General features: G+C 46.4%; 1 protein-coding gene across 1 annotated transcript; it reads right to left on the bottom strand.

Moving 5' to 3' along the window:
• Positions 1-15,204: 15,204 nt before the first annotated feature.
• On the bottom strand, positions 15,205-59,661 carry LOC142579587 (hemocyte protein-glutamine gamma-glutamyltransferase-like). The gene is made up of 15 exons (XM_075689958.1): positions 59,506-59,661; positions 39,853-40,007; positions 37,528-37,725; positions 35,241-35,510; positions 32,789-32,907; positions 31,121-31,228; positions 25,142-25,319; positions 24,605-24,743; positions 24,171-24,274; positions 23,789-23,957; positions 21,421-21,518; positions 20,637-20,924; positions 17,454-17,614; positions 16,901-17,037; positions 15,205-15,533 (listed from the first exon to the last, which is right to left on the bottom strand). Exons 2-15 carry the CDS (start codon positions 39,992-39,994, stop codon positions 15,392-15,394), a joined length of 2,253 nt encoding a protein of 750 aa, XP_075546073.1. The 5' UTR covers positions 39,995-40,007; positions 59,506-59,661; the 3' UTR covers positions 15,205-15,391.
• Positions 59,662-72,089: the final 12,428 nt, after the last annotated feature.

The following is a 72,089-nucleotide window of genomic DNA, read 5'->3' as shown; positions in this document are numbered from 1 at the left end:
CACAAATACTAAAATCACGAGTGGTCTTGAGGAATGCCGCTTCTGGCTTTGCACAAAGAAGATGGTTGTTTATTGATGCTAACCTAGCAGGATCCCTCCAGAAGATACCTGCTGAGGAAAGCAACAATTGAAGCATCAACACCGTGACGCGTAAGCTTTACTAGGGGCTTTAGATGGCTGACCACATCAAAAGCTTTGCTGAGGTCGCTGTACACAGCATCCACTTGCCACGTCTAGAAGGATGCTCCCAAGACTATTGAACGCCTATAGAGAAATCCGTGCTGGTTTGGAGTTAACAAGCGGCTCTTTACATTAGAAGACACAATGGTGTGAAGGGCAAGCTCAAAAATCTTTGATATGGCACTGAGGAATAAAAAAAGGCCTGTAGTTCGAGACTTATATTTCGGACCAGGCTTAAATACTGGGAAAACATGAGCAGTTTTCCAAACACGTGCAAAGGTATGATTTGGACAGATATTGAACGTAAGTGTCATTACTTGTGCAGATATGTTGCCGTAAGCTTTTAACATGGCCAAGGGAATGTCATCTAGACCACACGAACGTATACAGCTTTTCTGGACACGAAGGTTTAGTTCACGTGAGTGCCACCACATGGCGTACTGACCTTAAACGTTGCAAACTTCCCGCGGTGACGCGCTGATGACGTCAACAAAACAAAAATAAAATAATTAAAAGCTATTCCTGCGCATGGAACTTCGCCACAACGCTTGTCCCGCCGGCGTTATCAGTGCTCATGATAAAGCTTAGTCGCTCGTCGCCTGGAAGTGACTTATCAGCCTAAAAGCGTTTAGTCGCGACTAGCGATGATTGATTCTGGGCTTTTGATACGGCTCTTCTTTTTTTTTCATTTTTCCGTTTGACGCTACGGAGTAGACAAGCTAGGGTGACCGTCAGAAGCACTCCACGGCAGCGTTTCTTCAGTCGACAAGCATCCTTAACGTCCGAACATCGCACAGCATCTACGAGGGACGCCGTCGTGGACGGCTTTTGCTTTTTAGCTATCGATTTCGTTAAGGTGTCCCCAATTATTTCCCTAGGAAATTGCTATCCGCACTCATGGGCCGCCGCCGCAGCTGCAAATCGAGATGCACTTAAGTGTTAAGATATATACATGGATATGTTGGTTTTGCACCTTGAGGCAAAAGACACGACACAAGAATTGAGCACACTGTCTCTGTGTCCTCGTTTATTAGCATGCTATGGCCGAAGCAGCTCGCAATATTACGTCACATTTACTGGCCACCGGGGCAGGTGCACCTTCGGGTATGGCATATATAGTACTTGCATTTACTTCCCAAAGTATTCTCTTGTTACGGTTATCCACGTGCGGGAAGGAAGACCGCTATTTAAAATTATTGTGCAGTAATATATGCGAGATTTGAGTGTTATCCATTTATCTCCATAAGCCGTTCCGCCTTTATAATATAGCCGCAATGTAAACCAACAGGTATTGGACGGCATAAAGGCTACCCGCATACTCAAAGACCTCGCGCACAACTCCTGCCACTTAATGCCATCCTTAACGAATTTTACATAATAAATTATGGGGTTTTACATGCCAAAACCACGATCTCATTATGAGGCGCGCTTGCTGGGAGATTCCGGAATAATTTGGGTCACGTGTGGTTCTTTAACGTGCGCCTAACCTTAAGTACACGGATTTTTTCGCATTTCATACCCCTCGAAATATGGCTGCCGTGGCTGAGATTCGGTCCCGCGATCTCGTGATTAGCTGCCGAACCTAATAAATACTAAGCAACTACAGCGGGTAAAGGATGTTGGCAGTTCGAGGAAGGTGATAGTCGGCACGTGAGACAATTTGTTCCATCCTCACCGCCCGAGAATCGGTACCAGCCGTTGAAGAATGACACTGTAGAGTGCGTTGTATATATGGTGATGGAGTTCGCGTCTGATACTTCACACCCAAATCACCCTGTCACGACTGATGACCAGGCATCTCGCTTATACGTGCAGTCGCCTGACAGCTGCCAGGCGCTGGCTTTAGTCACAGGACCTACGTACTTGCCCTCTCTTCAACACTTGCCGACATTCTGGCCTTATTTCACACAATATGGTTTCAGCATGAGCTGCTTCAACAGCGAATTTATTTGTGCCCAAATTTGGCCAACGTGTCGACGTTATGGTTTTTTTTTTATCTTTAGGTATCTGCTATATTTAAGCTAATGCTGTCCTGAGATTTCCAGCGTTTTCCACTTTTCCAAAATGCCCGCATTTTTGTCGGCCTCTCTTCATACTTTGGGAGGTTTTGAATAGGCGTTCAAACCATAGCACGGCCCCCTGACCACGCTGCTCAAAAGTCAATTTATTTTCCTGCGGTCTTGTGCAAGCTTCCGCCTTCTTCCCGTTGGTCAGCCTCCTGATTCCCTTGTCACTTGTATCCTATTTTGACGACTACGATCCAACGGAAGTGGGCAATCATGTAATTACCATGGCATTGAAGCCGTTTAAATCAATTCTACCGTGGACACGACAACCATGCTTGCTCACAGCAAATGAAAATATTGCATTCATGAGCGCCATTCTAAGCATATAAATCCATACTCCAAAATATTATGTGGAACCGACGCCCTGCGCGAAGTGATGCTAGCGAAGCTTTCTGTGTTGTTTGTTTTGATTGACGTTAATTAGCGGTAAGGCTGACTGCGAATGTATGATTTCTTCAGTGTATAGCGAGATACGAGAGTTGTGAGTTGATGGAAAATGTAGCCTTGCGTGCACTACTGCACTTTGTCTGCCTGGTACACAACATACAGCGAGTCGTGTTTCCTTGAGGCGTTGTTGTGCGCCATCGTTCGTAACCTGTTAGAGGGTTGAGCATTGTCATTGCTTTACATGGCACATCGCATCGAGGCAGACGTGTTCGCAGAATTATGGTGCTCTACGCGCCAAAACACTGTCAGATTACGAGGCACGCCGCAGTGGCGTACTCCGGATTAACTTTGATACCCTGGTGTTCTTTAACGTTCTCCGAAATCAAAGTCCACGACTGTTTTCGCATTTCGCTCCCATCGAAATCCGGCTACCGCAGCGGGGATCGAACACGCGGCCTCCAGCAATGCCATAGCCGTCAAGCTTCCGCGGCGGGCCCATAAGTGTTCATTTGACGTGCGAGCACTTCATTAGTGTCACCTATACCCCACGGTAATTAATTGCGGATTTGCGTCTGCACGCCCTGCGTCAGTTGTCCACTTGACAAATTTGCGTGGTGTTTATTTTTTAGAAATAGCAGAAACGTAAGGTACCGTGCATTCAGCTTGCCCGCAACCGTTGTCATGTCTATAGTAGTAGAGTTTCGTTATCTTATCACGTCGGGATTTCCCTGTCCCGTCCTTCCCCCTCCCCATCTATGGGAACTGCGAGCGAAGAATGACAAGGCTGTTATTCCCTCGTTTCGCGAATACCCCGGTTCTACCCATTCTCGGCCTCTTCTCCCTGCCCCCTCTCTACTATTCTATCTACCTCTCCTCAGGACTTGCATGTTAGGATAAGGGTAAGCGCTGCAGCTTCTGCAAAGCTTTTTGCGATCGGTCACGGATAATTACAGCTGTCAATGGGCTTATGTGACGATGCCCAGGGAGCCCCAGAGGGCATTGTGCACGTGTGACGCGATGGAAAGGTCCAAATGAGCTTCTTGTGCCGCCTTTCCTCTTTTCCACGCTCCTTCCATATATATGCACCCTCTAAACCCCCCTCAGACACGGCGTGCAAGGCAGCAACAGCACCAGTGGAAAAGTCGCAGGAAGAAGCAAAAAAAGCTTCGCCTTAAAAGAGTTGGCTTTATTTGTTGGCGTGCAGTGGGGTGTCTTCGTGGCGTCAATGCGTCCTTTGAGGAATTTCTAAGCGGCTAGAGCCAACTGGCCGACTTAATTACTATACTGCATTCGTAAGTGAACTTGTTTGCGAAATATATTATATAATAATGCTGTATTCTTGCTATTATTGTACGCAATCTACACAAAGTACTCAGGCACCCTCTAATGAAATGCTTTCAATTTTTGCCTGATTACGCCCGCCATTGTGACTCAAATTCAACGCAGTGCTTGTGTTGAGCCTATGTAAGGCCAGAAACGCACTTCTGAACTGTCTGTTCTCTAACTTGTGCAGTGAACCCACGTTTCTACTATTCCCGCAATAGCAAGAGTCACGAGTACGGCAACCGTAACCGCAAGCGTCGCATTGTGGTCGTAACTTGTCGCGACAGCGCAGTTGTAATCCACAGACCCTGCCACTAAGGAATACGCGGCGAGGTATGGCCGATGAATAAGTAATTACCAAGATTGGTTTTCAGTAAACATTCATTACGAAGAACGGCGGTTGCTTATACTGCCGCAAACGACAGATGCTGGGCGGTGTCTCCCAATCATTTACTCGCCACACCACACTAGTGCACCATCTACGCTAGAATTCAACCGGCTTCACCAACTTTCGCTTATATTCTCTCTACCCTAAACTGCGACTTCGCCCGCCGCCAGTACTCCAGCTTTTCCTCTTTTTGTCCCCCGCTCCTTTCCCAACGGGCTGAGACGTGCGTCCACCTATGTTTGCTCGTCCCTTTTCTCAATAAATTAAGGCATTCATTCATTCATTCATTCATTCATTCATTCATTCATTCATTCATTCATTCATTCACTCATTCATTCCTAAATTGCTGCAGAAAATAGCGTGTCTCCATCTCTATAACCATGTTGTCTCTCACCTGGACTCTCCCATCGCAAAACAATGTTGCTGTGTTTGCAAATGGCTGGGCGTCGCATATACAATTTTCTAGGAATGGCCAGCAGCGCGGCGTGCAATTTTCGGTGGGTGACGAGACAGTGTAGAGCACCTTCACATCCACTCCACACTCAGGGCTCCGATCCGTGAGCTACTATTAGCCGCTATAGGACGAAGTACGAAGTGAAAGAAACCTAGCTGGGCTGGTCGCGGGCAGCTCTTTTTGGATTCGTGATGTGTCGATTTAAAGCATGCATTTCTTATCTTAACCTGAATGACAGCATTATAGGCGAGCTGAGTTACGGTAGCTCGTGAATTTGGACTAACGACGCTCTTCACGCAGCACTTTCGTCTTATGCGCGTTTGCGAACCGGAGTGAAGGGCAAGAGGGTAACACACTTTCCTGAAGTGAAACATTCGAAATAACCCTTTGTTTGACGGTTGGACGTGTATCATGGGCCCGCGATACGAACCACCTTCACGTCAGTATCAGCTTGCGGAGGGGGAACTCAGATGAAATGTTGTCAAGCCGCTAGGCTTTTAATTATCCTAAGGATATCTTTATTGAAATTCTTTACCATGAGTTGAAATCAGTCTAATAAGCATTTAAGGTTTCTGTATAATTAAGATATCCTGCTAATACAATGTTGCTGTCTTGTGCAGCTTCCTAAATTAAATAGTAAATTGTGAAAAATAAATTGTTGCGGTAAATGTGTAAACGCACACGCAACAAAAGTCCTAGCCCTCTTTCCAACTATTCACTCAATAATGATGTAGCGCGTCTATAGTGTCAAGTTGCAGTGATGTGAATAACAAGGCAAGTTCAAAGGAGTGAGTCATGAATATAACTCATTATAAGGTGAGCTTGCGCTGGAAAATAAAATAACACTCAAAGCTCAACGATGGCTGCACTCAGAGTAGTGCTTCTTCTTAATCTGATCTACGGATCAAGGCGTCGGTACGTCACAATTGTTGCGTTTCGCCTGCGACACGTGGTTTTGCCGGCGCGACTGCGGCGGGGCGGCAGACATTTTGGCCCGATCGTCGTCGCCGCAACGCTCCCCGCCAGGTGTTTCCAGGCGCGACTGCGGCGATGCGACCGCAAAGGATCACCCTCTCCTTCCAGTCATTGTGCCTGAACCAGGCGATGCGAAAGCAGGGATCATCCTCTCATTACAGTCATTGTGCCCGACCGGCAGCGCTACGACAGTGTGCTACGACATTGTGCTACGACATTGTGCTACGGCAGCGCTACGACAGTGTGCGTCACCATTAGCCCATTGTACATTCACGTGCTCGTCTATTGAGGGGTTCCTTCTTGCCCTCAACTGCGAGAGTATAAAAACAGCTTCCCCCGGACGCCAAAAAGAGGGCTCCGATTTCTTCTGTTGAGTAAAGTGCTCTCCCGTCTCTCTACTTCGGTCAACCTGACCGCCAACTCTTTGCGATGTTAAAATAAACAAGTTGTTTTGTTGTTACCAGTCGACTCATGCTTTGCCGGGACCTTCGGATGCTTCCAGTTGTACCCCAGGCCGCCAGGCCAACGCTACCCTTGGGGCTTGCGACCCAGGTACAACCACGGGCGTCAGCGCCGAGTTCCCAACCGATCGCGCCAGCGGTGCGATCCAAACACAATGGAATGCACGTACATTGCAGCCCGATCTCGGGTTTTGATATGTGATGGAGAATGTACGCCAGTATTCGCGTCACGCGCGCGAACTGATAAGATAACGCTCTCTCGCTATTTGTCACAACATACTGGATATTAGAAACACATGCAGGCGCGTCTTGAGCTAACCGATAACTTCGGAACAGTAGTTCGACGCTAAAAAAAGCTCGCCCCTCCCCTCCCCCCCCCCGCCCCTAGCAAAAGTAGCGTGCAGTTGCTTTGAATATTAGTTGAAACATGGCGCTCGTGGTAAAAAGGGCCCCCAATACTGCAAAGCGGAGCCGACATACCAAAAATTCGAGAGCTAAACACTTTGCAATTACTGGTATTTATCAGATCAGCATTTCGTGGTTCAATGTAGCCCTATAGTCCAGGGGCCAGTTCCACCAGGGGTACTCATATTTCATGTCAGCATTAATTGCCACGAAATCGCAATATCTTTTCTTTAGATCTTAACATTGGAAAGTCAACATGTATGCTGCAACACCCTCATCTTAATATTTCAGTACTTTTCATTTTAACGTACATATTCGCGCTGATCTATGTGTTACAAAGTACTGAAAATGGGCCCAATGCTTTCCCCCAGGCAGATATTTTTATTCCTGATGATTCCAGGAAACCGAGCCTGATGCCATCAACGCTCAGAAATCTAATCGGGAGCGCGCACAATGTTCTCGCACACCTTGTAGAGCTGAGGTGCTTCTTGTATAATGTAGGAGAATCGGTTATAAAGGCAGATGTGCACGGTTGGGCACATGTGCTTGAGCTCGTGAAGTTGATTTGCGTCAAGAAAACCTGTACAAGCTTTCACACTTGCTTTCTAAGAAGCCACAGCACCATTAATATGCCGGTTGCTTTTAACTGCACCAAACAGAGCCATTAAATCAATACAAGTATTGGTGACGTCACTTTATCATTCGAGTGTTCAGATTGGTGTAAGTTGACAAGTTGTTTGCGCAATTAACAAAGCTACTTTAATGAAATCTTCAGTAATTGATCCTAGGTGGCTAAAGAAGGTAAGCAGTTTGGAGCCCGTCCTCGAGATTATCCAGCCAAGCGAAGAAAAAGAGCCATGCGAACAAAAATTTTCCAAGTAAACGCTCTTGGAAAGCGTAACCAGAGGCTTCCAAAGGTTCTTCGGGTCACGAAACTCCGGCTAAAGTTTCATGTAGAGACAGTGCGTGCCGCTAGTGGCGCAGCTGTCGAGGAGGGGGCACAAAAAGCCGCGCGAGCCGTTCGCAGCGGCTGTTTTTCGCCAAACAGGCTGACATTCTTTAGTGTTTCTGCTTTCGGGGGGCTGATATTTGTGCGGAGTACAGATGACACTTAACCCATTAGTTAAAATAAGATAGAAGTAAATATTTAAACCAAGTTTTTCAGATAAGCGCCGACGTTTCGAAACCAGCTCGCTTCCTTCTTCAGGGTGTGACTGCGGGCGAGGTGCAGCGTGGCTTTTTAAACCCACGTGTGGACAACCGCTGGGTCAATGAACGCACGCCATGGGAGAAAGACGAGGGAAGGTTCCCCCGGGAGTGGTTAACATTCCCGTGTGTTTGCGGAATGTGCCACGACTCAAGAAGCAGCGTTCTGCGCGGATTTGGCTCGGTTTCAAGCGCACTAGTCTTGTTGAAGTCAATCTTGTGGTCAAGCGTTTTGCAGTGTTCAGCGACCGCGCACCGCTGACTGTCCACCCACGTGATTGACGCCCCGCGTGATTGACGCCAGCCGCTAGTAAACCTTGCTAACGGCTGTTTTCTGATCAACAGCGCGCTTGATTTCTCTCGCTGCTTGTTACAAACAGGATGTTTTCGTACATGCGCCCCAGCCTGCGCATTACTTTGCCATTATTTTCACCGCAACATGTCTGCACTATCACAATGGAAGGTCTAGCTAGCGTGGCGGTCGGTAGCATTCGTGTTCTGATTTCGGCCCTGTTGGCCGAGTCCTTGCTTTTGTCAAAGTGCATAAGATTATTTACATAAGCTTATGACTGACGCTTACTTTGCAACAAATATTGCAAGCTCGCTGACGCTGAGAAGCCTACGTTTCGGTTGGCATTTGAAGAACTTGGAAGAACTGAAGCGCGCTACAGAAGCGATCACATGACCAAAACACCGGCAGTTCGAGAAGCCCTTTTTGCTGACACTTGGGGAGGCGGCAAAGCACTGCTGAAGTCTCTTGCTACATGGGTCATTTATTTGTGCTTTGTCATGAAGTGACGACGAAAACGATGGTGAGTACGGGAAAATGTACGAAAATTTTTATGCAGTGCTCACATGCTGGCTGTTCTCTAACTACCAAAATAAGACAGGCTGTGAGTGGCCACACATGGAACAAAATGTGTGCAGTGATCGGAAGCATGGAGCGACTTGTACAAAATAAAAGCACTTGGGACACCGAAGGGTAGATCTTTCTAAAAAGCCACAGAAACTCACAAATGGACAGGATCTTGTAATCTGTAACGATAGTATGATGAAATATAATATACACTGAGAAACACAGCGTGTTTAATATGTGACATCATGTTCAAATAACCACAAGCTGGTCAGTCCGAATAATATCCGTAGGGTCAAAATGCTTCTCGCAGACACGGACATGCTTGGACTAAAACCATCGGTTTCCTGTTGTGGTATCGTCCGCTTCCATATTTCACGCTGCTCGTCGTCGCTAGGCCGACAGAACAGCGAGGCTTTTTCGTGCGTACCTCAGTAGCCAGAGCGGCAACTCATCACACAGCAAGTATTCGGCATCTCAGGTTAGCGCGTCACGATCATGAAAGAAATCATGAAATCATGAAAGAAAACAGCAGCTGCCACACCACCGCCATCGCGTCCCGCCTATGGTCTCACCGCTTCACTAACGCCACACGCTCGCGCGCCTTCGTCGTTGCCCCCATAGGACCCCTAGCGCCGCCTCGTGGAAGGCGCGGTTAATATATCAAGCTCTCCCATAGCGTTATGGAGGAGTTTCATGGCCATGAAAGTATTGAAAGACTTAGTGAAAGACTCTGGCGTAACTGACGCAGAAAAAGAAAGTCTCTAATGTCACATAAAGAACAGCGCTTCAAGACTGGACACAAAGGAGGAACCACAAACACAGGGCGCCAACAACTTGAAGCGCTGTTCTTTCTGTGATAATGAACCAACTAGCCCGTCAGTCACTCCTTGCAAACCTGTAAAGTCAAACTGAGTGCAGCTCGCCTTTTGTGATGCTGTCATCAATAGTATGACCACGTGAGCATGTTCCTTGTGGCCAGTCAGCTTTCGATTCTTATGCGCGCTGTTTTTTCGAAGCCAAGCAGTTTAAAGGTTTAGTGTCACTATAGCAGTGAACTTATGCCCCCGAAAGCTTGCTTGGTCGCAAAAGCGATGCATGACGCAATGACGGTGCAGATTTAGCGCGTCGCTGGCATCAAGACAATACGCTGCCGCCAAGGGAAATAAGATAACGAAAGTGAACAGCTTGGTAGCTGCTCACGGAGCCGTGCCGATGGTGACGGTGCCATTGTGACGAAATATTGACAGCTCCGACGGGCTTCTTTTTTTTTCTTTTTTTCTTTTTTACAGCGAAGCCGCTAAGAGGAAGCTATTCAAAAAAATGTGAAACGCAGAAACGCTTTTCCGAGATAACCCCTGGACTGATTTTAATGAAATTTGTTGCATTTGAGAGAGAAAGGTAAATTCTAGTAGCTGTTGACAGCGGAATATCGAATTCGAAAGTGCGAAAAAAATAGAAGCACGAAGCTTACACAATAGCTCTGTGTCGAGAACAGATATCACGGTTGTGCAAACGGTTCATTAGATTATTCAAAGCGGACAAATTCGATGAATTCGTTACGTTGTGTACAGGGGTTCTGCAAAAGCTGTATTTCCATATTACTAGACTTTCTTTTAGATTTATATGTACTATATCAATTTTGCCCGCTTTCTATTTCCCTTTCCCCACCCCCAGTGTAGGGTAGCAAACCGGATGCTGTTCTGGTTGACCTCCCTGCCTTTCCTACCCTTGCTTTCTCTCTCTCTCTTGCCCGCTGTAGATGTACTACTAGATGCAGTGCACAGAATTCAGATATTTTTCAGTGCCGAAAGACAGAGTTGTAAACTTGATAGTCTTGTTTTCTAAAAATTTGCGATTTTTGCGAAATTTTAATAAAAGAATGACGACCTAAATAATGATTCGAAAGAAACAGTCACTACATTTTAAGTTTTTCTTTCAGATGCAACAAACCTCGTTAAATTTGGTGCAGGGGTTGCCGAGAGAAACTCTTTTTATTGATTTAATATAAGGAGATGTTGACGAACAATTTAAGGCACCGGCTACTCCTTAGCTCTTGAAAGGGTCTAGTTTTCAGCATACAGGGTACAGGATTACATATCATACAACTTTTTCAAAGAAGCACCAGGACTTGTCGAACAAGGTTTTCACAGTAACACTATGACGTAAGAAACACGTGGTATATACAGTATACAAGGTAAATGACTGTACAGTTCTGTAGAAAAGAGCTCTCAAAAGTACAAATGATATTTTCGCATAATAACGCACTCTCTAGTCAGCGGCTGGTACATACATCACATATAGTCACAGCAGAACAGTCAACATTACATAATCCACAAACACATACATATATACAGCGACATTGAAATGAAAGGAATAATAAAAGCGTTAATAATGGCCAATAATGCCGCTGCCTTCAAGAAAAGTCTATGGTGCTTCTAAAGCGCTCTTCCAGTCTGACACACTGTCAAGTCTGACACTGGCTGACACACTGTCTGGCTGTCAAGTGTCTGAACCGTAAACATTAGTAGGACGTATTGTCCATGGAGCTCTGCGAGGCCTCTTTTTCTCTTTTTGTTTGCATGCTTTCACATGCAAAATTCTGCTCGGATACTGTCGATGTAGCACCGTTCACTGTTGCGAAGAAGAGTTCTTCAGAACTTGCGTGTAGCTGCCGTAGCTGATATCATCGATGGGTAAGTATAGGCAGGAATTCAAGCGAGTTCACCCTTAGTCAGAAAATACACTGCTGTCATGTCCATAAGCTGAAATCAGGACGCCAATCTTTCTATACCAAATCTGTAATGAAAATCGCACTATATTTTCGACCTCAAATTGTTCTTGTTACTATATTCACAACAGTCTTCAAAATATTTAATATGGAACAAGCTGAACGACCACATCTGATTTGAGTACTTAGTACTGCAATAGCAGTACGTGCAAGACAGTGCTTGGGAACCACCCGGACCTCCCGTTTCTTTTCACGTTCTTTCTTTGCCACAGAAATGCTTCGTTTACATGTGCAGGTGCATGTGAACGTGAGTTAAGACGATTTTGGCATCTGCGCATTTCTTGGCACTATCAAGAATAGCTTAGAACTCTCATTTTACAAAACCTAATAAACTTCTAAATTTCCCGGTAACGCTCACAGCATCATCTGAGGCTGCCACCTTAAGCAGTGTTACTGCGCCTTCATGACGCTTTCATGCAATCTCGACTTTCGCTGATTTTGCATGTTCACCGCAACATGTTCGCTCTCGGACAGCAGCGATTTTTTCAGCACCATTTAAGCAGTACTCTTTCAGCTTGGTGCCTGGGTGGGTTATGCGAATATTTGGTTCACTTTACGAATCAGGACCCGTATTCACAAAAAGATCTTGTGCTAGAATTGTTCGTAACAGCATGTGCCAGCCAATCCTAACGCTCGAGATATTGCTAAAGAAGGCAACCGGCCAATGGTAAAGGAGCACTTACGAAAGAAAAGGTTCAGGAGTCGAATTGGCAAGGTTTTTCTTCAGTAAGTGACCTCTGCCATAAGCCGACTGCCCTCGCTAATGACATGTCCAGCATTAGCATTGGCTGACATTTGCTCTCACGAAAAATTTTAGCGTAACAGCTTTTTGGGGATACGGGACCGGTTCCTGCGCGCAACCCGAATTCCCAAATTTACTAGTTGGTTAACTGATCTTTGTTGTAGACGCAACCGACACTCTGCATATTTCTGTCTACTTTAGGGCTTGTATGTAAATATGCCTATAGTTCAAAATTGCATCCAGCCGTTAAGTGCGTTGGGCACGTGCTTATGATGTCCATTCCTGATCGAATTCATCCAGGGATAAAAGGCGGTACGATGCTCTATATTGCGTTTAGAGTTGCGGAGGCAGCGAAAGGTGTACATGTTGATCATGGTCAAGGAAACACTGGTGAAACCCACTCCCGTACCTATGAAGCGTTGGTCTTCGGCAGTGGAGTTGCGTAGTTTTGACAAAGGCGCTGGAGCACTGTAGTTCACTCGGGCGGTTTCAAGGCTCAGGCATTTTAAGTCAGTGATCTGGGCCCGTATTCAGAAATTCATCAGCGCGAGTCGATCTGTGATTGGCCATCGTAGCAGCGATCGTCTCCTTAGCAAGACTATCGCTATGAGGGAACATAGCACACGAACGTCAACGAATGAAGGGCTCTTGCATAAGAGAATGTTTGTGAATACAAGTCCCGGTTTTTGATGAAGGACGTGCTCAAGAAACAAAGTTAATGAACAGGTAAAGAAGAACAGTTCAAATTCCGGGCAACACCCGCCGTGGTTGCTCAGTGGCTATGGTGTTAGGCTGCTGAGCACGAGGTCGCGGGATCGAATCCCGGCCACGGCGGCCGCATTTCGATGGGGGCGAAATGCGAAAACACCCGTGTGCTTAGATTTAGGTGCACGTTAAAGAACCCCAGGTGGTCGAAATTTCCGGAGTCCTCCACTACGGCGTGCCTCATAATCAGAAAGTGGTTTTGGCACGTAAAACCCCAAATATTATTACTATAAATTCCGGGCAAATGCGCCCCCATCCAGTGGCGTAGCTAGGTCGTCTGGCACCCGGGGCCCATAGGTCTTCTGTCACCCCCCTCCCCGGGTGTAGCTGGCGGAAAGAGGGGTGTCTTCAGACGCATATGACACCCCCCCCCCCCTCTCTGGCCCCTTGCACCCGGGGCCCACGGCCCCCCGGCCCCCCCCCCCCTGTTGCTACGCCACTGCCCCCATCTCCCCTAGATCCTAAACGGTTAGTGATAATAATTAAGGACTAAGACGTTAGCACCGAAGTTTAGCGTCGGAACAGGCAAAACAATTGCAGCAAAAAAAAACGTCAGGGCAGTTGCACCTTTCCTAAACAAATATAAGCGTGAAGTCATATGTTTGGCGAAAACTCGCCTCGTCGTAAATAATTAGAGTCAAAGGTAAAATGAACACTGACCACAGACATATATTCGTTAAATTATTTATTTACAGTTAAGTGTGTTAATCACTGTTAATCACTACCGGGAAGTTGTTTGCTGGTCGAAGAATTCCCCGGATCGAAGCTCAAGAAATGAGGTAAGAAATTTACGCAAGCTTAGGCATCCTTTACATCGTCAAGCAAAGCAGTCAACTATGCTACGTATGATTTTCTTTTCACATTTCACTCAAACGCAAGCGAAGGAACGCGTTCACATTTCATGGGCGCAACATGTACATTTATTTGTATAAAGGTGATAAATGTTGTATAGTCAGTCTAAAACACACTGCAACTTCTAGATTCCTCATTTCTGCTAAATCCTTTCGCATTTACGAAATCCAGATAATGTTATTAATTTGCTGGCTCTGTGACTCTGAGATTCTACATGTCCTGACTGTTCCGTTTGCGATGCAACAATAATGAGATGACGACTACTTATTTCAAAGGACCTACCACCTTAAAATACTGGAAGCTACACCTCCCATTTATTCACTCCCTCTACGCCATAACTTAACTGCGTAAAACGTTTAACTTGCCCATGAGAATGATTTAAAGCTTGCACTTTGAGCGGTAGTCTGCTGAAATATTTATGAATTAATGATTATGTTCATTATTTTTAAGATCCTAAATTGTTACATATGGTATATGGAGCTCGTTGTCTCTCCGTGTGCCAAATTTTAATTAGAAATGCCTTCAAGTTTGCCCATGTGAACGATTTAAGATGTGCGCTTAGCCTAGCATTTTGAAAATTGATTCCCTCATACACTACTGTTTTGCTGAGAGGAAAAACAACTTCGTGTGCTGGTCTTCGTGATCATCCTATGTGGCACAGAGTCAACCGAAAGCCGCTCATGCAGTCTGTCGTTCTAGGACTTGTCGAGCATGCTACAGGTACCGCGCTCCCTGAAAGAGCGCACTAGGGTCTCTTCAGTGTCGGTGGTCATTTGGCCGAGTTCGGGGGCGTATCCCGGGCAGCACCACCGAGAATAGACACATGTTAAGCGTCTGTGGAGCACTAGTAAATTTAAACGAGAGTGCGAAAAAAAAACACATTTGCGAGTTTTCAATGCACGTGCACGAAGATTCCGATCGATCTAGTCTTTGTGGCATACGCTAGCCGTAGTTGATTTTCCGTAGTATTTCCGACCGTAATGCTCAGTTTTTATCGTGATTTTCTTTATTTTAGTTTGCTTCTGTATCAATAGAAGCAACGGTCGGTTGTTTTTGCAATAACCGAGTGGGACGAGCTGGTCATCTCTACCATTTTGCAAATAACTCACCCACGCTATTGCTTTTGTCATTGAACAATCGTTCACACACTTTTGCTCAATCTGCCTGATTCTCATCATGTAAAATTTAAAAAAAAATCACGAATGAATGAGTCCTTGCGGGAGCAAGTATATGCTCCTCGATACCAAAATGCTTTCCTTTTTTTCACTTCCTGCAAGCTCTGTCGATCTTAGTTCGTTTCCTTTCTTCTTCTTTCTCTCGTGAACCGACGAATAAAGAGGAGCCAGACGAAAAAGCTTTCGGTCGCGTCATTTATGACAAACACGCGCGATTTATTGGCCAATACGAGACTCACTTCTATATATAACACACAACATGGTCTGGGCATCACGAGCGGAAGCGTCTCTGCCAACGATTGCTGCCATTGAAGTTGCTGCCGTGCAAATGCGGAAAGCGGAGCACCGCCGACGAGCGGCCACGCGGGCTACTCTTCGACCACCGTCTGCGCCGAACCCTCGATGTTGAACAGCTCTTGACAGTTGAAGACGGCCATCACGTTGCGCGGTCCGGACTTCACGGGCACGAATGTCTCCCGGTGTACCCACTCGGCATGTGGTGCCACGTTCCTGCAAAGTTTTCAGGTGGTCGAGAAAGCATAGACGGCTTCGTTAGGTTCGCCTAAGCAGCACCTGGTGTGAGGGCGCAGCTAGTGAACAGGGACTAGGTAATCCAAACAAGACAATTGATTCACCGGAAGGCGGAGTTGAAGTGACTAACAGTGAACGAACAAGAGAAGCCTAGGCTTTAGCCTCAGTCGTCCATTGTTTTCTTCAATGTTGATCAGGCACTGCATAACGATTTTTAAGCGCGAGGCACAGGGCCACCCACATAAATGGAAAGCTGTGCGGGCGGAATCCCCGCAGTGATTGCACAGAACTCTAGCGGCGTTGGCTTTTAGTGTTCGCGTGTGGCACTGGCACGTTGCAGTCTAGGGACCAAAGATGACACGACAAAAAAAAATTTTTTTTTCGCAGCCTTGTAATGGAGCTGGAAATGATGCGGGTACAACCCACGTCTTCGTGTTTGGCGAATGCAATGCACTGCCATAAGACATTTCAGTTCTTTTTTTTTTCTGATACAGTGGTCTCTCTACTTTTGCTCCCGAGGCCACAAGAACACAATACACACCCGGCGTGGTCGCTTGGTGACTTTGGTGTTGCTCTGCTAAGCACGAGGTCGCGCGATCAAATCGCGGCCACGGAGGCCGCATTTCGGCAGAGGCAAAATGGAGAAACACCGGTGTACTTAGATATAGGTGCATGTTAAACAACCCCACGTGGTCAAAATTAATCCGGAGTCCCCCCCTACGGCGTGCCTCATAATCATATCGTTGTTCTGGCACGTAAAACCCCATAATAAAAAAAACATTATACACATGTTGATTGTGACAAGGGAGAGCCAACGCTGTGTGCTGATTTTTTAAATGTGGTTACGTTTATTTTTTCAGACTCTTCCATAGGCATTCGTTACAATATCCGTTTAAATGGAGGCACGCTGCACGCCTTGAGGAACGATTACTCTTATTAAGCAAACGCATTTTTTTCTGCACATACCGCTAAGGGCATTCTGCTCTGTTTCCTGTCTCCTTTGCTCCCTGCAAACATGAACAGCCAGCGCACTCCCTGCGTACGCAAACTATGGTAACCTTGCCTTACTTTATTTCGGACGATGCTTCAATTAATATCTATACGGCAACTAATGTATGCATTGTGACAACCCGTAGATGAAAGAGAAAACAAAAACTTTCCTCGTAGTTGCCTTCATTGTTAATCTCGATTTCGCTGGATAAGTTAGCACGTCTTAAAAGAGTGTCGTCGCAAAAATGCTGACTGCATGAATTGATAACCCAGCGACACTATGGCACTGCTTCAATTGTGTGAACATTCGAAGTTGTCTCTTCGGTGCGTGTGAGTGAGCGTGCAGTTGAACTTACGAGAGGTGAACGATGTGGGCGCTCGTGACGCCAGGACCTTCAACGGACAATGTGCAGTCTTGAAGGGGCACGTTCAGGGGATTTGTGAAGCGCATTACGAGTCTGAATGGACGGCCGACTTTCACTGGTCCATCAACCTGAAAGAAACGGATGCGAATTGACGGCGTTTTACAATGACTTCTCGTACAGTTTGCTACCACAGTTCGCTGTAATATCTGAACATTGTGGAAATGTACATCTCAAAAAAATAAAAATAATGGGCACTACTTAGCTTAGGTAGATAGAAAAATAAATGGATCTGCAAAACATCCCTATAGCCATTTCTAAGCAGCCCTATACGCTCCGATGGCCACTCGACTGCCCGTTTGAAATTGCGTAGTGTATACTAGATTACCAATTTATTTCTCGACAGAACGAGGTCACCCTGAAATTCTCAAGTTTAGGTTAGCGACGTTATTTACCTTCACATTCAACTTCAATATATTCTCGCGCTTCAGTAATCAGCTACCATTCATGCAAGGAGAGATTTGCTGGTATAAGCGCATACAAATACCTGTATGTCCAGCTTCGGCTTCGTGATAGTGAAATCATCCTCTTCAGACCATGTTTGTCTTGTCTCCTTGACATTTGCAATGACGTAGATCTTCACCATAGCGAAGTCCACCAGTTTATCGAGGTATTCCTCTGGCTGCACGGTCAGTGACAAAACCTCCTCTGCAAATCAAAATTAACTCGTTAGTCTTCCCACTATGCGAGGCAGAAAATGCCACTCCTTTGCCCTCGTACAAATGACAATTTCTTTTTTTTCTCTCTCTTTCGTTGCGAAATGCGCTCATTTCATAAGCCTAACCTTGGTATAATTTATTGCACTTGCAGGACGTCATGCGGCCAAAAAAAACAGACATTTAACCATTTAAACTGCTGCAAATGTTCTCTACATTCCACGGTGGCCAGCAATCTTGTGAAAAATGTTTAGCCGTATAGTAAAGCGAAATATTACTTGCTCAATGAAGATTTTAATTAGAGCTAGTGTTTCGTTTGTATTGAAGGAAAACGGGCGGTGCAAAACGGCGATCACTCGAACACGTTGTTCACGTGATAGAACAGGCGGTGTACGTCCTGCCAATTTGAGCTCTTGTCCCCGCACTTCTGCGCCACTCGTTTTCCGTCCATCACTTGAGCGAATTTCAGGTCGCCTCAACCAAGTTTGTCTGGAGGAAAGGCTTCCATTCGAGCGGCGTTCGTGTAGAGGAACGTACCATCATAAAAACTGGTAAAAGAGTGCACTCTGCTGGTTAGACAGAAGAGTCCACAACGTACTTTGGCACAATTTGAAAGGTGACAATGTTCCTGCCGGGACTCTAACACCTGCAGGAGGCGAAGTACAGGCCGAGCATTGCTTTTGCTAACGTGTGTGAACATTCGATATAAAAAAAGGAAGAAAAACGATGCTGAACGTTCGCAGGTGACATAAGCAACGTCTTTGTCCTTAATCAAGACGGGAGCGGAGAGATGGAGTAGCACACTGTGGTAAAAAAGTTACAAGAACAAGCATCAAGTTCCTCAGAAAGAGGCACTTTGGCGCAGTTTATGCAACATTAGTGCCACGTCTCTGTCTATAAGTTACGTACGCTTCCGAAGGCCCGCAGGTGTAATTAATTTCAGCATTTACAGCCATATTTAAGAACCTGTTGTTAGTCAAGAAGAAACAGGTCAACCTAGAGGCAGTAAGGGTAAAAGCATAGAAATTCAGGCTGATACTTGCAAACAAATGTGCGGCCTTAAAACAGAGAGATGAAGATGACATAGAGGTAATGAATGAAACCGTAACTAGGCTGGCTTCAAAACAAGCAATTAAAGTGGGAGGTAAGTCACCAAGGCAACCAGTAGGCAAGCTCTCCCAAGTCACAAAAGAGCTCATAAAGAAATGGCAAAGAATGAAAGCGTCCACCTCAAGAGATCAGATAGAATTCCCGGAACTGCTAAACCAATCAACAAGGAGAAAATGAGGGATATTCCAATTTATAACAAGAGAAAGACTGAGGAAACAGTGAAAAATGGACGCAGCCTGAAATCAGTGAGAAGGAAACTTAGCATCCGACAAACCAAGATGTATACATTGAAAGTTAAGCAGGGTAATATCATCAGCAATCTCGAAGATATAGTAAAAACACCGGAAGAATTCTATACTGACCTGCACAGTACCCAAAGCAGCCACAACACCTCTATTCGATATAGTAATGAACAGGTTACAGAGGCTCCGTTTATACCTAGAGATGAAGTTAGAAGGGCCTTGCAAGACATGAAACGGGGAAAAGCGCCAGGAGACGACGGACTACCAGTCGATTTAATCATAGATGGAAGAGACATAATGCTTAGAAAACTGTCGTCTCTTTATACGAAGTGTCTATCGACATTAAGGGTCACAGAAAACTGGAAGAAAGAAAATATTATACTAATCCACAAAAGGGGAGACGTTAAACAGTTGAAAAATTATGGACCCATTAGCTTATTCCAGGTATTATATAATATATTCGCCAAGATAACCTCCCATGGAATAAGGGCGACACTGGACTTTAGTCAACCAAGGGAACAGGCTCGCATTAGGAAGGGATACTCTACAATGGATCACATCTATGTCATTAATCAGGTAATCGAGAAATACGCGGAGTGCAACAAGCCTCTCTATGTGGCTTTGATAGATTACGACAATGCATTAGATTTAGTAGAGATACCCGCAGTCATTGAGGCATTAGGTAAATTTCAAAGAGTACAGACCGCTTACTTAAATACCTTGGAAAATATCGAAACAGGTTCTACGGCTACCTTAACCCTACACAAGAGAAGCAGGAAGATGCCTGTAACAAAACAGGTCATACAGGGAGACAGAATCTCTCCAATGCTATTCACTACGTGCTTGGAAGAAGTATTCAAGCTATTAAACTGGGAAGGCTTAGGAAGAAGGATCGACGGCGAATACCTCAGCACCCTTCGGTTTGCCGATGACATTGATCTATTAAGCAACACTGCATACGAGTTACAACAAATGATTGAGGACCTTAATAAAGAGAGTGTAAGAGGGGGTTGAAGATTAATATGCAGAAGACAAAGATAATGATGAATAGCCGGGCAAGGGAACAAGAGTTCAAAATCTCCAGACAACTTCTAGAGTCTGCAAAGGAGTACGTTTACCTAGGTAAATTAATCACAGGGTACCCTGTTTATGAGAAGGAAGCAGGAAGTACCCTGGTTACGGCGGCAGCAACGAGGCTCGCACGAGCACCGTATTTCCACGTCAAAGACGCGGCCGCGAAAATAATGCGGGGGATGAATTTGGGTCTCAAAGGGTTGAATGCTTCAGAGATTACTTTTACAGGTCGACCTTCCACACTGTGCAGTCAGTGCTCATGACGTCTAGTACTTGTGGAAAGGCTTGTTTCAGATTGCGTCGGCTGTTCCACGGAGTGGTGTGCGCGAAAATGAAAAAAAAAATATGAGAGAAGAAGAACTCGAGTTCAACTTTATCTCGTGCTCCTGCCGCGTGGGCTCGCGCGCTCCTCTCCTCTTCTTCCTTCCACTCTTCGCACGCCGCTCCGTGGAGCAGCAGACGCTAATTGAAACACACCTTTCAACAAACAGCTATGCAGCGAGATAAGATTATCGCAGGTGACTGCGCGAAGTACAGGCACGGAACAGAGAGGGCAGACCGATATAGGTGGCCGTGCGGAACTCCCACCTTCCTGCGGCCGGAGCACGAATGTGGCCTTGTCGCGCTTGATCTTGCGCGCCAGGATGCCCGTGTAGTAGACGGACGAGGCGCAGAGCACCGCGTTGACGGTGCGCTGCTCCTGGCTCTCGTTGCGCATGCTGACGGTCACGCTGAACGGCTCGCCGATCATGACGCTCTCGATGTCCTGCAGCTTCAGCGTGACGTCCTGTTTCGACTCGCTGGGCAGCTCGAACAGCACGCTGAGGCCGCCGCTGCGCGCCGCGTTCAGCACCGCCATGCGCTCTTCCTCCGTCCCTGCGAGGAATGTTTCGCCCGTCAGCTGAGGCCGTCATCGGCGACGCTCTTTCGTCGCAGGTTTCATTTGCGTGTGGCTCGAATGCAAGAGAATCACCGGTGCGCAGCACTAGAGCTGTGCAACGTGCTCGTGTCGCGCGAAGGCGCGCTTTTCGCGATTGAAGCGTTTTGTGGTGTAATGAGTTGCCCAGTTTTAGCGGTTCTAATGATAGAGGTTAACAGACACGTTCATACGGATAAACTATTAACGAACTAGCGGTTCTTATGCCACCCATGATAAGTTATGTCTTCAGAGTTACAGCAATAGTACTTCAGAAACGTTCCGTTAGAATACAAGCCAATTGTATTTTTCCACATGTGGCATCACAAACCATGAAACCGTTTGGTCCAGATACAGTTACTCGGTGTGCACGTTCAGTCTCTTGTTTTTTCTCAGAATTACAATACAGAGAATTAAAGGCTAAGTTGCTATTTTTTTTCAGTAGTTTGAACATACCTTCTTCGTTCTTGTAACAGTGCGTGATGTCCTCGGCATCTCCCATGCCATCCTGGATCTTAACGTTTGCTTTCTTCGTCAACACTCCCAGGCCGACACTGCAAATAAAGTTGCAAGGAGAAGAATATAACATGAGACAACCAAAGCTGTGTCATGGGAAGGTATACCATTTTAATGCCTGCGTCAGCCACATATATCACGTAGCTTACAAGCGTCATACCAACTGGAAGATGAGAGCAAAATATAAATGGCCACGAAATGCAAATTTGGCGTCAGCGTTAACTGCTGTCGTTGCTCCCTCATTTGATTATTGCGCAAGTTGATCCTTGTTCATATGAGTTACTGTTACGATTTCTTTGTCGCTATGGCAACCTCACACGTGGATCGAAGACAGGCGGTGACACAGCTTCCTGTGCTAAGGTGGCACGTAGGTACTGCCGCCGAATAGGAGGTCCATTAGATATTTCATTGCATAACTGGCTTCAAACAATGTATGCATGTGGTATAATAAGCGTGCCCTTCTATTTCGATAAATTCGCAGTGTTTATAACATGGAGGCGTGCATTTGGTTTCGTTAAAATTGATTTTGGTACACAGGCTACTACACTGGAATCACCCGTTTGGCAATCCTCTGGGATCGCATTTACTGCCACGATAGTGCTTACAACATCGAGGACAGAAGCTAGTTCTAGGCGGTAACGGTGATATCATGTTTGAATAACTGCGCTAATGCTAACGTTTTTTTTTTATGTACTGCTACTGCTCTACGATTGTTATGATCGTTTAAAAACTTCAAGAAAACCTCCCCTCAGTTCCCCGAAGAAACTACGTAGGTTGCATGTGGTCGCTTCACTTTTCGCATGGCCGCCATGCACTAAAAGTCCGGCCATGAGGTAATAATGGTATAGCAGGGGTGCAGCAGGCAGCGCTAGCCTGGCCTGCTTAACTGGCGCTTGCTTTACCCGAGTACCTCTCACGCTGCTAGCGCGTGCGTTTCACGAGACGTTCAACAACTCGGTGTACTGGGGGACGACGAGCATCTGATAACAGCGAGAATCATCACTCGTAAATGCAAAAGACACGTGCGAGTTCAGCGCGACGCGCGCCCTGACAAATGCAGGCTAAGGGCGATATTTTGTAATAGTTGTTTCCTTCAGATTATGTTCTACCCTTATCACATGCCCATTGTGCTAGCCTATCTCGGCGATAACGGGGGCATAGCTTCGTGCGAGCCAATGACCTAGCACGAGAATAATTTTTACATAATAGGGCCCTTGGCTGTCTGTCGCTGAGCGGTGGCAGGAATAGTGCGGGATCCCTGAGTTGATCGCGTGTGCCAGGAACAATACATCGCTTACGACACACAAAACCTGCAATATATCTTTGTAGTCGTGCAAGTGCGCGACTACAAAGTGTCATTGACAGTTTTGTTTGGTGAGGTAATAAGCGTCGTACTCGCAAGAACGGCACGCAAGCGGAGCTCGCCATGCATGTTTGCGTGTTTTGTCATAGCGTGCCGCAGTATCCACTTGGAAGTAGGTGAAGACGTACTGTCACTTCGGGTTGAGAAGATTGTATAAGCGAGGAATGAATGAAATCTGCTGCGCAGGCTAGTAAAATATGGCCGGCAGATTATTGGCGTAATGGTACATGTAAAACAGCGAATAAAACAAACATTAAATTTTGGGTTTATAAACATAGGCAAACATTTAAACGCCAGTAAACACAGATTCCAGATTTGCTGAGCCGAGAATAGACGCAGCTAGAAGGTAAAAAAAAATGAACGTGGAACCAGCCACCATACCGACTAAAAGGGGCTGCCTTTCACAGACATTCCTCCATCGATGCATGCTTCGTGCGGACGCGCCCGGAGATGCCGTCCAGCGCCTTGCATCTTGGCGAGGCTCCGACCCATCGGTCAGCCGCACCGCAATCGTGTGTCTTTTTCGAAATTCAGGAAGCAGCTGTGAATTTCACGGTAGGAGCGATGGCAGTATGGATTTTCTCTTCACGAATGTTAATGAATCTGTTGCAATGGAAAATCTGCCCCGCTGACAGGTACGCGCAATACAACGCGTAAACATAAAGTATGCATCCAAGACAAAACCAGACAGATTAGCTGGTGTGGCTGTATAAATGAAACAAGCCTATCACGAAGCCACGAAATGAGAACCGAACGTCAAGGACGAGGAAAAGACTGCAGGAGTTGTTGATATGGTGCTTTTCACTGCGGTCGTGAGCGCTGAGGTAAGCGTGTTGCCGAGACAGACGCCAGCCCTCGCGACACCTTCAAGCAGTTCCAAGTGCTCCCCCATGCACCCGCTATGAGAGCGCCAATTGTTGCTTAAATAAAACAATTCAGACTTACTGATAGGTTAGTGTCTTGTTTCGAGTCCAACCGAAGGCACTTTCGGGGTCTTCTTTCCAGTGGATGATGTCGGCGTTGACCTCGGCGAACACGAATGGCGAGTCGTACATGTAGCCAATCTCGCCCTTCTTGACGGCCATCACTGAGCATGGGCCGACTTGGTAGTAGCCTGTGTGAACGAGGGAGCTTCAGTGAAATGCTGGCACTCTCAACGTTAGCGCTTTCATTTTATTTTTGCAGTTCTTACAACTAGCTTATAACGAAATCAACCAGCGGTTATAAGGAAGCTAAGAAAACGGATTTGTTTTTTTAGGTGTATGAAACATAAATTTCTAGCTGCACGAAGAGTGCCCGTAGAAGTTTCTCATGCCAATCTTCGTACCGTCGCTGGTTTCCTGCGGTGTAGCGTCAATAGCCTGCCATCCGCCGTAGCCCGGTGGGAGGTCCTTCCTTGCCATCCACACTTCGTTCCACACGTGGAAATTCCTGAAGGATGAGAATGAAAAAAGTCATCATTCTGTGCAGTCCTGTGTTCTTATTCCGAAGTTTAGTTACATGGCCGCGGGAAAGCGTGCGTATCTTAAGATATAACAAAACAGCATTTGAGCTTGCAGACAGTAAGGGAAACGTGTCCCTGCACTCAATAAAGACCCCAGTTTTTCTTGCGAATGTTTTGAGTTACAGGAACGCTATGAATCTGCCTGAATACGTGATTACGACACATCAGTACGAGTACGCATCTCTGGAATGTGTCTTCTGAAATTACTCAGAAAGCTGGCACCGGTTGTACAGATCTAGGGTTGAGCATATACTCACCATATAGAATCCCTGGAGTACTTCTTCAGTTCCTCGCCTTCCTTGTCGAAGTAACGGTCGATGGTAATACTCTCGTCCGTGTCGTGTGCAGACGCATAACAAGTAACCGGACGACATGGAATACCGAGCGCACGGCACACTGTTAAAATTGGCAAAAAAAGAGAAAGAGCGAATTTTTCTGTGAAGAGTGTCATGACCGTTCTCAGCAATCTTTTCTTTAGCTTTGACACGGTAGTTATTGACAGCCAAATTTGTGATAAGGTAATGATTTTTAATCAACTAGTACTGGTTTCAATCAACTGGGCGAGTTTCAGTAGCACTGCCTCCAAACAGTGAACATTCACCAACTCTCCAAGTGTTTTATTCTGGAAAAAAATCGACAACTCAATGCCATTCAAATTAAATGCTTTTGCTTTGCCCTTAGCCAGGCGCCACTTCAATTTATGTGGTGGCAAGTCAACCTTATAATTTTGGGCAGAAGGAAAAAATTGCGGGCGCGTAAACGCACTGCCTCCATAAAGCCGTCGGCTTGCTCACCGGTGTTGCAGACGCCAGAGAAGACCCAACACTGCCCGTAGTTGACGGAAGTGCCACCACTTTTGACGTATTGCTCGAGGATTGCGCTACTTCCGGTCCACATCCAGGGCGCTGTGCCATCGTCGTAGTTGCCAGACCAGTTGCCAGTGACGATGCCGTCGTCGTCAGCACTGTTCACCTGCGTTGAGGTCGAACGCCCCGTGGCTTGAGTACAGTACGAGTGTGGTGCTCGAGAATTCCGGGGCGAAAATTGTTCATTAGTGCGCTATTATTAGGAGTGTAAAAGTGGAAAAAAGTATGTGACGTGTGAGAGGCCGGTCACGTGGAAGAGGCACACACAGGGAGCTCAAAATATATATATATATATATATATATATATATATATATATATATATATATATATATATATATATATATACATTATAGAGAGAGAGAGCGTAGTCTTTTGATTGGGATTGTTACTTTACTCAACGTTTCGGCCGGAGGAGCGGCCTTCATCAAGGATGCGCATATGAGGTAACATGTGGGTTCTACTTATACATAAACTTTAGCTGCGGGCAGCGCCAGAACGAGTTCTGGGATCTAATTCTGGTCGGTTTGGTAATTGACCTATTATACACATAGTATAGCAACGGATAAACAAATCGAACAAAGCGATAACGAAGCCGAAGTAGGAAGGAATGCAATGTGTTTAGAAGTGGTTCACATCTTAAGAGGCGGTTGGTATCTTTGTCTATCTTGTAAGCTGTATGTTGTTCAAGCAATAAAAGCGACAGTGCGAAGTGGACGGAGGTGTGTCTGCCAGCGCGCGTTTCTGGCCTGTAACAAGTTTTCTTGAATAAATTTCAGCAAAATTCCTTTTGTTGTTGGTTTTATACGTTGTTCAATTGTTTCTAATCTGTTGAATTGTTGATCAAGGTAATTAGCATTATAGAAACTAGTGAAACTGCTGTGCAATAGCGAACGCAAGCTTCTTATTACGATAACAATTATATGGACACTCCAGGCCCATTTCTGCCGTTGCCGTCGCCGTGAGGTTCCGCATAAAGTCCAAGGGCTATAAAATTGTCTCCGTGCGCCGTGCGCCGTGTGCTGTATGTGCGAGTCAAAGCGTACGAGGGTGAGCCGGCGATCGAGGCTCAACCTCGCGCACGCAAGCGAGGGAAGCAGGGAGGAAGCGCGCCGTCTTCCGTGGCACACAAGGATCCTGGGGGAGGGTAAGCAGGGGGGGGGGGCGTTCTACTCCGGGCCGCTGTATCTTGAAAGCTATCTCCGACGGGGACAAAGTCCGACCACGTGCTGGGTTTTCGCGGCTTAGTTCGCGTTGATGCGAGATGCAGCACGAAAGTCAATTCACTCGCTGCTGCTGCTACGATTCCTCACCGCAGCGTTTTAACAGCGAGTTTCCGCTGTCATCGAGTGAGATGGGTTCATGTTTGCTTGTGCGCGCGTAGCGCTGTGTTTGTTAATTTAGTTAGTATCCGTAGGTTTACAAGTTTATACGGCCGATAAAACTACTATGCTTACTTCGTATAGCTAGCTGTCTATTAATTTGCTATCGCTACAGATGCTTCGCCATTCGGCCGAAACTGCGACTTTTTTGTTGTATAGTGGACCCACAAGTGAATCGTAAGTGTAAAAATCCACACTTTCTCCAAGAGGAATTGCCAAAAAATGTGTGAACCACTATGTTAATATTCATATTATGAATGTCCATAAGGAGCGCCTAGGCAAGCAATGGATCAAACAATAACGAGAAATCGAATTTTCTCATTTTCCTTGTTCTCGCGTTTACCGATTATTTTGTTTACAGTGGCCTCAGTTCCATTTTCTTTTTCAGCATTTGAGTGTGGTGATTGTTTTATTTTTGCTTGTTCACCAGAAGTTCTAATGCGTATAACGAAACAAACTAAAAGAGTAATTTCATATTTGCCACACTTAAAAAAGTTCGGATTTTTTACTTGGAGCTGCAGTCTAATTATTGTTGTATTAAACAGGGGTGGCTTTTATTGACTATTTGAGCTCTCTACATATCCGTATGCGGCCATAGGCGATATTACAAAGCTAGTTACCCTCCGTAAAGTCCCTAAATGCGTTGCACTGTTGCATAGATGTTGTCAAACTTTCCTTGCAGCACCCGCAAGTCGTGTGAAGCATTAAGAATAGTGTCAAATAATTCTAGCACTAACACCTTAATATTAACTTTTACTTTCGCCATTACCGCAAAGCTGGACTAGGTTTTACGTTGTAAGTGATCTCGTCGTCGTAAAAGTGATTTCAAAGTGAGTCTAGCGATAGCGCGAAGGTGGTGGGATCAAATAGTGATATGGACACGTACATATCCATATGCTAAGCAACGCGGCTGTACTACAGTGAATCACATTGTGTGTCTTGTAGTTAAGCACAGCGTTACCATAACAACCAGGTAATCATACTAAAATTTCCCTGCACCAAACAATAAAAACAAGTAGCTTGAGAACTGAAGGATGGCCCTTAAATTACAATTTTGCTGCTAAGCGCGTGCTTTTTATTCGCAACAGAAACGAGTCTGTGGTGTTTATCCCATGCATATGAACAAAAAAACAAAGAAAGAAAGAAAGAAAGAGAAACGAACTAACTAGCAAGCAAACGCACTCGCGATGTGACGTGACAACGCAGAAGCAGCCGTATTTGGTATGCTACAGACAATGCATAAACAGAAGTAACTGCCTGTGCTGTCGTTCTATTATTCTGTACCGCAAGATTGATGTTCAAAACAATAAAATAACTAATAAATATACCGTGTTGCTGGATTATTCGGTTTATATTTGCAGGTTTTAACAAGCGCACGTTTTCAGACGAGGGCGAACGAGAAATACCTTCATGAAGGGCTCCTGTTGTGAATCTGTCTCACGTTCGTCGCTGTCTTCAAATGGGCACTTGTTAAAACATGCGTGTTCGGTGTCAAAGACGTAGCGAAGTGAGTAGTGAATGAGAGATATGGTTATACAGATGTTTGTAAGACGTCATTCAGTGTGCAAAAGAGAGAGATAGAGGGCGAGAAGGAAAAGAAATACGACCGAACTTAACCAGAGGATAACAAGGAAACTCGGCTATCAGACCGTTTGGGGCAGCGTCTCGTATCCCTTGAAATTGAGCAATGTTCCGCGCTTTTCTGTGTATAGCCCTGCATATGGGTGCCCTTATCGAGGCCTCGTCTCAAGTTCAGTGAACTACTGTCCTTACGCGACCGGGGCAGCGCTGGAATAGCGACCTCTTTTTCTGTGTGGAATATGTCGCAATGTGGTGGCTAGGGCAAGAGGCCGCCTTCTATCTTCAATGCGTTGTAGATTCTAGGCGGCTGGTGAAAATGGAGACAGAACAAACAAGATAACCTTCGACTAAAGCGGGACGAATGCCGACGAAAGAGCTCAGCGTTGTAGAATTTTCTGATTAGGGCAACATGTGCTACTGCTGCAGATGAAGGTGCTGCAGCGAGGCAAAAAGAATGACAAGAAGAAAAATATTTGAAAAATTAGGAACTTGAGGCTAAATGATGAAGCATGTTACTATCGCACGTGTCCTTCGACAAACGCCATTGTTTCGTTCTCGGATAGCTAAACAACTTAATTTGGTGCCAAGTTTCTTATTCCTTATCTGCCATTAACTGAAGTGACATCAGCATGCCGAAAATGAACAATAGTCTTATTTAATGCTTTAAAGAACGTCTGGATTTACTGATGCTGTGTGGCATGCACTTTGAGGTGCGCGTGACCTCATTTTCAAATTATGTGCCGTATCAGAGGTTAGTACGGCATTGTTACCTCTAATGTACATCGATGGCACACGCTCACTTTTGCATCCGACCGTCGACTACGTAGCCCTCCCTCACCCATTTCGTGTCAACGCACAGTTTACACTGCCACTTCCACTTTTACAGCGAAGCTGTTTATGCTGACCCTGTGCCGTCGTTGTCCGAGTTCACTAAAGAGGGGCCACGTGACTAGCGGAAGAGGAAAACAAAAGCTCAATAGGGTCAAAAGGCTTGGAGTGACCCCTTGCTTCCTGTGAGAATGCTATCTTATACGCGAATCTCACACGGTTGTCTCACGGTGCATTTTTGGTGCTATAGCCTGATCGGCGTCGAATTTATCGACGACTGATTCCACCCTGCCGGGAGAGAAACAATTGTTATGCTGCCGTTGTGCGGGCAACGAACAATGCCCAGCGATTGAAATGCGATAGTAGGAGCGCGTGGCTGCCGGCCCTTCTTGCTGGTGCAAGATGTGCCGGCAGCCACGTCAATCGTCAAACTAATCCAACTAATCCCCCAAATCTTGCTCTCATTACTGGCTCGCAAAAAAGGGGCGGAGCAACTTGCACGCTAAAAAAGAGAGCACGGCAAAAGACAGACAGAAACCTCACGCGCAAAAAAAAAGAAAAACACTGGGAGAACTGCAACAGGAAGCACTCCTAAAGCATGGTCACCACGCGAAGCACGTAAAAGCGAAAATGAGGTAAAAGAAAGGTGAAACAAAAGAATTACATTATAGACTGCTTGCGAAGTTTAACTTGCATGGTGTAACGCTCGGTGCAACTATAACACAGCTTCGCCGTTCTACAATCTTCACGGACTGGAAGAAGCCCGTGTCGCAGAAAGTCCCGCGTCGGCGTCCCGCGTCGGACATCGCTTCGCCAAGAAAAAAAATTTCGAACCACGCGTATCCAGGCCCCAATTTGACGCAAGGAATTTACTGAACTAATTGAATTTCTCAAGCTAGAATATGTGGCGAAATCGTAAAGTACGACTTACAGATAACCTACAGAAATGATAGCTCTCGTATTGTAATTTGACTATACGAGAAATCATAACTATGTTACGCGAAAACTCAAAGAAACCCCTTTTCCAGCGTTTCTACATTTCACAGACCGGCCGCGGCGTCCGCCATTTGCGCGCCCCGGCGCGCGGATGTCTTGGGGGCTACGGAGCGGCGTGCCCGGTTCCTCGCAATACCTCCCGCTGGCGCTCGCCTTAGCCGCGTCGCGGCCCACGCAAGAGGCCGCGTTTCTACCACAAAGCCCGCCTTCGAGCATAGCGCTCGCGGCCAGCGTTTCCCGGTAAACATTACGGCTACATAAGCTGCAGTTGCCGGGAAGCGTGAGAAGTCAGGGATCTTTTAATACTGTGGCGTTCCACTCTTAAATCTGAAGCGTAAGCGTCCTCCAAATTTATTATTCGGGTGAAAGCAACCGCTGAGCGCTTATTATACCGATACAACGGCAAGAAGAAAGTGGGCGCAGTTAAAGAGATGGTTTTGAAAGCAAACAACAGTGGTCGAACCAGGCACCAAGCTGGAGCTAACGTCTCGTGAGGGCGACAACCCGTCCTTGTCCTGATGAAGACAACCAAGTTTTTTGACAACGATCAATTTGTTGGCTCTGACCCTTGTCGTCCCCTTGTCGAAACGTTGGCTCCAGGATGAGACATTACTTGTTCGACCATCATTGGTTAGTAGTTGTTCATGGTCACACATACCGTGTGAACAAAGAACGTGTATGAGCTCCGAAATGTCTCCGTGTTTTTTTACCTTGTTTTGGCCAGTGACCACCACTTATTCTTTTATCATAAATCAAGTAAGGGGCTGACAGATGGAGTAGCACACTGTGGTATAAAAATTACAAACAGGGATAAGCCTCTTCAGAAAGGCTGCCCAACGTTTCGATAGGGGACATATCTTCGTCGAAAGCGGTAGGTCCTTTTATCGAAACATTGGCCAGCCTTTCTGAGGCACATTATCCCTGTCTGTAACTTTTATACTGCAATTCTTCATCATGGTATTTGACCAGACGAAGTTTCGTCGAGCTCTTGACTACATTGACTGTACTGTATGATTTTGAAAATTCTGATATACAACTAGTGGACCATCCAAATGTGCAAAAAATATCGAAGCTTTATCTCGTGCTTGGCCTGCGCAGGTAAACGGAGTGGCATACGCTTACCATTGCGGAGATGGCGCGGACCACTTTCACCGGATTGGCCCTGGCGGCGTAACTGAGCTTAGACTTGTCCAGGACGAGCGAGCACGCGGGCAAGACCATGTCTCCAAACTGGAAGAGTGACATGGAAAAAAAGTAAGCGGACGCACTGTGGCACACAAGTTTCATGTTCTCGGACGCTGGGAACGGCGTCATTACATTGTCGCCAGCAAAACGTGTTTCCCTCTCGAGTGTACTCGTTTTTCGTATCCGTACAATATATTTTTTCACAGCTTTCACGTGAGTGCGACAGACAAATGTTTTCTTCTTTGCAGACCAGCTTCACGTCTCCGGCAGACACAGCTGTGCGCTAGAGACTGTAACGCAAACCCCTGACCGTCATTCGTGTGCCGCTCTAATTGTCGCAAGATACCGGTAATGTTTGACTTAGCATTGCCGTCATCAGACGAGAGTCAGCAATAATATTAACGGCGGAATAACTATAGCTGACCATCGCGGTCATGCTGTTACGTTCGTTTAGCGCGTGCCGTGAACTGTGACTTGGCAAACCAAAAGTTTCGGCTAGTAATTCCTATTTTCCTATTCAGATACATATCAAACCAGAAATGATCCAGTTTCATTAGACAACCACTTAAATAAATTGAATTAAATTTGCTGCATTTAAGAGAGACAACTATATTGTATCTATTGCTACATGCATCATCATGATGCATGCAGCCTTAAGGGTTTTGCTGAACTTTTTAAGGGCATGCGAATTGTGCGACCGTCTGTGAGTGTTGTAGCGCGTAGTATCGCGTTACTGTGTGAATATTCCGGTTTCCTTTTTTTTTCCTCTTCTTCGTCTTTCTCCTTTTATTCCCTTTGCCCCTTTTCCGAGCACAGGGTAGCCAGCCGGTACTTACACTGGCTAACCTTCCTGTCTTTCCTTCCCCTTGGTCTCCCCCCCCCCCCTTGATTTATGGCCACCAGTATTCAAAAGAAAATTGCCGAGAATCGGCAAACATTAAAAAAAGAACAAAAATGATGATTAAAGCTTTGTAACTCGGCATCAAGAACAGATATCCCAGTTCTGTGAACTGTATCTGTGACATGGTTTAAATCAGACAAATTTAATGATTTAACTTACAGCTTACGCACTGCATTGCAGCTATGCACTCATTCCATTGTTTACGCGAGTTTTTCGAAATTCCTACTCGCTAGATTAGTGATAAATTGCAGGAGTGTAATATGCCAATTATTTAAACTTTAAGAAGTTAGATGCCAGAGTAGAGGCTGTTGACAGAATTGGGACATACTTTTTTAATACCGTATTACAGAGTTCCTCTCTAGATTCTTTTTCGCATGTTCATGATTTAATCCATTTTTGTAAAGGAACTGACAGCCAAAATAGTAAGTGCTTACAGACTTAAGAAGAGTTGATCCCAAAAATTGCTTGATTTAATTTTTTTAATACTATCAATATCGGTCAGCGTTCGAGCAAAATTTTGGACTTATTCAACCCCACGTATTTTACGCACGTGACCTTCGCCGAACGGATTCGTGATGTCTCTCTTGTTTTTCGCAGGATTAACGATATCTTATTCTCAAAGTTTAAGCCTCGGAAATGTCTACCGGTGCATTCTTATTTCGAGTACTACTATTTACTTCTGAAATTTTCAGCAACGTGCCTACCTGACCGAAAATCCACTGCCGGCCCTCTCGTTGCTTCCAGGACCCCATGTAAATCTTGCCAACATCATTGAGCACATACTCTCGTCGCCAGTCTTCGTTATCCATGTACACCATGTCATCTGAAACAACGTGCGGAGGTTAGCAAAACATGAAAGGCCAATACTTTCTGTCGACGATATAGCAAGTTCTCATATTTTCTTGTCGACAAATCGAATGTCGACAAACAGTTGACACTGCTTATTCTTTTGCATGACCATATAATTCTACGAAAAATTTTCCAATTAACTACATTGGTTTATTTGTGCGTAGGTACGTTACGAAAAAAAAATTAAGGCAGTACGGACTGCGAATGTCTATTACTCTGTTTTACATTCTCAGACTTACATCCACTGGTGGTATATACCAAGTAGATGGATAATTTGTCCTGAGCTGTGAATGATGGGCACATACATGTCTACTTAATATATATATATATATATATATATATATATATATATATATATATATATATAATCCGAAAATGTAACATGCTTCTCCCAACAACTGTGTTGTTAACTTCCCAGAAACGGCGAAAGCAATAATCAATCCATCAATCAATTGGTTGAATATTACCTGTCCAGGCACAACGCTGATGTCTGAATGCTAGCGCACGGGTGCAACAAAAAAAGAGCGCGAGAGAGAGGTCAATGGCAACAATGAGGAAATGTAAATAAAAGGAGATAAAAGGTGCAAGGACAAGAAGTTAGACATTTGAACATATTATAACAAGCACAATACATCTAAGAGGATAATTATTAAACAGCATTAACCTTCGAAAAAATGCAGGGTAATTTCAACGTGTATAAAATTGCAATGGTCGTTGCATCATACCGGCGCCAGTTAGGCGATTGTGGTACTATATAGTTTACGTAAAAACATTTTTGAACCCATTTGCCAATGTGATTGTTGGATTTAACGGTACCATTCCAGACCGCCGACGTGCATCAAAAATGAAGAAAACATGGGTATGTAGAGCTTGTGGAAAGGTTCTGGCGAAATGAATTAGCTTGATAGTCTGCAAATAAAACCGAGAGAGCTTAGACTCCTCAATTCAATGCATTCACCATGATCAAAAATGTTTAAGGATTTATCAGAGTACACAAAAGTAATTGATATCAAGGACCTTACATAACGGTACAGTACGCAAGGATTAAAAAATATTTGCTATGTGGAAATTAAAGCCCTAGCATTGGTCTCAGTAGCATTGAAAGTGAGGTCATTGTTTTTACATCATTCAGAAAAAAAGACAGGTCTGACTGCAGTATATGACGGCCATCAATAGTGCAAATTTCCTTTAAAGAAGTCGCAGCTTCGCCTGAAAGCCAAACATTGATAACGATAGCAAATTACTCCGCATGTGATAGAAAAGACATGCGATAGTTTTGCGATAGCAAAGTATTAGACCAATGAATGCTCATAGTTTTACAGGCACTATAAATTACAGTAAACGTTCGCTAAACAGACCTGATTTCTCGCGCCCGAAGACACTCAAGAACATGGTTCACTCGATGACCGCAAGCACTCACTGTCACAACAATGGTGTGGTGAAGAGCGCCGGCGACTGAGAGCGCGCATGCTTGCTCCAAAACGACTGTTCCGCGTTGCAACCTCCTTCAACCCTTCAGCTGTGGCGCGTCTAGAAAACTCAGCAGATGATGTGACTCCTAACACTAGGCGCGCCGAAAGGCAACGCGCGTGAAGCCACCAGCTGTCTCTCTGCTCTCCCTCGCACCCGCAGCAAATCACGTAACCACTAACACACGGCACAGGAGCCGCTAATTCTTCTCACACTTATGATTTACTCGGGACAGCACGGAGGCGACAACAGTGACACCCGCATATCACGTGACCTCCAAACATGTCACCCGGGCACCCACACGCGCTCAGCCGCGCACACAACTCGTCACGGTCACGTGAACTTAAAGCAACATTGGGCTCGCGGGAGACAACCTGCATCAAGCCACCAGTCTAAACACGCCTTTTCGGCTCGCCCTCGCACCTGCAGCATATCATGTGGAGATTCTCCTCGCCATGATTCTCCTCGCCTTTAAGCTTTACTCAGGACAGCACTGAGGCGACGACGGCGGCTCTGACGGCGACAGCGAAAACGCGCCTCGGGCGTTCATATAATTAAATCTTGCTCCCAACGACATATGTATGCTACAGTAGAAGGAAGAAAGGATGACAGAAAGTGGAAAAGACACCATTATAACTAAGAACAGGACGATGACGACAACAACAACAACAACAACAACAACAATAATAATAATAATAATAATAATAATAATAATAATAATAATAATAATAATAACGCGACATCGCTGAAGACGCAGTCGCGAAAGAGGCGTCTATGCTACAATAATTTTGAATCTGCCTCTTTCGGCTCGGTAGAAGAGAGCCGCAGGAGACGTACCTTTGCACCACGGATTGAACAGCACGTAGATGTCGGACGGATGTCGGTACTTGTCCCTAGCCTCCGGGTCGGCGCGCGACCGGCTAAGCACGGCCAGTCGCCACAGGCCCACGCTCACGTTGGCCGGAACGAACACCTGCAGGGACATGATGGCGCGGTCGCGGTGCGTCAGGCGCACGTCCCAGCTCTGCGGAGACCGGCTGAAGTCGCCCTTGGTGTCCGGCACGCGCAGGCTCACGAAGGTCCCCTTGCTTATCTCGGGATTGGGACCTGCGCCGCCGCCAGCCGGCAAATGGACGCAAATCATCAAGCTCTCGCGGCAACGCACTGGGAATAGGTTGGCGAGTGCAGCCCTCGCGATGGCCAACTGCGTGAACGCTGCTTTTAGCGGGTGTCAATCTATGCGGCAACCATGCGACATTTCCAGGGACCACACGTGGGCGAACGACTTCACCTCAAACTGCAATCAGGGTTGACGATCTCGCTGGACCTTGTCCCACGAGATCTAGGTGCTTTCTAGAAACATCAGCTCAGCTCTCAGCAGTTGTCATTGAGCTCACCGCGACCCCATCATTGAGGTCAAGTTATCGAAGTCAACGTCATTTTATTAGTTCGGAACTTGAGAAGCATGTACTAAATGTACGAGAATCGGGTACTAAAGAGAATCGGGTACTAAACATGTCTTGACGCCTCTCACACAGATGATTTAAAGCCATTGTTCAACCAATTAAACACAGTGCTCCCATAAAAAAAAATTTGTTCAGTATATCAGGTTCCAGCTTCCTAAATATGCTCGTACATGTAGGCATATATAAAGATGGCAAAAATCAGCCTGGTTCCCCATTGGCCATACTTTGTCCTTGCGCCACAAAACACTAATTCATCATAATCAGATGTCAGAAGTCACATAAGTTAGTTTACTAAATACCGTCGGCACTTCATTTAAGAGGCACAGATATGCGCATAAGTAGCTACAAAAGAGTTTTACGTCTAAAGTCCGCCGCAGCCAGCATTCTACGCCAATCTCGAAGCCACACGTCAGGTTGAAGTCGGAATTCCTGACCTTACAGAATATCTAGCAGATGCCGATCTCACCTCACTCTGTGAGGTTTAGAGGTTGCCCGCCTTTGCCAGGCACTGACATCAGAGTACTTGCGTTGAGCGCATGTCGAGGTGGGTTCGTGACTTTTTTGGAGAGAGGTCAGCCGAAGCTTCTGAGCCGTAGTCTAACGTGGTAAAATCGTGATTAGCCCTTCCACAGCGGAGAAGCGATTTCGTTAATAATATGTCCAGCATCACGATTGGTTAATATCTGCTCTCACGATTAGTTCTACAGCTTAAGAATACTTTTGCGAATGCGGGACAAGACTCCGTTTGGAACCAACGATATTGTGGCCTTATTTTTTTTTCCCTGGAGGTGTTCTGTCTTAACGAGTTCGAATTGGAGTCCTTCCAGTCTACACCGTAGCTTCTTCTCAAGTTCTTTTTGTCCGCGAAAAAAAGAATGCCACAAAATTTGGTCATTTTTCCATAGACCCCCATACTTCAAGCTTCGAATCTTATTTGGAGGTTTACGGCCGTAAAAAGCGGTGCCGCTCATGCATGATGTGCCACCTAGGCGTGTATAATGTATTTCTGTCATTTCCCACTAGTTTGTAAACAATGTGTAAGAAACTTGCAAAAAAATAAGAAAAAAAAACAAGACGCCTTCTGAGCTTGCGGAATCTACGGTGCTGGTTGTTGCCGTCCTTAATCCCTGTATCTGGACAGTGATCTGCATTATAATGAGGCGGTCATCTCGGCGTTGGTCAATCGCGGACTGCCTTGAAAAGACAAGTTTTGTGAATGGGCATGCTAGACATATCATTTATTTAGTGAGTGAGTGAGTGAGTGAGTGAGTGAGTGAGTGAGTGAGTGAGTGAGTGAGTGAGTGAGTGAGTGTGAGTGAGTGAGTGAGTGAGTGAGTGAGTGAGTGAGTGAGTGAGTGAGTGAGTGAGTGAGTGAGTGAGTGAGTGAGTGAGTGAGTGAGTGAGTGAGTGAGTGAGTGAGTGAGTGAGCGAGCGAGCGAGCGAGCGAGTGAGTGAGTGAGTGAGTGAGTGAGTGAGTGAGTGAGTGAGTGAGTGAGTGAGTGAGTGAGTGAGTGAGTGGGTGAGTGAGTGAGTGAGTGAGTGAGTGAGTGAGTGAGTGAGTGAGTGAGTGTCACTCAGTTTAGTTAGTTAACGAAGACGGAAATAATGAAACATGGCTGCCGGCAGCGCAGCTCCATAACGTGTTTGAGAGCTCTTACCGATGCTGAAGTCTAGGGAGACGTCGTCGACTCCCGGCTGGTATTCACGCTTGAAGCGGAGAGCTAGAAAAAAGTGTTGACCGCGGCGTATGATAAGCGGCGGGTCGCTCAGCTCCAGGGAGTCGAACATTTCCGTGTGGTGGTGCTTGGCGTTGTCCTTGGAGTAAACCTCCACGGCGTCCACCTTTATGGCATCGCCTGCACAAAGGTCGCGTACCCTTGTTTAGTTCCGAGTTAACGAATGTTTCAAGCTAATTGAGAACGCGTTTATTCGCTATCGATGTTGCAAAACCCGTGTCGCATTCCTGCGTAGGTTGTCTTGCTGCATCTCACGTCGAGCCGGCAGAAAGGCGCGTGTGCTAGTTATTTTACCGTCTTCAGAAATAAGAATGACATGTTGCTTTATGCTACAACGTCGTTGAATTTCATGCTAAGATTGGAGCGCATTTTTAACTTAGCGCTCGACTCCTATGTCAGTACTCATCAAACCATTGAAACGTTAAAAATTCGACGGTGCTTCTTTGCTGGTTACACTTAGCTACACTTTCACTTTAATCGCACTGTTTTTCACGTTGAAGTGTTGGGAACGCATGACATCCTTTATTTTTTTTTCTTTTACTCACGTGTGTATGGCAATACACTGGATGTTTATACATGTATGTATTTGAATCATTCGTGCAAGGGAACTTGGTGAGCCCGCCAGGCGCTTTGCATGGGACGTTATACTACTTTTTGCGGGTCACCACAGGAAGTAGTGTTAAAATCATTCCTGGTAAACAGCAAGACCATATTTCAGCACAAGCTCAGAAAGCACATTCGTAGCTGTTACGTATTAATCAACCTTTATCCTTTTCACACTTGAAAGGTGTCATTGTAGCATATTTCGCACATGTAAAAAACAATAACCACAAGCTCAACGTAAATTTTCCAGAATTCGATATTGTGAGAATGTAATCGAGAATAGCACACTCGTCACGCTTTCGTACCAACATGTGTTGTAAAATACTCCTTTCTGTGCATCCGCTCACATCGACATGCAGCAAGAGGTTTAAAGAAAAAAATAAAGCAAAAGAAATCATTGAATTTCAAAGGCTTTTTGTACCTAACTTGCAGGCTAACGCCCTAGCACGAGAACCTTCCGACCGAGCGGGGCAGGTGATCGCACTTTCACACACTTATATCCCCACTTCTAGCAGAGACATCCTCACGTGTCAGAGACTCGACGGACAGGCATTCGGTTCACCTCACAAATCACTCAACAATATGGAAGCCACCGATCTCCGTAAAATACTAACGAACGTATTCCCTCATCTTAACTGAGTGAACAAAATGTTTTCCGAAACTTGCAAGGCCGAGTGCCTTTGGTGAGTTGGAAAACCAACTCTGTTTCACATCTCATGGGACTGTCCCGAGAAACCCGTCGAGGTAGGCAAGCCCCTACGCATATACACCCTTAATAAAGAGAGTGGGAGGTACTACTCGCCAGCTCGGATCCAGGAGAGCAACTAGCCCTCATCCAACTTGTCCAGCGGGCAGCAAAGGGCAGCGGAGCCCTGGACTAAGGGCCCCGACCATATCGACTCTGACTTCTTCGGCAAATGAAGTTTAATTAATTTATTTATTAAGACTTAATTGTTCAGCTTTTTTATGCAGAAGGCAATAGGTCTCTGCAAGCACGAATAATCTCTGCTGGTTGCAGTGGTTCCGCTTGTCCATGCGTCCGTGGCGTAATAGTTTCAATATCGAGCTTCTGTGCTAGAGGTCCTGAGTTCGAATCCAGCCTTCGGACAATTGTGATCATGTTTATTTAATTATTCATAAATCAGCATGTTTCTTGAAACTGATCACATTGCAAAGTCACGAAGCCATTTAAAGCCAGAAGAACAAAGTTTAGGAAAGTCCATGTACTACCCATCATTCTTATGCTGCTGTCCTACTTGAAGCTCTCGTAGACACTAGCGCTACAGTTCCCTCTAGTAGTTGTATGAAACGTGATACTGTACAATACTTGTTCATGCCAGCTAAAAGACGCCTCTACACATGAGATACGAGCGCGCGCGAGCCTGTGTCGGTAGCAGCGATAACGTATGGCGCCGGCGGCTTCGTTCTCTCCTGAAGTGTGTGAACGCATTGCGATATGCAGTGCGAATAAGTCGAACGGAGCACCCTTGAACGACGATAAAGTGTTGGCGTTGTAGTGGCAAGGAACTTCCGCACAGGCGTTGGCACAAATCGCCGGCTTCTGGGCTGGTCAAAACAGCTTTGCGACAACTTATACAAAAATACGAATGCGGATCGCACGGCCCCTCAAGCATTCGCAGTCACCTCGGTGCTTTCCTCGGCGCGCTGCCTCTTCTCGCTGTTTCCGCTCGTATTCCCTGCGCATGCGCTCCAGGACAGCCGCCATGTGCGCCCTGTAGGCATCCGAGTTTGGATCGTTCAGGTGGCGCCTTCCGTGGCCAGACATGGTGTTCTGTTTGCTGCAAGAAAGAGGGCAATAAACACGTCAGTGCCGAGCTCGCTAACTTGTAGGTGGAAAAGCTTTAATATACATGTTGGCGGTACACTGCCTCTGCTAAAGGAAAGATGTAATCGAAAAAAGGGCAAAACTGTGTCCTTGTGAGCAAAGCGAGGATGGCTGCTGCACAGGGGAAATCCTACAGTGACTGCAGGACCCCTCTAAGGCTTGCTTTCAGCGAAGGTAACTCCAGTATTCGCAGACACCCCCTTTAGCGCGTTGCCCGACCAGCCCTTAGAGTGCAACCACCGCGCACGAGACATCTCATTGGGCGCCCTCTGCACATCCGGTATGCTTCACTAACAGGGCAGCTGAGTCCTGTTGAAGCTACCGGCGGCAACTTGCATGTGTTCGCTACTTAACGAGTAAGTCTTATGCAACTGTCCCGCCTTGTGAATAAATGCTCGAGCTGCGCGTGTCAGCCTTTTGCGCAATGGATGCGAGTAGCCGGCTAATAATTATTGCGATTTATCGTTCTAGAGCGTCAACTTGGACAATGAGGGACGCTACAGTTGGCTTTACCAAATGCTCCGGCTTTGTACTGACAGCACGGGGTTCTTTAACATGCGCCCTAATGTAAGTACATAAGCACTTATGCTCTCTGCGTGCAACGGATTACGGCAACAGCCGCCGGAAGTAAAACGCGCAACCGCATCTTGAACAACAGAACGCCTTAGCCAAGAGAACGCCACCGTGGTGGGTGTTGGATATTGGCTGTTTATGACTTCATGCAGGTGACTTGCTATTGCAAGTAAACATAAGCTTTCGAATGTGCAATCAATTCAGGCAGTTGTATACTTGGTTGAACCAAAGCGTCCATTGCGGAGCGTCTGCAATGCACTCTTGATGCCATATGATGCTAGTCTGTCTCGGTTAAAAGAGCCTGGCATATGAGCGAGGCACGTGGGCATTGAAGTCCGCCCTCGATCTCTAAACGCGCACAAAAGTTTCTTTTTTTTTTTTGAAGAGGGGGTAGCTTATAGCTTTTTATGCGTAAGAGGTGCCTACTATTTCTGCACGTTGAAAATTGATCTAAAAGTTATTGATTATTTATTTACGCACTTCTAGCCTTACTTCTTCAGCTAACTGAATACATATGAGAAAGCGGGCTACATAACAGCCGCCTATGCAGCGACAGGAATAAAGACCAACGATGTTTGTACATGGAAGAAAACAATGACAGCCAGAGCATCGTTCCTGAGCCTAGAGTGAAAAGTGCTAAATAAGTTTACACTGCATGTTTGCACAGGCATGACAGCAATAGCGGGTAGTCGCGAAGGAACGCAGAACGGCAGACGTGAAACAGAACACACGCCCACGCCCCCTCTTTGTTATCTCTCGCGGTAAAAACACATATGTTGACGGCCCCAGCACGGTAACCTTTCTGCTGAGCGCGTGGGTAAACAGGTATATTGTTGATGTGCTCGTTTAGGACTCATTGGCAGATACCTGGTTGGCACATTCTTGATGCTCCGCGTATAGCAGCTAACACAGCACTGGGCCATAGGGGTCAAACCTCTGCCACAAATTACGCAACATGGCAGCCATCCAAGGAAAACAAAGGTCGTTTATTGGTACGTGACCTGAAAGTCTCGTCTATGCGCTGGGGGAAAAGAAGACGACGGAGAACAAGAAGGAAAAAAGAAAGCCTCCAACGTGATCTTCTTTTGCGGGGAATTTGCAGGAAGGAATTTTTGGAACGAAGAATAACGAGTCTATTCTTTGTTCTCATATTTTTTTTTTTTACGGGTTCTTCTCTCCCTTGTGCAGCAGAGTTCTTTTCGCCTTGCCCCGATGTTTCCTTTTCTTCGTGCTGGCTCCAAACGCAAGGGGCAAGCAACGCAGTGGTTTATTTTAGGAACGCCATGACGATTATATGTTTCATGCCCTTCATGTGGCTAGACATCCTAAATAAACAGCGTCGACCCGTGCAGCTTCACTTAGCCCGGGTGGCTAAAGGCCGCCGTCTTGGCTGACCAGCACTCTTGGTCAGCAGGAGATGTTCTAGAAATATACACGCAGTAGACATCCAGGCGATCCTGACCATCGTAGCTCTGTTCTTCCAGTGAAGTGCTTTCCATCGCTACCAGGTTAACTACGAGATGGTGCGACCCAGGGAGCTCTATCGCACTGCCTGTGAGCTTGATGTTTGGATTTGATTTGGTTTGGTTTGTAACGTCACTATTAAAAAAAAAAAAAAAAAGCTCCAGTTGCCTTAAGCATGAGACACATGCGGGGATGGCCCTTAAAGAATCCTTGGTCGTTCATGTCTTCGTGGATGGTTTTAATGAAAGCCGTTTAGTCCTTTGCGGGAAGTTGTGCCCGCCTATCTTTTGCAAGCGACATGTTGGGGCTCATTGGCTTGTTAGCCGTCGTGGTTCCTAGTTTCCTCAAAGTATAGGCGAGACCAAGGCATGCTCTTTTCTACATTTTAGCTTTATGAAGAACGCTGACAGTCCTGTTTAACTGTGCATCCACGAGGCAGGGCCACGTCGCAGCAAACGTAGGGCTGAGCGGCTACAATTTCCCCATCTCGGTCATGCCGCTGCAGTTATATTTCGCACATATATGGTTATGCGCCTCGTTTAAATGCTTAGTTTTTCGAGTGTATGTATAGCAAGCACTCCTATGGGCTCTTGTCAGCTGTGCCTTCCTTCTGTCATTTCGTTATCTTTTTCACTATCTTTTGTTTATTTGCGTCAGTCGCACGTGCGACGGTTCTTTCGAGTGCATCTGCACCCATGCGGAACGAATCCTTTTGCACATGCGCGTCTCCACTGCAATTTGCGACTTGTTTTCACTCCATAAGCAAGGCGTATGAAAGTGTTGTTAATTGTGCTCAAAGGGGTACTTGAGGATGCTGCTGTGCCTAATTTGGTTGGCAGAAGGGGGTCAGATGAGCAGAATAAACTGTTTCACAATTGCATCCGGCGTTTTAGCCCTATTCGGCAGCTGACACTCCTAACGACCTTAATCGTTGATTGAAACAAATTGCTCTTTCAAGGCATACAGCCTATTGACAATACGTTTAAGTATGACGAACCACGCGTGTAGCCGCCACGTAGCTGCCATTGGCCGTCTTGTAATTACTAGTGGTTAGGCAACCTTGCCCTCAATACACAAAGTCTCTTACAATCCTATGTCGTCTCTGTACAGCAAGGTTGAAATTTCATCTATTTGTAGAAGGGCTTAATCATAATCCCCTCTCCAACCGGAGGTCTCAAGTGACTGGCAGTGTGTTATCCCACTTCTTTTATTTAGACTGTCAGGGAGTTTTCAACTCTGGAATCCGTAACGTGCTTTTATCACCGACAGGTCTCAGCACGAATATCTGGTCCGCCGCGGTGACTCAGCGGCTAGGGTGTTGCGCTGCTAAGCACGAAGCCGTGGAGTCAAATTCCGGCGAAATGCCTAAAAGGCCCGTTTCCCATGCGTTGAGGGCACGCTTAAAGATCCCCTGGTGGTCAAAATTAAGTCGGAGTCCCCACTACGACGTGCTTCATAATCAAATCGTGGTATTGGCACGTAAAAACGCCAGAATTCATTCATTGATTTGCCAATACCTGTTGCAATTCAACAGATGCTGTGGTTGAGTTTCACTTCCTGTGGAAGTGTGACATTCTTGAAAAGATGTTTTTCTTCTCATCTTCCGTTTTTCCCCACTGAGGCTTGGAAAGAAGCAAATAAAACATGTCGAACGTTTTTTACCTCTAATACAAAAAAAAAATGGGGGGAAAAAGAAATAAAAAGGAAATGGAGTTGGCGGAAGGGATACTGTCGTACCGGGGATGGACCGAGTTGCAAGGCCGTATTCACGAATACAACTTCCACAAATTTCTTTTTTTTTTTTTTGCAACAGTCTCGTGTAGCGTGCTGTTTTAGTTCGACGTGCCAAGTGATAACTCGCTACGTAGGAGACGTGCGCATGGCGCCTAACCTCGCAAGGGGACCAGTAACCATGTTTATAAAAAGAGGCCCTCCCATAGGGCTTCTCAGCCGCATGCACGGGTGGCTGCTGCTGCTGGAGGGGGCGGTTTATTTTGAGCGAACGCGGCGTGTTTCTCATGCGCCGCATTGCCACGTGCTCATCACGGCACACCGCTTCGTGGCCTAGATACTCTGATAAGGCTTGTCCGCTCCCGCACTCGTCTCGTAATGGGGTATATCGGCGCGCGGCGCCCCTCTAATAATGTGTCTCAATTTGCCGGCCTTTGTCAAGGCTCTTGCACGCAAACCCGGTCGCCAGCGGTGCTACAGCTGGTAAGGCGCCGTGGGCAAAGCCCAGCTTGCAGCAGCACCATCATAACCCGAAGCGTGGCTCCGTAAGAACAAAGTATGGTAGAGGAAGTTGATCTGTTTATGCCTGTTCAAGCGGTTTTCAAGAGGTCGTCTTCTAAATTACCGCGGCACTAATAAAGTTACATACGCGGTGCACGAAAAACGTATTCCAGTTTCATACATGTTAAATAAAAATTAAATTCTCGGGTTTTACGTGCCCAAAGCTTTGATCTAATTATGAGGCACACCGTATCTCAGGAGGGGGAGGGGGGGGGGCTAGATTAATTTTGACCACCTGGGCTTCGTTAACGTGCATCTAAGTGTCAATACACGAGGCCGCGGCCGAGTTCTAGCACGCGACCTCGAGATCAGTAGCGCAACGCCGTAGCCACTAAGCTATACCACGGCTTGTCAGCTTCATACCTGCCCTACTAACGTGATGTTTAACGATGTTATAGCGCTTTAGAGCATGTCTCCGCTTTGTTTTGCAGCGAATGGCGCCATGGTGAGTAAAATTTCTCTTCCTGGAGTCACCAAAACGTTGTCGACGCCTCATTTGCTTCTTCAGGTCGGATAATGTGTAAAGGAAGTATTGAAGTCTCGCTACACGCACCAAATGATTTGCCGCTTCGTTGAAGAGATGAAACCGCATTGTATCTGACGCATAATATCATCCATCTCAGAGAGCAACCATGGTGATAGTAAAAAAAACAACGAGGTTACAGAAGAGCCCTAATTGCTCCATATATGCCGCACGGTACTTCAACCTAAAGCTCCGCTTCGCATTTCGCGTCCCCAGAGAAAGCTCGCCCATGCATTATACGTTCGCCCAGCTGAAAGGATGCGGCCACCCCTGTCAGATCGGTGTGTCTCCCCTGAACAATTAACATCTCTCCATCCAACACTCTGTACGTTACAGTCACAGACACCGGCGGGTCATCTACTGCTGAGACTCGGTGGCTATGACATGCTGCTGCTTAGCACGAGCTTGTACGTTCAATTCCCAGCTGCAACGAACGCTTTCCAATGGGGGAAAACGCTGGTGTACCGAACATTGGGTACACGTTAAATTAGAACCTGAGGTGGTCAACCGGATGTCACCCGGAGTTCTCCTCTAAGGTGTGTCTCATAGACCCTTTGTATGTTTCGGACGGTAAACCACGTCAATTAATCGGCAGCAGGCCACCTAACAACAGGACAAGCAAGTAAGACCTGCGATTGAGATCTTGCTCCAAAAACGCGAACACTGTCGGGTGCCAGAAACGCTTACACGCCTGTTTTGTATTTGTCCTGCGTACTCGCGAGAACAACAGAAGCTTCAGGTCTGTTCGATCGCATATGTCTATAAGAGACCGCTATCCGATAGAGTTTCTTTTGGGTGCTTCGCCTGACGCAAGCAGCGCAGCTGTGATTACAAGCCATGATCATATATATATATATATATATATATATATATACCAGTGGGCTAGACGCACGGCTTTAGAGATGTCGCAGCGTAGTGAACTTGCATATACACACGTCCCTCTCTTATCATCATCATTCATCATTCCTTTTTTTCGCCGTCCCTTTGGCCCCAGTGCGGAGTAGCAGCCTGGGCAAGTTATTCCGCGGGCCAACCTCTCTGCCTTTTCTGTAAATCAATTCCTCTCGCTCTAACTACCAAAATGCCGCGAAGGCGCTGGAAGGTTTTCTAGCTCCGGAAATAAGCCGACATTTATCTCCACATGCTGAGTACAAGAGCAACTTTTCCCGAGCCGACATTTCAAATGCTTAGAGAACGTTGAACATTCTTGCCAACTATATATGCAGGATTGTATACTTTTAGGGGTGTGCGAGTAGTGACTTTTGATACTGAATCGAATACGAATCGAATAGCGCCAGAAGAATCGGAACCGATTTACTGAAATGTGTGATCACTGCATAAACACTTTCGTAACGACCCAATGTAAAAAAGATTTCTAAAAGCACACCTTGCATTACGCGTAAGATTATCCATTTAAAACGCAAATCAAAACGGTTGAAAAAGAGTAATTCACGATCTGTTGTTATTCATGAGCTTAAAATAAATTTCGTACGCGCCTTATACGAATCAAAGGAATTCTACTTAACCCTACCAAACTTTTTTTTAAAGAACGATCCTATTAAGTTCTGGAACTTCCTAAGCGCCTCCAAGAGGCAGGTATCACAGACCTTAGTTAATGGAAAAACAGTTACAGATGTAAAAGTCATGGAGAAGCACTTTAACTACTTTTTTCATGGCGTCATTGCTAAGACAAATTTTATTACACTTCAGAGAGTGTTTCAACCCACTGACGTTGACATCATATCATACTCTGGTGTAGCTTCAATGATTTTGAACTTAGAAACAAAATCATCTTGTGGTCCATGCAGACAACACACCTAATGCATTTGTTCGCCACTATGCAGAAATTGTCACTAATTTTGTCATTGTACTGTTTTGATGTTCACTGTTAACTGCAAAACTGCCTAGTGATTGGAAGAAGGTGCCTCCACTATCCAAGCTATACAAGCTATCGCAAGCTATCCTGTTTTATGTCTATATTAAGCTCGCAGGGTTGAAAACTTACCCTACTTTTGCTCCAATTTTATGTTTATTTGGGCTCAGCTGGCGTTCACAAATATTCGAACTGTATACGAAAAATATTCTCATTTACAAATATTGACTATTAGATTCGATGAACGAATCGAATTAAAGACTGTTCGATTTGTTATTCGAAAGCTTCGCACATTCGCATACCCCCTGTTTATTTTCTGCCAGCTGCAACTATATAGTTCTTAGCGCCAGAAGAACTTGGCCTAGTTGGTGTTTACTGCATATCATATTGACCGCAAATAAAGACGGGGTCAGCGGAAGAGAACACAAAAACCACAAGGGCGGTGTTGTCTTTGTCTTCTCTTCCGCTTTCCCCGTCTTTATTTGCGGTCAATATGATATACAGTTCTTAGCGCGTTCCACAAATTTCTTTAGATTGGGGATTGCTTAGTAGTCACCTTTTGTAGCAACGAAAAATTAATCGAAACGTTGTTTACAACGGCAAAAAAAAAAGACTCACGGAAGTTGTGGGTGGCCACAAGAAAACCTATAAAGCCCGGTGCCTATGCACAGTGAAACACGTGTGCGCCCTTCGCAGGGGTCATGGTCACCGCGCGCACAAACAATCGCCTTGTTTGCCGAGCGTGGCCTAGAGACGGAAAAGGTCAATTATACCCTCTCGCATAAATTAGCGAGGCACCACCGCGTGCCGGCAGCGGGTGCCAGACTGCCTTTGGGCGCTCTTCGCACGTTGCAAAGTCACTAGCCTCCATATGCCTGGCCAGCCGCAGGGAGGACGGCATCGAGCCTAGCAACGCTCCGCTGCGCACCTTGTAATTATTCCCAACACGCGCGGATAGTGGTATTGCGTGCTCCGAGGCGATAAAGGCCAATTACTACGAGCTTATTCGTCACAGCAGAGAAGAGTGCACGCTTTCGTGTTTTTTTTTTTACCATGAATGATTAACGCAGTTGCTGGTGAATGCAATCAGCCATTGATTTAGGGTGGGATAACATGTTCAAATTTTCAAACCGTAATTACAAGCGCCGCGGACTTCTTCGTTTATGTCCTGACGATATGCAGAGCAGGAAGCATCTGATGGTGGTCACTTTATATCGTGGTCGTCGCATTACGTTTTTACGTGATCGCAATCGGTCCGCGCATATGTCTCACCACTAGCGAACATGCCCAGTCTTCTACAAGGATCCAACATTCACTGGCGACGTTGCTTCTAATTTAGAAATTACATCCAGGCCACACTGACAGACACTCAAGCTATCTTGGTTTTTTTATTCCTTTCGCGCACAGTAAAGAATTCGAGTTTCATGGAGACCACTACAAAATTATCCAAAAACATATCATTGCCTGTTTTCTCTATATGAAACGCGAACAGTGCCGCGCATGGTCAAAGCATAACTGGAGGTACACAGTGGGTGCCGTCGTCCAACCATCACGAGAGCGCACACATCTGGTTTGACCGCACTACGCCAGGATGCTCGCCAATATTACTTCCGTTTTCTTTTCGTTTTCTTGCTTTGAAATCAAAGAAAATAAGATAAAACAGAAGCAAACCTATCGCGAGCATTCGAGCACCCCTGCAGCCAAGCCAGATGTGCGCGCCTGCCTGTGGTGAAGACTTGCAGACAGCATGCACCGCGTACCTTCAGTTGTGCTCTGACTATGCGCGCCACTGCACGCGTTTTATCCTCCACCCACCGCTGTAGCTTAGTGGGCGTGGCGCTGCTTAGTTGTGCGTTTCATTCCGGCCGCAGCTGTCGCATTTCTATGCGGCCGAAATGCGAGAACGCTCCTGTACTTTGATTTAGGCGCACATTTAAGAAGCCCACGTGGTCAAAATTAATCCGGAGTCCCCCACTACGGCGTGCCTGATAATGATACGACCCGCCTTGGTTGCTTAGAGGCTATGGCATTGCGCTGCTAAGCACGAGGTCGCGGGATCAAATTCCGGCCGCGACGGGCGCATTTCGATGGGGGTGAAATGTAATAACGCCCGTACACCGTGCATTGGGTACACGTTAAAGAACCGCAGGTGGTCAAAATTAATCTGGAATGCTCCCCCCTCCTCCCCCCATAACGGCGTGCCTTATAATCAAATCGGGGTTTTGGCGCGTAAAATACCAGAATTTCAATGATCATAGGAGGGTTCGGGCCCGTAATACTCGAGAATGTAATTATTTTGTGTTCACGTTTCATTTTGACGGTGATAGTATATAGTGCAGTGTATGTTCTGTGTATAATTGCATAAATACATAATCTGTAGATTCGAGTGTCTCTTGTCTTCTTTATTCGTGCTTTCTTTTCTTTCGCGGTAAAATTGCAGCGGGCCTTCACGTCCCCCTTTCTTTGCCTTAGATTCATTAGATGTGAGGTCGAAATGAATATGCTGGGTCCGAAAGTGTAAGCGACGCTTCAAGATGCAATTGCGTGTGTGCCTCGAAGCTTGCCAGGTGTTTGGGTAGGCGCGACGTTGCTACTAGATCCGGCCGGCTTATGCAGGTATACGACACAACAGGAACGACATTTTCTGGAGCCTAGATTACTCGGCTTGTAAAGGATAATGAACTGAGGTTGCGCTGTCGCTAAGCGTTTCTCCTTTCCTTTTGGCTGGTCTCGGCACCGCTGGCTCGAATCTCTAACATAGAACCGTGCACTTTAGCGGCTGGGTGTGGCGCGAAAAACTCAATTTCGTTGCCTTCACAATGCTAGAGATTTCAGCTACGCGGCCAGTATTATAAAACCGTCCGTTTCAATAGCACGCTGTCAAGAAAGACCGAACGTTGCCGGGAAGTCCTTTTTTCTCGGTACTCTCGCAATACCCTTAATAGCGCAACGAGCGGGCTTGGCGACGCGACGATACGAGAAGGGTCTCCCCCGCAGAAGCAGGCGCCGCAAACTGCGCGTGGGCCACCGCGCTGCTCGCGAGAGAATGAACGTGCATCCTTCTTTGCGCAAGCCGCTGCAGACGGGGTGCCGCTGGGCACGCGCACTGTTCAAACAACGGCTCGTGGGTAATCCGACGCGCCGTCGGAAGTGGTCTGTCTCAAGAGCGCTCGTCTACAAGGCGGGAAGGTGCGTTAGTCAGTCCACGGGCAAACACGAAAGCCAGTGCTCTCGGCGGCACGTACGCCGAGTTTTGCGCTAACAATCGACGCCGGCTATTTTCGGTTGCAAGAATCCTCTCCCCGCCAGTACGGTAAAAAAAAGAAGAAAAAGGACATTGCGGGAGTTCCAACGCGCTTGTTGGAATCTGCGTTAAATGAAAGTTTCTTAATCGGTTCAATTAAGTACTGTGCAAAGAGACACATGATGTGTGCAATTGCATTTGTTTACAACTTCGTCAGTTGTTTTCATTTTTTGCTAAAATGCAAACACAAGTTCTCATGGCGCCAAGGTATGCCACGTGGATGCGCCGATTACTTGCAGACAAATGCGACCTTTTGCGAGTGCTGAAGGAAGCAATGTGAAAAGAGGTGTATGTATAGAGAAGTATTAAATATAGCGGTGCACATTTAACACTTCAAAACCTCTGACGAATACGTGATGAATCATCAAGCCAACCACACGACCAACGCGACCGCGGAGAGCTCCCGCTTAGTCTATCCGGCGAGACAGAAGTAATTCGTCCTGTACATGTTGTTCGTGTCTTTCCTCTCCGCACCACAGCTGTGTGGGTGACCCCCCACTTTTTCTGTTCGGCCAAACACCGGTGCCAAACCCGGAGGATGAGCCAGGAAGCTACGCCCACGTGATACACGTAAGCGACTGTAACGCGATATCATTATCATGATTATGAGGCTTGCACAGTTTGCAGGATCGACTCCAGTTATATACAAACCACATCAAAAACTTTGTGTGGACACATACCGTGCACTAGTGTAAGGATCGGCCCACCAAGTCACCACCTTTATTGCACAGTCTCGGGGATCGACTCAGTTTTGATTAAACCATCTCCAGGATCTGCTCATCTTGCTCAGCATGAAACCGAGCGATGGATAAACACCCGGGGTGGTTTAGGCAATAAAAGTTAGAAGATGACAACGTGATTGAACAAGCTTAAAAATAACTTGTTAAATTTTTCTACGGAGACCAAGACCGGGATAATGTAACAACTCGATTCCCATTTCTTTGCGCGCTTTGCCAATGATCCGAGCGGTGGTCCGCGTGCAAGATCACCAAGATCGGCCGTTCGCGATAGGAGAATGATATCAAAGATAGATAAACAAGCAAAATGACTCACTGTGTTATACGCGGCCCATTTTTCGCTCCTGTTTTAGTATAAAGTGCTGCTCAAGCACACGACCTTTCGAGTGTTAAATTTCAGATTGGGCCGAGCTGCGTGTCCGAATGGCTAGCTTATTCTGCTGCTTCTTTCTTTCCTTCTTTCTTTGTGTCTGTCTGTCTGTCTGTCTGTCTCTGTCTTAGAAAAAAACAAAGTACGAGTTTGGGTATAGATAAAGAGGTGTCGTTTGATCATACCCATCCAGTGCCGTTCATTCATGCATAGAAACAGAACTCGGCGTCAAAAGTGGTCCAACTTCTTGAACCTATTCATACATTTTATTGTACGTGGGTTGTTCCGCGCGGACGCTTTCCGTTTCGAACATCAAAACGACTCTGCTCAATTAGCACGTGTTAAATGAGCAGGGTAATTAGCAGTGCGGTGGCCAGTGCGATTAGTGCTTTGGCGCAAAGCCGTTCTGTCGCTGACCGTGTGTCATCAGAGAAATAATTCTGAGCGAATAGCATTCAGGCACCGGTACATGTGTGCCCGTTGCCGTTTGAGAAGCCTGCGACGATGCGTGGGGCTGCTAGCCGTTATTTCACCGTCAAAAGCAAACATGTCGAGGGTCACATCTAGGAACACCACTTTATAGGCGGAAGCAGCATGTAGACATGACAGTAACTGGAACGCCCTTTGTGTGGACGTCTCTGTGTGTTGACTTTTTTTTGTTTTTCTACTCTTTCCTTTCTGTGCTCCTTCTAGTCCCTATCTCCCAATCCCAGTATAGGGCAGCAAAGCGGACACTAATATCTGGTTAACCTCCCTGCCTTTCCTCTTCCTTTCTCTCTCGCTCTCTCTCTCTCTCTCTCTCCCTCTCTCTCTCTGTCTCTCCCTCTCTCTGGATGTGACAGGACCTTACGTGAGTAAACAACAATGCACTGTCATGGAGGTCTGAGCAGCGTGGACGAAGCGCCGTCTACTGCCTATACATATACGCGTCGTTTGGGAAAACCACCGAGAATCGCACGAGCCTCTCTTCGCTCCAGCCGCCGATTCTACAGCAGCGAGGCTGGCGAGGAGCGAAGTGTACTCGAGTACGGGATTCGCAAACCAAACCTCTGCTTGTCGCGCCAGGCACGTTCTAGACTCATTGCGCAACGGTGACATGCGCACAGAGTAGCAATCGCGCGCTGAGAGGGCAGTATATGATAACGTTTGTGCTTCGTTCGCGACACAACGGCACCTTCTAGCATACTGAGTATTACGCAGCCCAGAATGTCTTCAGCAATCTTAGCAGAACGATCACCTCCTTGAATGACGGGGCCTACCGCACTCATTTCACTTCGCGCCGAGAACCAAGATGCACGTGTAGGGGAAAAATTGCGCGTCGTCATTCCAACAAAGTGCGTAGGCTGAGATCAGCGCACATCGAATGTTAAACAGCCGCTAAAATGATGACGGGAGTAGTTATGAAGCAAAAATAGAAAAATGAGCTGAATGAAGATGAAAAAGACCAGGGAGGACTACGCGTGAGCTGAGGTCCTGCGGACTGTATACGTTGTGGTGTCGAGCTGCGGCACGTTATACTCGATCGAATGTCGTCTGGGGGCGCTGCACGATTACAATATACGCCCTGAAAACAACAGAGCGCTGGAAACCTTTTGTTTCATAATCGTAATTCATATTCAAGAGGCCCTGAACTCCACGATGAAGTACATCTACTGTGCTAGTGCCCAATCAGAGGGAACGTACTCCATTTTTGAACACACGAACTCTCGAAAATCTCGAAATAGGACAGACAGTTTCTCTCGCAGAATAAGTTGCTAGTACACCCGTTGTTCACGGTACCATGCTGTGTGCCGTCTGAGCCGTGATTAGGCGGGAAATGCGTCGCTCGTTTGGTAGCAGTACTGATATTCCATGGATCGTATTGCTCCACAAAAAATGTTTCTTCGAGTACAAAACTTGCCAGTTTATCACGAAACTAGACTGTTGAATGTGACATGCATTGACAATGTCATCTTGCTAGCCTAAGTCAGTGTACGAACAATTATTATGTTTTTAGTGGCATAAGGTGCCCTGATCGTTCTTAGATTTCAGTTACGCGCTTTTTACAGGCGATAGCCTCATTGACGATGAGAGCTTTCATATCCGCGAGTAAATGCGGAGTACTTGTCGGTGGCGAAATGGTGAAAATGGTAAAAAAAACAATGAGATGCATTGCATAGCATAAATGATACACGAAGAAAAAAGGAAAGCCCAAATATGCACCGTATACCACTTGCATTCGAATGTGTGGATCCATAGATGTGCCCAGGAAAATATGACGCTTGGCATTGCTTACTTAATTTGTGCCGTTAGCCTTAGCAGAGACGACTTGTAATTGCGTTCAATATGTTGCGCTGTCAGAGCGTGCCGGCTGTGCCTCCTTTTACTGGTGTTCGAGTAGGGAAGTACGGCCCACTGAGGGCTGCAGGGAAAACCGTCCAAGGCTTCAAGTGTCGTCGTTGCCCACAGCTTCGCAATAATTTAAAGAACACGAGTTTTTTTCTATTCGCTTGTTTTTTCCGAGATCCCTTTTTGAAGTGTGCCCTATAATATCTGCTCTATGTTCACTTGTTGTGATCGCGTAGCTGGAGGACCAGACCTTTTCCAGCGCCGCTATTATTCCTGGGCCTCCCTGCACTCCTAGCGTTGTTTTGGCCCGCGACGAGTGTTCGGCCGCACCGTCGTCAGAGGTATCGGCCAGCGCGACTAATGGGTCGCCTTGGGCGCCCCTCGCTGGTCAAAGTGTGCTCCCGTGGGCCGAACAGCCGGGCGTGCCGTGGGCGCGGCGGCAGTGCGACGCGACGCCTTCGCGGGGCAGGACGGGCAGCGCACAGCATCGCCAGTTTGGCCAACCCGAAAAGCTAATCGCTCCCAGTTGCTTTCCGGACGAGGCTGAAGCATTCGCCCACGTGAAAAAAAAAAAAGATTAGCCCATTTGTCTATATTCAAGCGCGACCAGATGCGGCCGACCTTGTTCGAACGAGCTCGTGGCGGATTGTACAATATGACTACACATAAACGCGAATGCATCGTGCCGCCTTCGCAACGTCGACGAAGTCCCATTCAACAGTAACGAGCTCGTCAGGATGGCGTGTGTGCAACGATGCGTCCCAACTGTATACTCTGCTCAGTATACACGGCATCATTGAGGCCAAACCATCAAGTGGTTGGGAAAGCGTCGGATTACGCGGTGGCAGTAACTAATTGCGGTGCCTGACGCTGACAGACGACTCGCAGACGGGCACGCTAGGGTGAGGACGCGAATAGCTCACGAAAGAGAACGAAATAGAAACAAATCAAAACAAGCCCTAATGACGGCTGCAGTGAACGTCTACTGTTATCGCACAAGAACGGCAGTGTCTCGTTTTTCTCGACGGCTGTCTCCCGTTGTCTCTTTGCTTGCAGTAGCTCGCGAGGATGCTGTCTGAGCTCGCAGACAGCACGATTGCCCCCACCGAGCGTGCCGTATAGTTTGAGGAAAATGAGCAGATTGGTCTCCGCGATTAGTTCCACAACGCGAACGGGCGCCCGACACCGCGGGTGGCACGGTGCCACAGCATTCCGCGGCTCCGCGTCGCCATCCGTTGTTGCCGGCGCGGTGGCGGGTTGCGGAGGCGGTTGTCCCGCGACGTCGTCGTGTGTTGGAAACATCATGTAACAGGATAACCAGGAACACGAATTCCACGAACCATCTCAAGTGCCCACGTGTCTCGTTTCGCAGGCAACTCATTCTGTCTGAATTAACCGGGCAACTGCGTGGACTGTGCGCGAACATATATACTTGGCGCTTCCTCGCAAATGACGTCTGGAGTTCAGTGACGCAATGCAGCTAGAAGAATTGCCCGTCACTGTCGGGAGACGTCTTCGAGTCGAGTCAAGTGATGTGTGTTGCTACACGCGCTGTTTACCCTCAGGGTGGGTTTTGTTCTGCCAGTTTTTTTTTTTTCGTTATGTCATTAACATTATTTTTTTCTTAAAGAAAAAAATCCTGTCACTTATAGGTGTTTCTCCTTCCGTCGGCATCACTGAGGAGTAGGAGGACAAATATTCACTCGCCATTCCATTCCTGCGAAAGTGGTTGTCCTGCGAAGCTGTTGAAAACCACCACTGCAACTGCTGAGTGGGATACGCAATGCTTTATTGCTTTAGAATATTAGTATTAATGGTGATTAATGCTAGTGGTAGTAATGGGGGTAATTGTAATTTTGGCAGCACGCCGCCTGTGGTCGTATTGCCGTTTCTTTTTCCAATTGCCCCTCCGAGCATTCACGCTGCTCCCCGGGAGTCCTAACTATACGTTGCGTGCCCATAGAGGTGCAACCGCAACAATTAAATCATTTGCTAGGTTGGTTCCTTTATATACGAAAGGCTACTGACGTCCCCCCCCCCCACCCTCACGTCGCAAGCTGCCGACGCCGCGCTGCTTATTTTGCGCTTTCTCTTTATCGAAATGGATGCTGTTCTGTATGTTGTTTGCGTGATTCCAAAGAATGTAAGCACTTTTCGCTTCACTCTGCTGAGTGCTTGAAGCATCTGCCTTACGGGGCACCAGCCACTGCTCCTGCCTTCCTCTGCCGCCATGACCGGCCCACATTTTTGCTAACGGATGCGGACATGAAAAAGGCCGACCACTGAAAGGCTAACAGCGTAGCTGTAACAATAAATCCACTTATTGAAACAAGATGGGGAGCCCCTCCGCTGTATTTAAGATTACCACATGAAGACTGAATATTTTAATAGTACTGAAGCTTTAGGAAGACGCAGAACACTACGGCAGTGGAAGGTTAAACTCCTGCTTTCCATCGCAACCGGCACCACATTTTACCTGTCGCTTGCAATACTTGGATTAATGGCGACACTTTGTAGACGTGCTTATTCTCTGCGATGTGAGCACGATATATTTTTTGCGCATAATACCACGCTGGCGATATTCATTAGTCAGATCACTCACAAGTCTTCGCATTATTCTGTCAGCAAAATATGACTCAGTGGAGCGAAAAATTCTTGTACCAGGCATGGATTAAATTCATGACATTTCTTACCGGCAACTGTTTGAAAGTCTTCTTTTAGGTCTATAGCCGAATTGTTCTGTGTGTCAGACCATGGAGGCGAATGTGGCTTTCTTTTTTTTTTTATAGAAAGTGGACTGGATATACAACTGTAATAATTGTTGCCATATTTTTTATTCATGCGCATCTACTCTTCTTTCCTTCTCATCTTCACTTTCTTTTTCTCCTTTCCTTCCTTCTTACGCCTATGCTAAGTAGCTGGCTAAGATACAGTAGATCAGGCCGGCCTCTCAGATTTCCTCTGGTCTTTAAATCTCTCTCTGTCTCTCTAACATACGTTTTCCGTTACGAGGAAGATATGCTGACCTCTACATCTCGGCAGCTCCCCCCCCCCTCTCTTCCCATTCTTCCACATCATGGATAAAAAGGCAACGTTAAACAAGTGCTAAGCCTAAAAAATGCTACGATTTCTCGATTCCAAGACAGACGCATGCATATAACAAAGTTATCCATTCAAGCTGTGGCTCGTCATGCTAATCGTCGTTCGCAAGCCACAGTTCTCGAAAAGGTGATCGCAAGCGTTTGGAATGCCTGTCGCACGTGTTACTTCGCTATGCAGAGACAACGGAGATCAATTAGTAGAAGCACATAATGCACCACGGCAGTTGCACAGGAGAGAAGTAACAGCAGGACTGCGTTATGCAGCTCGACGCAAGCGGGGCGAGAAAATTAGACGCGTCGCTTTGCGCGTGCTTCGCGGGGTACTAGAGACGTTGCAGGCCCTCGAACGCATTGTGCAACAGAAAAACACACCTTTTTGTTATGCGTGTAGTAAGATTACCCGGAATAATAAGCACGAAGCCCTTCTCAGAGAGAACATCAGTGAATGAGTGGCCTCAATACGCATCGCGATGTGGTGTCAACTCAGTGTAAATGACACAAACGCGTTGTGAAGAGATTATGAAAAAGCTTTTATTAGAGGTAACGTGAGTTCTCTTTGGCTGTCACCTTTCGATTGGGTTCACTCTCAAAAGCAAAGAGTATCGTAGTTTTTTGTCGTGCTCTCTCGTAGGTTTGCACGAGTCTGATAAAAACGCGCATCATATAGATGTCGTCAGAATAACTCGCAAGGTATAGAACTATGACACATTAATAATGTAAAAATTAAAGCTTCAAAAGGACACGTTACCACATAAAAAAGCTTTAGATTTGTTTGGGAAGCCGAAGTGAAAGCGGTCCTATTCCTAAAACGGAAGTTTTGTTTCTTTGTTCGGTTTTTGACAAGCGAGTTCATGTTAACGCGTTTGTTTCGATCTGCTTCATACATGAATTATTGTCTTGGTTTATAGATATAAAAGAAAGACGTTGTGCTATTGCATAGCTGGATAGCTTTGCGGGTAAATATTGGGCAAGACGGGAAAGGGAGGTACTAGCTCGGTGTCAACGTTTAAGCAAAAAGAAGTGCTTTTGAAGAAGGCTAGTCCTATTGTCGTAAGGTCGCTACCGGACTAAGACCACTCCCTTCCCTCCTTCTCACTCATTTCTTTTCTACCAGTGTAGTAACTTAATGCAAGCACTAAAGAACGTCCTTAGGCTTCGAAGTTTTATTAACACGAATCATCTTTGCTATCTAAAGTGCAGACCCTGTTTGACAGCTCAGAGGTAGTAGACCGGACCAATTTAAGATTTTGACAACACAGACAGACGCGTTTCAATAATCTCCTTTTCCGAAAACAACCAACGAATGGAACTCCCTCCCGCAATGATATCCTTGTGCAAAAGCAATGCCCCCCCTCCCCTATATGGGCCCTAGAGGGCTTCCAGCATAATTGAATTAAATGCAGCGTAACTCAGACCATCGCTTGCGATTTGTGGACAACGTTCAGTATATAGGCCTGCAAACTACCACACACCATCACGCCACGGCATTTTGCTCGACACGGGCAGACAGTGCGAAAATCAGGCCTGCAATAATTTCGAGTTTGTTGAAGCGTTATCTGGGACAAACCACATATAGGATCGACTAACTCGAACAAGAAGCAATGGAAGAAAACGCCAATGGCAACTGGTTATCTTTCTTTTCCTTCGGTGCACGAATATCATTATGGTGACAGGAGAGATACCAAAGTATAAAACCAATCCCCCCCCCCCCCTCCGGTTCAGTGTGGCTTAAAGCAAGTTTCAAATTTTGGCGCACCAAAAGTAATTTTAAATGATCGGCTCAGGGTTCTTAGTAGCGCGTCCTTAGTTGAGCAAGTATACTAGTGGGAAAGATTCCACTTGCGTCTGCTTATCACATGATGACTAAAAAGAAACGGTTTCTGAAACTATAAAGCATAAGCATGATATTGATGTTACTTTAAGAAGAACGGTTAAGGCAGGAGAATGTACGTCAAATAGCGTTTAAAATGACACTGCATAACGTTACGGGGAAGACAAAGTAAGCCAGGGAGAGAGAGGTGCCTCAGGCAGGGTAACCGAAATTTCGATAGGTAAACTTTGCCAAGACAGCTGCATAAAGACAGGCGGCTTCACTGCCCTATCGAAGTGAGGCCAGCGTTACCAAGAGGCGCCATCTTGGTTCACCCTGCGGGCATCTCTGCAAGTCTTCCATCTTTCGGCCTCGACAGAACCCCGACTCTGGACTGCATGTTCTGAGACAGCCGATGCAGCGTTCACAGCACCTTGTACGTATACGTTTAAACCACCGAAGACAGCAGCGGACGCGCATGCGGCTAAATACGCAGTAACATGCTATAGCTATGCAGGTGAACTGGTCTGGACGGAATGACACAACAGTCTTGCCTGGACTGCTGGACAGGTAGTGCCCAGTACTGGCCAAGACTACAAATAACGGCGCCTGCATCTATTTCCTGGGGATTTCTTAATCGCTGCTCAGTAGAAAGGAGACAAGGGAGAATGGTATAGTCACGGGCACAGGACCTCGTCCTTGCTTGCATGAAGTACCATCTACGTGCCTGTACTCATTTTGAGGCGTGAACCGTAACTGCTTCCATATAATGATGTCAACAACGGCGACCGTATGTTCTTCTACGACGAAATTACCCTCGACACTAACCAGTTACAAAAACCCTGAGGCACAGGGTCGACACACAGGCACCGTGAGCACGAAGCCAGCAGAAATCGCGTCCTCGTCGCCATAAACTTCCTTCGCTTAAACAAACGAGCAGCAAAAATTCATTCGCGTCAAGTGCACTTAACGATCCGTCACGTGCAAACAAGCTCGCGGGCATAACGCATCCCGTGCCCACGTGGGAAGCTGGAGGCCACGCGGCAAGGACGGTCGAGTGTTTGGGAGCGTCTCACCTGTGTGTTAGCGCCAAAGGGTGTTCCCGCGGTGTAAGGACGACGCCTGCGCTGCCGGTCGGCCGCCTGCGTGCTGAATGAACGTGCCGGCACGCTGCCGCCGAGTGCGGAGCGTAAGCGCAGCGCGCTCTCTTTCAAGCGACGGCCCTCTCTTGCGCCACGGTCACGTGCGCAGCGCGATGGGTGTGGCGATGCGGCTCCCGGGATGAGCGACCCGGTATCGCGCCCCCGACGTCACCAGTCGCGGAAGCGTCTCGCGGCGCTCGGGACCCAGTTCGCTCGTCGTCATTCGGGCCAAGGTGTTGTCGTTCCGGGGAACATTGCGCAAAACACGGACGCACGAGGGGAAAGACGTAGCGACCGCCGCCGGAAGAGCGCGCGCTCGCAAACTTTCGCGAGGAGGAGATTCCGGACTCCGATTTCTGGACACTCTGCATATACGCTCTCGCGAGCATTTCGCGCATCGCGAGAAACGCGACACATTCATTCGCTTGTCGGTCTGCGCGCGTCACTGGAACTTTTTTTTCCGTACATTTCTTATATTTATTTGTACAAACCGTACGTGCTTGGGGACGCGTGCGCACAGGGCACACGTGTCAGCACCCCGGAAACATTACTCCAGGTTCCTGCTCGTCACCTGAGGGTCTGCAAGTTCAAACTAAATTCACCCAGCTCCGTTTTCCACTTGAGCTCTTCTTGCCTCTCTTGTCGTGGCCGCGCACTTCAGGCCATCGTGAAGTCAATGTAAGGAACGCACTACCTACGAAAATAATGTACAAACGGTGACAGTGCTTACCTCTGTAGCCGGCAGAATCAAAACCACACGACTAACGCCATGTACGTCGCCATTAAAATGTAGCGACGGAATACGCTACCGCTGTGTTAGCTCTAATTATGCGGTGGTAAAAAGTTGGAGTTTATGTCATTTGAAGCCAAGGTACGCAGTAGAAGCGCGTTCTCACAAAGCAGTGAGCTGCAATATCAACGCCGCTGATTATTCGCTTAACACCGAAATATTATTGCGCTAATACCTATAAAGCGGAGTTAAAAATGGATCACTTCGAAGTCAAAACGTTCAGCAACTTCGGCTACTGACGTAGCCGACAAAAAGAGCAGGCAAGAGATATAGGTGTTGCCGACTACGCGTGAGATTGCAGCAAACGAGAGATAACATTCCCTTGATGTCTACAACAAACGTTGGATACGCCCAGAGTTTTCTCGGTAAGGTTAAAAAATATTCCTTTCCCTCGTCAGTGACTGTCAGTGCAGTGTGTCGACTGCGTTTCAGCCAGGGAAAATCCACGTTGCGTGTTCCCGGTATTACGTGTGCAGCTGCGCCTTTATCGTAAACGTGTGAGCACAGCGGCGGCGAGCTCAGTCCCAGTGTAGGAGACGTCCCGCTCCTCATCGTATCTCGCTTCTAGGCTGCCATAGTCTTGGAGAAGTCACGCCATTACCAAACGTCGGGGCTCAGGGAATTAAACCAACTTAACACAACACGACACGGCTTTGGGGAAGCAAATTGTTCAAATTTTTGGTACGCTAGGAAACAATACGAAACAAGGTTGTGATGTTGATTCCTGGCTAGTTTAAGCCACTTAGCACGTTGGGTGCATGGCTGCGTCTACCCTGGCTGTTGGCGAAAAAGTCATAAAAACTGAACTTCTGTTAGAGGTTCACTTCTTTTTCCACACCAGCGGGCATATTCAAGGTAAATGGGCATTATTGTGCTATATTACACGATAATAAAGATATAGAAATAAATACACAACATAGCCTTTGCAAGGACGGAAGCAAGGAGATAAGCTCCCACTGTGCGCCAGATACAAAGATGAAAAGATTTTCTCCAAAACCATAACGTGCTTGACACGAGAGAGTAGGTCAACCATGACGATTCTCGAGCAATTTCCAGCCTCTCCAGCTTCGGAGAATTATTTTCCTATTTCATTTCTCTGCACAAGCTACGAGGAGGGCGCGGGGAATTCCCATGCAATATAGCTTGCTTTTTTTTTTTTTTTTTTTTTTTACGTCGTTGGTAGAACGGGGAACCGGCTCTTTGTCGAATGGTCGCTGTGGTAGATTGCAGATATCACCTTAACCCAGAAAACACTGTTTGCGCATGTGTCCTCGTATACACTAACGATTATTGGGCGTCGTTGAGCCACTTATGTTCAATGCCTCCCCCCCTCCTCCTCCCGCCCTCCTGGTAAATTGGTATTCTTCAAAACATTTTCATGTTACCAGAACTTGCACGCCGTTGGCTACGGGCTATTCCCGTCATTGTAGAAAGAAAACACAACTGCAGTCGCAGCGTTAGAAGTACATTAGTTATGTCTATTTGCACGAAGCGGTCAGTTACCGATCGACAAACGGGGCCGGTGATAAATTCTTGCCATCTTGCGCTTTGAAGAACTATGAGCCACGTTTAAAACAGACCTGAGCGGATATGCTTTGGAGTACCTTGAGTGAGAAGTTAAGCTGGTCTTAATTCAGAATTAGAGGCGTTGCTATTGCAAAAGACGAAAATATTTATTCGAAAAAAAAAATAATTTGCAACACCACGTCGTAATTCCTGCTTTTTCTCGTGGCGTGCAACCTCAAAGAATGCAACTTACTGGACATTCACCTTAGGCAGATACTTCAAGTATAGAAGCATTTTCTGAACCGCATCTTAACAACAAAAGGAAATTCAGGGTTCGTCGCGCAGTTGGTTGCATTAAGCTTACAATGCCCCCGCAAACTCGACAAATAATGCCACCACACTGCCCTCCATAGATGCTGTCGCCTCTACACATACGACAGTTTACCCCTGATATAGACTCCCAGATAGCTCTACCTCGAGCAGCTGTTTTACAGATAGCACTGGGCGTTATGAAGTCGGAACCCTCGAATATGACACATATCTTCACACATATACTGATGGCGTCTTAGTACCTCTAAGCTCATCTTGTGACTTGCTTGTGCGATCCGTAGGAAAAGCATTACCATATCTTAACAAAACAACGTCATCGATGTTAACCGAGCTTTCTGCAATCAAAGAAGCGATCAGATGCCTATTGCCACATCTTTCACGACATTTGACCGTCTTTACGGACTCGAAGGGCAGCTTTCCAAAGTTTGAACATGAGAAAAACCAACTCTAACTATCGCCTGGCCATCAACGACATTGCGTACTTGCACCACTTAGAATGTAAAGTTTGTTATCTCATAACTTTTCAATGGATCCCATCTTACTGCGGCATTTCGGGCAATGAAACAGCGGATGAGGCGGCTCGTGATGGCCATAACCAAGAAAATTCAAGAAAAATATTTTTCAAATATTGTTCTGCAAAGGCAGAAAAAAATCTTCCTGCCTGGGACACTACGAATTTCTGTGTAGTATTGATCTGGAACTTCAATCAAAGCTTCCAAAACAACTACCCTAGGAATCAGAGACACTTTTTACCACCGGCTACGACTTAAGGGAACGTAGACAAACAGCGTTCTCTACCGGCTTGGTCAAACAAAAAATCCCCGTTGCGACTACTCTGGCTCTGTAGAAATAATCGGCCATATTCTATTATACTGGAGAGCGCACATGCATGAAATAGACATATACAAGACAAATATTGCAACAATCTGTCAAGCCCCTCTGATACCACAGCGCATATTAGATCCCTCGAAAACGCTGTTAATGCAGCGTCAAGCACTGGACGTATTATTTAATTTCCTTCAATCAATTAGCTTTCTCTCAAAACTCTAGCTGTTATTCAGGATTTTACATCGCATGAAATGTCAGCAGGTAAGTCAAGACAACTGATATATTCGGATGAGTAGGAGTGAAAAGCAAAATTAAGGTATCAAGTTTTTTTTTTTTTGCTTTCTTGTATTTTTCTTTCTGCCTTTCGCCTCCTAAGGCCTTTTTCTTCCTTCTCCTCTTCGCTTGCAGAGTAGCATGTGGGCGAATACTTCTACTCCGACAAACATTTGTGCTTCTAAATAAAAGGTTTTCTGCCTCTTTCTCTGTCTTAATGCGCATATTTTCGCTAGGGATATTAGTAAGGAGCTATAGATGGTACTGTAGCTCATAATAAGGATGTATCATAAATCATGTTGAGTGGTCGCTTGTGTGCTTTCATTGCTTGTATGCTTATCTACTGCCGCAGTGAAGCAAGGCCAGTTGCTCCTGAAGAGCCGAGTCAAATAAGTTACAGGCGATTGCTTCAATGAAGTCAGTTTTATGAATCCCGGCCTTAATGCAAACTCTAGTGTCTATTACTTTTGTCTAAGCAAGCAACATGATGAAAAACCTCGAGCGCTTCTTTTTTTTAAATATTTGGAATAGGAAGCCAAGAAGCGTTCACGGTTGCCCATGTCAACACAATCACTTGCTTCAGAAGCAAGCTGTAGTGACGTTGACGTTATTGCTCCTATCACGGAACATTTTTTTTCCCGCTTTATTGCCCGAGCTGTTGCGAAGCGCGCATACAGAACCACTTTCTTTCGCGTATGTATTTTCCGGTTTACCATAAACATGCGCGCAACTTGATGTAAACCACTGGCTCCGTGCGGTAAGGAGTCGCGTTTGGTAAGGGCCGGACGCCACCTGCGCTGAGCAAAGCTGACAGGCTCGAGTCCTCCAAGGTCAGGCGCCGAGACAGGGCATGTCGAGCGAAGTGCGCCGTTCCGCTTGGCGAGCTCGCGGCGCCTTTGACCCCAGCAGCTCGCGCTTCCCCAACGTTCTCGCGGAACGCTGAAGCGCAACGATTGAATCGTGCCCCTTGAGTTCGGTGGTCGTGCGCGTCTTTCCTTTCAAGAGAGACGACCGTCCGTTCAGGATGTATGAGAAATATGCGACTCGCTTTAAACCTACAGTGGCTGAAGGTTTTTACAGCGATGGAACTGTTGAGCATACTTTACGGGCTTTCGCATCGTCGTCATCTCCGTCATCATTATCATCATCGTTATTGTCGTCGTCGTCGTCTTAATGATCGTAAATCACTATAGAAGAAAACCCTGCCCTTATCCAGGGCACTTCAGAATTGCATCTTGAATCGACGACGTGTGAGCCCTTGTGCTGCCATCGTTCCTTCCTCATCATTTCGTGTTTGTTGTCCTCTTTGCTGTCGTGCAGTTGTCTTCCTTCCCATTATTGTCGTCGGACCAGTTATCATTATTTCTGAGGGAACTTACGAACTTACTTTTAGTGGCCCTCAACTTTTTTTTCTTGTCCTTCCGTCCCAAAGCTGCACATGTTCAACAAATGGTACCATACTTAGAAGTGCCGCAAAATTAGGTTTGAAGGAAGACCCAGCAACGTGGATGAAAATAAATGGGCTGCTAAAGTGCACAAATATTTGTACCTCAAAAGCGTGGACACAGAATAGAGGAAGAGCACAAGAAAGTTGGCAACCAAGTACGGGGTAACTGAAAGTGGAAATAGACAACCAGGAGTCATTAAAAAGAAAGTGAGTGAAACAGAGACAATAAATTGGATGGAAGGATGGAAACAAAAACAGACCATGAAGACATACAAATATTACAAGAAATCGATTAGAAATGAAAATCTGTACAATACCACAAAGTGCACTGCCTTGCTATTTTAGGCCCGAGCAGGTTAGCTAAGGACAAGAACATACCGGAGCAAATATTCGCAACAAGATGAGGCATGTCTGTGCTGCAGCGAAAATACGGAGACAGCTCAGCACATCCTAATGGAATGCTAACGTGTTCACCCAGTCGTAAGTAACGTCCACTTTCCAGAAACACTCGGTTTCAAAGCGAAAGAAAGCATTAAGCGGTCAGCAGTCAAGATAAGCAAGAGACGTTTACAGTGTTGGTGGAAAAAGCTGGGAAAATATTGCTAGGACCTTATCCGTTACAGGTACAAGTAGATATAGAGAGAAAGGGTTAAGGAGGTGTAAGCAAAATGCTAGCGTTACAAGCATGTACTTTATTGGCTCAAGCAAAATAGATGATCATTTGTCACCACTCCCTTTCAAAGGGGATGCCAATACATCATCATCCTCTTCATGGGAGTCCAGCGATAAATTTTGACTACTTTTTGCTCCTGAATGTCTAGGGGAAGCTAAGCACTAGAGCGCTTCCGCATTTCGACACAGTTGGAACGTGGCTGCAGGGCTGAATTCGGGATATCTGCAGCACAACGCGAGAGACACACAACCACCGCGATGAGCACAGTGTACTGAGCGCGCAGCCGCTTTGCATCTGCCGTCTAGTAGACAGACCATAAGTATATTATTTCGAGATACAGGTGTGCACCGGCATAAAAGTAATATGAATCCTCCATCAGCATAAGCAACATTTCTGGTTATTTTGACTAAGTAACTATTTAGGTTTGGTATCATTCTTGCGATTGTCATGCTTTGGAAATTAAATTTTATCCGGTACGTTGCTGAGAGCATGTTCACTGCCCTTCAAAGCTGCTATGATCACACTGAAAAATCTGGCACTATATTTTTTTTATTTCGCGAGAAAGATTGGATGGCGGCTAATCTGAGCTCATCGCTAGTGGCATGTCAGTTGAACTCTTACAACAGCGAACATTGAAGTGCGTGCAAGCAAAAGTGAAGTTTCTTGCACGGATACGGTGTATTGCGTGCCTCCAGAGGTTCATGTGCCGAGAATGTACGCCGGCACATTTCTCTCGAATGTAGCCTCAACAGAAGCTTGCGTGTCCGCAGTAGAGCGGCGCATTCAGCAAGACATAAGGGCTAAGCTCCAGTTTGGTTCCTGCATGCAGATATCTAGGTGTATGTCTAGTTTCCGTATAAAAAATTAACAATTTTAAAACATGTTATATGCTGAACTTACTAAATCATAGAATTCGCGATGGGCTTCAAGCTTTCTTTTTTTTTTCGATCTTTTAAACCTTTTACTTAGTTCTTTCATGTGCTTGTGAAGGGAAAGAGAAAATTCAGGAGATATTGAGGAGAAGGAGAAAGCGTCACTCGTGCGCATATTGCCGTTTTATCGTAATGTCGTAACAGGGTAAAAGAAGCGACAACAATGAGAATCATCTATTCACCAAGAAAACTCCTGCCAAACACTAACATTCCTTCGAACGCTTTCCTTCGCTTCGTGTCCTTGGTCTCATGGCTCTGCGTCAGCTCAGCGTCTGCTCTGCGTCCGCCTATTTTCCAAGTCCCTTGTGTATACGTCCCAGTGGCTTACAAGAAGCTTCGCTAGAACGGCAGAGTGTTCTCCCTTCAAATGCAACCTGTAAACTCCGCGAGACGTGTTCTTTTTCTGCCGTGCACACTCATAGCGAAGAACCAGGCATCCCACAGAAACAGATGCTCCTTTCGGCTCAGAAATGTAGAAAAATGAAAGCGTAGACATTCCCTCGCTCGCAAGTTTATTCGAGTCCCGCGCGTTTGTTTTAGCCGCACATGCACGCCCGCGCATACGTCCTGTTGAAGCTCTCGCGAAGCACACCGATTAAGCAAGGAACTGAAGAAGAACTTGTTTGGGTATCTTGTATATTGCAGAGTGAACCAATGTGGTCATAAGCAATAAGATCGGCGAGCTAGCATCTCTGCTACAACGTGAAGCATACTGGACAGGGATAATGTCCAGCAAGAGAGAGGGACAAAAAAATTTGAGCACCCGCCCTGAAGCAGATATGCTTTAGCGCTGCAACAGAAATACATCAGTTACTTCCGTACATGCTATGGGCCAGAATACGCAGTGTAAAGGCTCAATGCCTCAAAGGTGTAATGACTCAATGCCAAGGTCCGAAATAGTTTTTTTATAGTACACTGAAAAGTTCGGGCAGAACTAATTCACAGTAACTATCCAAGTATCAATGCTCATTTGTCATGAATAAACTGATTCTGATTCTGATTCTGATGAGAATATCCGAAACAAGTGTATGAGGCGACTTCTGCAGTAGGGCTCCTCCCTCGCGCTTCCCTCTGGACACGCTGCGCCATCTGGTGGCGCCGCCTTGAAGTCCGCGCATACCCAGGGGCACATAAACAGTCGCACATGGCCAGTGGCACTTGCCTACGTCAACGGAGCGTATTTTAGCTTCTGGCTTCACTATCATCAGGATCGGCCCACATTTTTAGACAACTCTATCTCCTGGATCGACCCACATTCTCTGTAGGATAGCTAGACAATCTAAAGGAAAACTGATCTTAGGGCAACGACAAGAATGCTATTCGCATGAATAACTTGCTCCTGAACAAGCGTTACCAGACCAAGTAGGGAAGCGAAACAGAACATTGTTAATGGGGGAAGAGAAAAGCAGGGACGTCCGCCTGAGGAGGTTTCTTTCAGGCAGATCTCTTCAGGCGTTTTGCAATGTAGTATTTCAGGACCACTACTGTTACTCCTATATGTTAATGACATCGTCTGCATAAGGAAGCTCCCAACATTTGTAATTTACGCATATGACACGTCTTTATCCTTCAGGGCCGCACATTTGTCAGATCTTGAAAGACAAGCCTCACATTACTGTTTAAGGCTATTAGCGCAGCTCAGGATGAGCAAAAAAGGAAACAGGTAGGGGTAATCAAAGGGAGCGGAAAACAGGGTGAGCGCTCACCCTGTTTTCCGCTCCCTTTGATTACCCCTACCTGTTTCCTTTTTTGCTCATCCCGAGCTGCGCTAATAGCCTTAAACAGTTATGACATACCAACTCGCCCAAACTGCCACGCTTTTGAAGCCTCACATTGTTTACACTCTCTTCTATAAAATGGTTTAGATACAATTTTTTTAAATATACATTGAAAAAACGAAAGCGGTCCTCTTCAGGCCTTGCAATAAGCTGTCTTACGTGCCGCCATTTTCTTTGTGGGTGGGTTCGTCGCTCATCCAAACAGTTCCAGCAGTCAAAAGTCTAGGTGTCATCTTCAATGAAAATTTATTATGGAATGATCACGTCGAAATGGTGGTGAACAAACTTTCAAAGGTTGTTGGTATTTTGTGTCGACTGAAATACCTCGTGCCGAAGCGCATTAAGCAAATGTTGTATAATGTAGTGTACTCTTCTGTTGGTAATTATTGCTTTCTGGTTTGGAGTACCACATCTTTTACCAATGTCAACCGCTTGCATTGCCTTCAAAAGAAAGACATTCGAAATATTGTGAATGCGCCGCGACTAGAACACACTGAGTCATTCTTTAATGCACTTGGTATAACCCCACTTCCCCAGTTGTACGAAACTTTACTCCTCCAACGGTATAAAGCAAGTGTTGTAAAAAATAACTGTTTTATGTTGCATCTGTCCACATTAAAACGCAAAGGGCCTAAACATTCAACTTATTAATTATGACTGTCAAATGTTGTGCTACACCCTGCCGCATTTATAAACAATGTATCTCAGTTGATGCACTCATGGCTAAACAATGTGAACTTTATCTTGTGTTTGTTACCTTGTGCTTATTATCTTGTGTTTGTTATCTGAAAATGTTTTCACGCTGTATCTTTGTATGTTTTCTTGTATCATTGCCAAGCTTCTGTAGGGTGCGTCGGCCCCTTGTCAAGCTTTCTCATTGGCTTTTTGCCGGCGCACCCAACATCCGAAAGATGTTAAAAGAACATATTGTATTGTGTTGTATTGTACTTAAGGGAAATGGGAAGATGTTTTCAGAAGGTGCCGAGCTGGGCTCAAGCATGAGTTTTCCGGAGCGAACGTATACCCCTTGTCATAATATACAAGACACGCTGAGGCACCTTTGGATGGTGCTATGCCAAACAATGTATATGTATACGCATGCCTGAATGTACGTAAACGGCTGGTTTCGTCGAGAATGCTACTCCGGAAAATTCCCGGAGTAAATGCAACAGTAAATCATCCAGTGAAAGTGCGCTGCAGCCTCTCGCAAAAGGCAGTCTGACAGAAGGCTGTCACCTGGCATCCTGTCTTACGGTAACGCGGAGAATCCGACGAACATTTTATCAGCATCAAGGGACCCTCAAGTGTTGACGTTTGCACTGCGAAGAGCATGTTACATCAAGATATTATAGTATATGTTGACTGTATATTCAAAGTAAGTCGGTTCTTAAGCGGAAATATGGAGCAAGTTGTTTGATTTTACCGCATTTGAAGCCACAATATTGCCTTCAAGGAAGCAGCAATGTTCAATTGCAATCTTTCAGTTGAATGACAGCATGTGCTTTGGATCTCCTTGTAGTTCAAAATTCTGGGGCGTTACATGCCAAAACCAGTGCTCGATCATGAGACACACACCATAACGGGGAGCTTCAGAATAATTTGGGCCACCTGGGTTTCCTTAATGTGCATCTAAATCTAAGTACACGGATGTTTTTCTCATTTCGACCCACCGAAACGTGGCCGCCGTGGCTGTGATTCGATTCCGTGACTTCGTGCTTAGCATCCCAACACCACAGCCACTAAGCAGCCATGGCGGGTAGAACGAAGTTCACAAAGAAATGTGAAGGGGTCATGCGTTGATCTGAGAATCACTCCAAGGCACGTCTGAGCTGGCGAGCAAGGTTGTCGACAGTCCTGTCGACATGCAGTCCCGACACCTTTTTAACGCGACAGCGTTAAGGAGCTCGTGTCGCAGAAAAGTCGACGTCGCTGGCGTTGGCCGTGAGCGAAAAATGACGGAAGGCAATTCATAAATAAAAACAACTTGCAAGATGGGCTGGGTGGAATCGAACCAGGGTCTCTGGAGTGTGAGACGGAGACGCTACCACTCAGCCATGAGTTCGATAGTTCTAAGCGGGACAAAAGCGCCTCTAGTGAATGCGGTGTTGCCTTAGAAACGTGCCGTAGAAAGTTATACTGCGGTCTATATCGGTAATTATGAGCATGTGAATTACAGAAATCGCAGTTAAACGAGTAGCGAAGTACGTTTCCCCTAGATTTCTTCTGCGCTTGGCGCACACGCAGACCCATCTTGCGGCAAACACAGAAGGCCCCCTCCTCGCAATGTACGGCGCTGCCCCGACAGGTGGCGCGCCACTCGCCCGCTTCTCCCCTTCGTCTCGTTTGAGCGCATTGGGGCAGTGCAGGGACCGGTGCGAGGATGCCCCAATACCCTTGCGTTTAATAAGTTTTCTCGCTCACTCTCCTTCTAACTTCCAGCGTGCGTCACTCGTACCCTCGTGTTTTTTGGCGGGATAATCGAATACAGACCTCCCGGGCGGTTTGTGTGGCATTGTTTGTCACTTTCAGGGTGAGACGCATGCACTCACACAGTTGCGGCAACTTGTTCCTTCTTTCGTATTTGCAGCCGCCCAGCGTTGACATCGCCACGAGGCGAATCGCACGCCAACCCTCGCGGTGCCCCTGCATGTTCTCGTGTGCAAAAACGACAGCGATTGGCCCCCGCCGCGTCCACCGTAGGTGAACCTCGCGGCACCTGTTGCCGCTGCCTTTCTCGTTCTGCCGAGAGCTCCGCTCTCCGCGCCCGCAACGCACGGATTCGACCCCCGCTCGCGAGAATTCAGCCTTCGAATGTTCCGCCACAGCTAGGCATGCTGAGAAGACTACTTGTGACCACTGTACGTTCATTTGCATTTCTCTCGTCTTTGTCTATCCGTGCCGCGTTTTCCAAGCGTCTACATGCAGTCTCAGATAGCACAATGGCAGTGTCTCGCGAGCACCCAGATGCGTAGCCTATAGTCCCGCACTTAGTTCCATGGGCACGTAGTGACTTCTCGTGACGAGAGCACATGATCGATTCTATAAAAAATTTTTGTCCCTGATTTGGTGGAGTAGCGTAAGCCGAAGATATTTTCCTTGCGGAATCTCGTTATTCTGAAGGAACATATAAATGCGCAGAGTAACGTTCGTAGGAAAGGAACGTGAGGCTGAGCCTTTCCTTTAGCATTTGATGGTAAACGCAGGCGCGCCTGTTGTGCATCTTCACGTTCAACGAATCGAGTTTCGCACTTAATGTTACATTGTCCCTGAAGCTAGTGCGCACATTCATTTAGCATATCAGAGTGATGATCGGCGCTTATTGATCAACTATATCGAGTGTTTCATCTGTATTCTCTTATTCCAAGCAAAGTTGTAGAGCTGCATGCGTATCTATATTTTCACAATACATCTGAGCGTTTGAGGTGCCTGACGGCAGCGTACTTAGGCTATTTATTCTCAACTCGCCTGTCATATAAACCAGCCACTTCTCAGAAGACGAGAACTAAGCGCCGATACCTCCTGCGAAAAAAATTAATGCTATAGTCTCCCTTCAGGTAGAAAAGCGCCAATGCATCGCGCACACGATAGCGCGGACTGCGCACAGCCCACGTCAGCAACTCCCGTGCTCGTTTATGAGTAGAACAACCTACAATAAAGTGTGTCACGTCACCCATGACATTACAAGCACATTGCACTTTCGAGACCAGGCGAGTCCTAACAGCGGAATCACATGAATTTGCGCGCCAGGCGCCGTCCGTAGCCGGTAAAGAAGGCAAGCCGAGATGCTAGAAAGTCCACACATGGGCCTTGAAGGGGGAATCACTGAGAAATTTACGTTCAATCGTACTATTCGAACACGAAGGAAACAGATTTTTTGTTCCACTCGCACCTAGCAGGTGAGGCCTCGATGAGGTTTCTCCAGCACACCAGATTGGTTCCGTGCAGCATAGTTTCAATGAGT

Source organism: Dermacentor variabilis, chromosome 4 (assembly GCF_050947875.1).
Source record: "Dermacentor variabilis isolate Ectoservices chromosome 4, ASM5094787v1, whole genome shotgun sequence".
NCBI lineage: Eukaryota > Metazoa > Arthropoda > Arachnida > Ixodida > Ixodidae > Dermacentor > Dermacentor variabilis.
Note: the sequence above shows the minus strand (reverse complement) of the source record. Positions and strands in the feature narration are given on the sequence as shown.

Bases quoted from the DNA above. Each gene is read 5' to 3' on its own strand.
- LOC142579587 (XM_075689958.1), bottom strand. From the start codon at position 39,994: ATGTCTGGCCACGGAAGGCGCCACCTGAACGATCCAAACTCGGATGCC. The intron at 24,275-24,604 runs GTGAGTATATGC...CTCATCCTTCAG, and splicing joins TACTCCAGGGATTCTATATG to GAATTTCCACGTGTGGAACG. The intron at 20,925-21,420 runs GTATGTTCAAAC...CATTCCTCGCAG, and splicing joins CTGTTACAAGAACGAAGAAG to GGACGGAGGAAGAGCGCATG.